The sequence below is a fragment of the Lactuca sativa genome, chromosome 5, assembly GCF_002870075.4.
Source record: "Lactuca sativa cultivar Salinas chromosome 5, Lsat_Salinas_v11, whole genome shotgun sequence".
Lineage (NCBI taxonomy): Eukaryota > Viridiplantae > Streptophyta > Magnoliopsida > Asterales > Asteraceae > Lactuca > Lactuca sativa.
In genome coordinates this window covers 344248716-344305909 of record NC_056627.2, presented here as the reverse complement: position 1 = coordinate 344305909, position 57194 = coordinate 344248716, and the positions used below count along the sequence as shown (strand labels likewise).

Here is a 57194-nt window from a genome sequence, read left to right as displayed (position 1 = left end):
AAAATTATATGACATTTTTTAATTTCAAGCAAAACCAACAACATAATTATATATCACCATAAAATTAACATAACTTACTAATTTACCATTTAAATTAGAATAAATATTTAGAACTTAACGATCCATACAATTTTAAAATTAACCATCTAAAATTTATATTAGAGCTAACAAAATTACTACGTCTGCATGCATTACAAATTAAAAATAAACCTAGATGAATGACAAATACCTATATTATAATCAACTAAATAAATGAAATATAAAAAATATATAAATAAAACAAACTATAATTATTTAAATGTTTATTATATCACATAGTAACATTAGTCTATAAAGCTATGACAATGACCATAAAGCGGGGACAATGACTGTAATACTTTTGCACTCTGGATATCAAGAGAAATACAAGACTCATAATTGTTTATTTTATAATTCGTTCTTTCATTCCCGATGCAATGAAATAGGAGAGAGATAAAGTAGTTTAAAACTTTTAATCGGAATGTTCATATCTTTGATTTTGTTAAAACATTTTATCAAAACAACTGTAACACATAAGTTCTTAGTTTAATAAAACATTTTGAGTTCATAGTTTAATAAAACATTTCGAAATATTCATTTATAGTTTAATAAATAGTTTATCACTCTCGGTTATAGTTTAATAAACAGTTTATCACTCTCAGTTACAGTATTCATATCTAAAAAACATACTTGATTTTTATTGAAGCATTTCATCAAACATTTTGTGTGTGACAAATTTACAATTTAATAAAACATTTCAGGACTCTTAGAAGGTGTTTGGCTTAGTTTTTGTGGGGCAAAAGTCCTTTTTGTAAAAGGACTTTTTGGAAAAGTTATTTTTTAAAATATGTTTGGATTAGCTTTTGAAGAGAAACGTCAAAAATTAAAGTGGTTGGTTTAACTTTTATATGTAAAATGGCAAAAAAAGACATGTTTACATATTTACATTGATTTACTAATCAAAATAGAAAAAATAGATTATCACAACATATCAATTTCACAAAACAATCATCTGTTAACATAAATATAATCCATGAACAAAAAATTTCATCAGCTTCATATTTCATCAATTTCATTAACTGTTAATTCATTTTTCATCAAGTTCACAAAATAATCACTATTTCACAGCATATTTCAGAAATCAGGAAGAATAAATCACTATTTTAGATGCTATAGAGAAGAACAATTCAAGGAAAATTGCATGACAGTCGCATATCGCATTCAAATCACATCTAATTACATAAAGAAACTAAATAATCAGAAGGTTCGATCAGAAAAAGATGGTGCAAGAATCGAACACCGATTTCATATCAAGAAACCGAATTCTAAGAATCTTTTCATCAAACAGATGGTGCACCACCAAGAACAGTCATATATTCAAACACCAGTTTGATAACTAGAAATCAAATTCTGAGTCTTTTAATCAAAAGATGATGCGCCACCAAGAACAGACATGCATTCAAAATTAAAAAGTCAGCAACAAAAAGAATCACAATAAAGATAATAAAAGCAAACCAATCAACCATTTCATCTCCCAATTCAGTAGCAGCAACGTTGAAGAATTCTCGATGACCAGGATGACTTCCACAGAAAACACAAATCAATTTCACAGCATATCAATTATTTCACAGCACATCATTTTCACAGCAAATCAATTACATAATATCAATTTCAGAAATCGGAAATCAAATGGAAATCGGAAATCGGAAATCAAATGTAACATCATAGATCGGAAATCAAATGGAAATCGGAAATAGACAGGAAGAGATTGCAAATCTGAGATCGGAAATCACATCTGAGATCGGAAATCAAATTGAAAAGAAACAAACCTGATCGCTCGCGGGGTTGCAGTTCGCACGTTGTCGCCGGTGTTGCAGGTCGCCGGCGTCGCCGGTGTTTGTTGCAGGTCAAGATGCGGTCGAGATGCGAGAGGAGTGCGTGAGCGGAGAGAACAAGAAGAAACTGTGATACGTGAATGAATGTGAATGACGTTAATCAGGGTAGGTAAGGGTATATTGGTAATTTCTAATTTTTAGCTGCCGAAAAGTTAAAAAAAAGTTAGGTATACATGACTTTTCAAAAAGTCTCAAAATAATCTACGGAAAAAGTCATTTTTACCTTACCAAACATTTTTTTGGACTTTTTCCAAAAGATAAAGTAAAAGTCATTTTAAAAGGCAAGTCAAACACCCTCTTATTAATAATAGTTCAAAAACATACCTGATTTTCAGCGGTGGCCGACTTCAAATCCAGATCCGGCAAAGGTAGAGCAACGGTGGCCGATTTCAGTTTTCCAACGACATTAGCAACTATTTTTTGTGGCGATTCATGGTGGTGACTTCTGGATCGATATCTGATTCGTGGTGGTAGTTTTAAGATCAAGATCTGATGTAGATCTAGTGAGGTCTGATGCAAATCTAGTAATTCGCAAAGAGATCTGAGAAGTGGTGGAAGAAGTCGTTGGAAGAGCTGGTAGTGGTGATGTTATCGACAGAGACGATGATAGAATTGCCACCAGCCACTAGGAGAAGGCGAGTTTTCATCCTTTCTCTTCATATCTAACCACAAAACAATTTTTTCGGCTTTATATCTTAGAGCTTGCTATGTTGAAGTCGGCTACCGGAAAAGTTTGAAGAAGCATGAGCCATAGATATGGAAGAAGGTGGAGAGGAAGAAAATTTGTACGGAGGTGGTTGTGGCGGATCTTCACCGGAACTTCATAGATCTGTGGTAGAAAATTGTAGTTCTAGAGATGAATATTGTAAATCTGAGGTGGAAATCACAGATCAGGAACTAATGTGAGCTTGTACAACTAATGACGGTAGTTTACCGGTGGTAGTGGATGACGGCGGTATACTGAAGATGCAACAAAGAAGAGGTAACGACGGTTCAATCCCGTCGCCGGCGGTGCCAGCGGTGGTGGTAAGGTCATCGTCGGCGGTGGTGGTTGTTGTGGTGTTCATAGAGGTGACTGAAGATGGTTGAAGAAAGATTGGTTGAAGAAGATGAGATGATTTTTTTTGTTCTTTGACTAATTATGAAATAATTTTATTAGATCAAAAGTTATAGAATGGATTTTACACAAAGACCATTATGACCTTATTGTATTTATAAAAAACTTAAAAAACCAAAATATTTTAAAAGATAAATTTAATGTTAATAATAAGGTAAAAATAAGTAGTTTCTTAGGTTTTTAATCTTTTTTGGTTCTCATTTGAACCTTTACCTCTCTCTCTCTCTCTCTCTCTCTCTCTATATATATATATATATATATATATATATATATATATATATATATATATATATATATATATATATATATATATATATATTAAACATAATTGATTTTGGGGGCCCAGGCTGGGGCCGTCGCCCTATTGGGCCGGGCCTGCCGTTCATACATTTTTTTTCTTTCCCTTCGACTTCTCATACTCCTAATTTGATTTCATTTATTGTTGTAGGTTTCTATTGTCGTTGCCTTTTTTCCCGAATCCTTATTGTGGGTTTTGCTTACTCTATAAGGGGGCGTTTGGTTCACAGAATGTTTTTGAAGAAATTGGAATCTGTTAAGGAATTAGAATCCGTCTTAATTGAAATCCAATTCAATATCATGTTTGGTTAGCTGTAAATAGAATTTGAATCTAATTTTATATTTTGTTTGGTTGGCGGAAAATAGAATTGGAATAGTGTAAAATGACAGATCTACCCTTATTGGTTTTTTCTTACTTTTATTTTGTTTTATAATTATATATAAATATATATTTTATAAATTATAAAAATAGTAAACGACGGTGGTGGCGGAAGCGATGATGGCAGAAGCGACGGTGGTGGTGATGGCGGCAGTGTGTGGTGGTGACAAAGGTGGAGGTGGTGGTGGTAGTGACATTACTAGTGTTGATGGTAGAGGTAGTGGTGGTTATGGCGTTGGGTGTTAGTAGCAGCGGTGGTGATGGTGGATGTCGGTGGCGGTGGTGGTGGTGGTGGTGGGTACGGGTGGCGGCGACTGTGGTAGTCGTGATGGTGGCAATAGAGGTGGTGGTGGTAATGATAGAGTTAGTAGTAACAACGACAGTTGGTAGGGTGGTGGTGTAGGTGGTAACATATATTATGGGTGGTGGTGGTGGTGACGGTGATGGTGGTGGTGGTAGTGGTATCGGCGATGGTGATGGTAGTGGTGGTTGTAACGAAAGTGGTGGTAGTGTTGGTTGGCAGTATCGATGACATCAGTGGTGACGGTTAGTGGTGGTGGTGGTGGTGGGTGGCGGAGGTGGTGGTGGTGGAGATGGTGGGTAGTGGTGGCGAAAGTTGTGGTGGAGGTGGTCACGAGTAGTGACGAAGGTTTTTCATATTTAATGTTAAAAATGAAAAAGGTAATATGGTAATCTTCAACATTTCCACTTGAAGGAATTTAAATTTCCTCATCTTTTAGATGGAATTTATTTTCCCTCAATGGAAGGAATGTTTGATACATTTAAGAATCCAATTCCTTCTTAAAACTTGAACCAAACATAAGAAAGTAATGGAATTAAATTCCGATTCCAGCGAACAAAACGACTCCTAAGAGTTTGATTTCATTGTATTCCACGACTTATACTCAGGCAACCACTACCAGATGAGAAAAATGATCAAATTGAAGATTAAAGAATATGCTTTCCGACTAACATCAGCCCTTACTCGTTTCCGATGAACAAGAAACTGCCTATGATCCCACCGAAAAATCCCACCGAAAAAGTACATGTCTGGTTAGTCTTCAACTCTCTCCACTTTTTCTTTCGCCTGACATTGCTTTCTTCTTTAAAATTGTTCATACATTTTGTCTAGAATGAAATCACTTCTGATTTTGCGATTGGCATTTTTTTTGTGCCAAAAACATTGATGAAGCAGGTCTTAAATGGTGAAGAAGAGCCTGAATCATTGGCTAAGGCTAACTAAATCATGAACAACTTCCTCCTACCATCTAGCACAGTTGGGTGTTTCTTGAATTCCATAACTGAATCAGTTGGGTCTTTCTTCTTAGGTGAAGGTGCTGAATGATTAAGACCAGTTATCCACAAAATATCCGAGTCTCTTGTCGATACTTTTCTCCCTTGAGGTTATCCACATAGGCAAGTTCATAAGGCACAATTTCATATCGAGTTCTCTTTCTCTCAACAAACTGTTAATCAAAGTGGCATTTCTCATGAAACTAAAACCTAATGCAGTGTGAATGAAGGGTATCTTAGATACACACCATTTCGAGCATTACAACACTTCTCCAGTGCAGCATTATCTGTCTTATCAACTCAGGTCTTCTTCTGACACTTAGAAATTAGAATCATCACAAGTTCAAATTAGGGTTCATTGATTGATCTTACTCCTTTGCAGTCACTGTTATATGCTGCAGGATTAAGACCTACACCAACACAAGCAACCGCAACCAGTTGGGTTAGAAACACCTTTTAACAAATGACAATATGCAGCAATTTAACGCATATGAACCATAATTGCTTCAGGAAAAAAAATTATTGATTCTATTGGTGTTGAACAGATACACTTAAGGATGGAATGCAGCATGTGGGAAAGCTAATGTGTAGCAAGTTAGGTGCAAAAATTGATTTTGAACCCAAACGATGGCGAACTTTTGGTTTGAACTTTGAACCTTTTCAATATGTATTAAATTATCATTAAAATTCAGTTTAATATGGATTTATGGACCTTTTGATTTGTAGCTTATATGTTATATGACTTTGGCTCTGGTTTGGAAGTTCTTTCCCCATTATGTCCACCACTGTTTCTTGAAATGGCTGGACTTGGAAATTTTGCAAAGGTAAATACTAAATACTAAATCGGTGTTTAATCATTTTATTTTCCTTGTAAGAGTTTACATTTCTAACCTTTTTTTATAATTTAACAGGGAATGGCCATGGTTGTTGGCTGCAAGGGCAACAAGATTGACAATTTATTCTTCATTTGCAAAAGAGAGGAATCTTAGTGACTTATATGCAAAAGGAGAGGCGATTTCTACTGTGTTTAATGTTCTTGGATTGGGTGCAGGGATTCAGTTTGTTCATCAATGCAAGGAAAGGTGCAATATTTTATATCTTGCAAACACACTAAAAATGTTAATGTCGTCCTAGTCCTACTGGTGACATACATGTTTGTTTCAAACATTCTTTATGTCTATTCATTTCAAGCTGACGAATATTGATTGGTTGCATGGAAAGTTTGGATTATTGATCTACATTTGTAACAAAAAAGATAAGTAGTCATTTATTTGAAGGTTGTGATTGATTTGTTTTGAACTGAATTTGTAGGGTGATGGTGGGAGACCTAGCTTTAATTAAACCTTTTAGTTAGTTTCATACTCTTATTAAATTTGAGGTTTTCTGTTTTATGGTTTTTTCTTTGTGATATTATTGGAAGATACTCCATACTGTTTGGTGCAACTTTTCTTTGTGATATTATTGGAAGAGATACCCTTTTCCTTTTCTCATTTTCATAACAATTTTTTTTAATCCATATGAACTTTCATCTTCACATGTTGCATTTAATCGCCAAGTTATTGTGACATTGGAAGGTAATATATTTTAACCAAGTGGACTCGTGATTGGTGGTTCTCGCAAGTAAGCAACATTTCACAAATTTTATAAAAGGCAAGATCCGATTTAAATGAAACCCAAAAATTTACCTTTATCTATTATTTTAATGCACAAAGCTTGAAATTTGGAGAAGAAATACCGATTTAAATGATTCCCACAATTCTAGAGGTGGGTACTCTACCAAGTTCACAAGAAGTGTTTCATTAATTTCAACATGAAATGAAAAATAACAAAAGACACCCTCCAGGACTATATATATATATATATATATATATATATATATATATATATGTATATATATATATATATATATATATATATATATATATATATATATATATATATATATATATATATATATATATATATATATATATATAAGACAAATAGAATAAACCACAGACCCTGCTCCCCACTAGAAAGATAAAATCGTGGGGGAAGGAGCATAAAACAAAAAACAAAATGAAATACTAAATACGCCTGGCCTAAGATGTGGTTTGTTCCTTCCCCTTTTGTAGACAAAGACGTCCTTGGGCCTATCACATACCCACCCTACCCTGCAAGAACAAACAATATTAAAGGGGCTCAATGGAAAAATATACCATTTAGAATGTTGTGTATATGTATGATCAAGGGGTTCAATGGAATGTGTATGTGTATAATCAGGTAATGATCATTTAAAATTTTTGTGGTTAGCTTGCTTGCTAAATCAATTTCATCAATTTGTGTGGTTTTATAGCTAGGTATAAACATACAGGTTTCTGCTATGAAGAGCTAAAGAACACAAGGGCTCTATTTAGAATTCACTTCTAATTTATATAATTTCATGTGGTTTATTTTTTTATTTATTTATTTTTAACTTTCCAAGGGCAAAATGGTCATTTTCAAAGGAAAAAAAAACTTGATCTTGCCTTCCTAGTGCAACTTCATTTATGACACATGTTTTTTCTTTCTGTCCTATGCTTTTTGGATAATTAAAGTGTGTGTGAGCTATATAATAAACAAATAAATTAAAGTACGGGTAATATCTTCTAATTATAGTATTGTAATTCTGTTAATTTGTTTATTTTAGCATCAATTTTTATTTATTCTAATTAGCATTGTACTTTGAAAATTTTACTTATTTCAAATTACATTGCAACCATAAGAAAAGAATAAATACTTTTATTACTTGTATGAGTTTTTGAGATTTACTACCCTATCACCTATCACTATTGGATACATACTTATTTAAAAGAAACAAATGACATCAGGATTACATAATTTATAAATAAGGGAAAGTACATGATTGTTGTTTTTTTTTGCATGAAAATAATTTGTCATAATGTTGTGGCTTTTAGCACACATATTTTGGAGATTACACATAATATTTCATCTTAAAAGGTGTATTAGATAAAACAAGAAGGTTATGATGAAGAAGAAGCTTTTAATGCAAATGACAATCATGAACCTGTATGCATCAAGTGAGTTGTAATACACACACAGTATAAACCCCTTGCAGGTTTATGAGATTGTGAAGCTTTTTGGGCGATCAATTTGATTTCGATATATTTACTTTTATGCATTGTTATGAGTAAGGATGATCACATTACTCGGTGGAAACCAGACCGGAAAAAACCGTAACCTAGCCTAGCCTAGACCGCACTAAACCAGAATTGACTATGACCGCGTCGGTTCTTGAAAATGCTCCTACTATCCGGATTGGAACAGCAGACGGTTTTTTTAATTGTGAAGTATTTATTATTACCTTCAGTTAGTTTTGCACTTATGTGTACGATATAAACCCAATATTCGATTTTTTTTAACTGTAAGTAAGTTGACGAAAGCATTGAAGTGTAATTAGAAAAAGGAAAAACAACTTCTGATACTTAAATGTGATTTTGTTGAAATTATTTTGATTCTTCTTTGTCCTTTATTCAACTATTCCCCAAAAAGTTCATTGTTGTTTCCCCTGCATACATGGCAAAGTGGATTTAGATCCAGATTTTAGATCTCTTAATGGGGTATGTTCATCGCTTATTGGGTTTCAATGTCGAGTAGTTTTGGTGCTGCTTAAAATCTTTTGCCCTTGTTGTGGATCTTATTTTGGTATGACATTAGTTCTATGATAGAGTAAGTAAGAAAATGACATTGAAGACAATTGTTCTGTCATGTCAAGCATGTCAATGGTGTTGAACTAATTCTAATTGAGTTCATGAGTCCACAGAAGAGCAACATGGACGGAGTAACGTATGATGGAATCAGTCAGGAAAATGAAAATGAGGTTGAAACAAATTTGTCAAAGATATTTCTGCAAATTTCTTGATGATTTTATGCTTTAGATTAATCAGCAAAATATATTTGTTATCACAATCATTTATTGTCAATAACTAGGTTGTAGATAATTTAGTAAGCTGATTTATAGGCTAGAAATCTGTAATTTAGACTGATAATTAGCTTGTATATTCAGTATATATTGAGGATTCTTCTGAATGAGAAAACACATATTTTTCTTAAAAACAAGTCTCTAAATTGTCATGGTATCAGAGCCACAATTATGATCAGTGTCTAGTCTTTCTTTTCTCTTGATCCCAGTTTAATATCTTGCTCTTAGTTATTCTTGATAGAGTTCTTGTAGCTTCATGTCTACCATGTCCTCAGAAAAATGTGATGCTTTCTTGGTTCGCTTAAATGGGAAGAATTACTCAACATGGTCATTTCATTTCCAAATTTTCGTCACATGGAAGGACTTATGGGGCCATATTGATGGCAACACTCCAGTTGCAACTCTTGACAAAGACAAAAACAAGACTGAACAAGTTCCAACTCTTGACAAAGACAAAAACAAGATTGAACAGGCCAAATGGGAGGTCAAGTATGCCCAAATCATGGCATGGATTATTAGTTCTGTTGAATCCAATATCGTGTTAAATCTTCGCCCTTTCAAGACTACAATCCATATGTGGGAACACTTAAAGAAACTCTATAGTCAGAACAACATCGCTCGAAGATTTCAATTGGAACATGAGTTAGCTTCCCTTCATTTTACTCTTGCTTCATGATTCTTTCGGCTGAATATACAAATATCGTTTATGCCACTTTACCTCCAGAAGGTCTTAGTTTTGTTCAAGTTGTCCATAAAACTACTAAAAGAGATCAATTCCTTATGAAGCTTCGATCTGATTTTGAATTCACTAGATCTAATCTTATGAATCGAGACCCGATTCCTTCTTTAGATGCATGCTTCAATGATTTATTCCGAGAAGAACATCTTCTCACTCAAAATAACTTAGACAAACAAAGATCCATGGCGGTTCCTATGACTTATGCAACTCAAGGTAAGCCAAGAGGCATGGATATGTGCACAATTCAATGTTTTTGTTGCAAAGAATTTGAAAATCACGCTTCAAATTGTCCAAAGAAATTCTGCTACTATTGCAAAAAGGATGACCATATTATCAAGGAATGTCCTACCAGGCCTCCTAAAAGATCAGAAACAACATATACTGCATCAGTTGGGTCTTCAGGTGTTGGTGGTGGCACGATAGGAAGCTGTGATCACGTAGTCATAAATTACTAAAACAAAACAAAACAAAAATGTAAAAAAGAACTAGAAAGTAAATAAACGAAAAACTGAAACATGCCGGTTCCCACGTCGTGGGGGAGACCTGCTCACGACATGAACACTGTAAAAATCATAAAAATTAACTTAATGCAGAAGATTAACTTTTTTTTTTTGCATTTTTTACACCACAAAAATGATCGATTAACCTAAAGTAATTAAATTAACAACTGAAATAATTCATTCCCCATTAACGGCGCCAAAAACTAGATGTGCAAAGAATTACCTACCAGATTTAAATTTATAAACCAAACTAAACTTATCTACTAATGCACTTGTAGGCAATGTACGTAGTCAATTTATAGTATAGAAAAGTAAGTCGGATATCGAACTCAAGGAACGATATTTAGCTAATAAAATTTCTACTAAAAATTAATCTAAAACAATAATTAAAATGTGGGTTTTATCTGATTTTGCAAGTTTAGATTAACTTAACTACTTAATTAACTCAAATCTAAGCAAACAACTAACTAAAGACATTTGTTATCAAGATAATGAAGACACTTTCGTTTAGATTTGAATCCCCCTTTTTCCTATGAGTAGTTTCAATACATGGATTAATTCAGTTGGTTACCAATATAAATATTTGAAAGACCCACACTTTCGTATTTGACAATTGTTACTCCGAAACATGCTACATGCATATTCATAAAAACAATATTTTATATATTGATAAAGTGATTACAAACTACTGGATACAAACCAATTATTTCAAAGTGTTATATATTACATAACTTCCCAGGATTCTATAGATTTATACATATGGGAGTGCAAAATACAATAGTTTCAAACTATTCGAAAATCTTCTATCAATACAATAGTTTCAAACTATTCAAAAATCTTCTATCAGTATATAACTATACTGGAAGCTTATCTCCTGCAAATTAGTTAAACATTGAGAAGGGTAAGCAGTGACGCTTAGTGAGTTCAATAATAGATACAATATAACGTTATGCCTTATATATACTTCAATATGGTAGAAGCAAAGAGGAACAAGGAACAACAAATGCATAATGCGAAAAGTTTTCCATATCAATCAATAAGACATAACAATTTCTATACTTGATATACAATCAATAAAGTTTCAGCACAAATGGCACAGAAAATACTCAGGAATATCATGTTGCTAGAATATTCAGGCTTTCAGCCTTATCTTAGCATACTACCGAAGCCAAAGTGATGCCTATGTCATACACTTCATGGTCAACGGTTCATACCAATACCCAAGTGATGCCTATGTCATACACTTCGTGGTCAGAGGTACAACCTTGCTATAAAAATAGCAGAAATAATAACACGAGATGATAACATGGAAAAACACATAGCACATATAACACATAACATACAATTGTTCCTATATATTAAACTCACCGTGAAATAATCAGGGGTTAAAATAGTAATTAGGGCAGCACTTCGGCTCTAAATATGACTTTCTTCGTTGAAAACCGGGCCTTGCGAGGGTTGAGCTTCGAAACCGAAAAGATAAATTTTTCGGGATTCTCGGGAATTTCAGGGGTTGTTTCGGGTGTTGGAAATAATCTCGGGGCTTCAGGGGAAGTGGAAATAGAAGAAATATAAGTTTCGGGGTGAAAAAGGGCAAATTTCTAACATTTACCCGGGAGGTCTCGCACCCCTTATATAGGTGCGAGCCTTAGATCCAAAGCGAGGGGGAGAGGACAGTTGTCTACGAGGCTCAGAACAGGTGGCAGCAGGGCGAGGCTTGGTTCGGACAGGTGTGCACTTCGGATTGGGCCAGCACCTCGGTCGAATCAGGAGCCAACACGCGGGTCGGATCACGAGGGAAGCAAGCGAGATCATGTGACGAGTTCGAACACCTGTGCGACAAGCGTCGCTTCTCGGACGCGCCACACAGCTGCTTCGGACACGTGGCCAACTCAGAACGAGGGTGACGTGGCTGGCACTATTCATGCTAATTTTCTCGAAAATTGTGCCCAATCTTTTAAAATCCATAACTTTCTCATACGAGCTCCGTTTTTGACGTTCTTTATATGCACGCGTAGAGAAAACTATGCTCTACAACTTTTGTTTAGACTTCGTTGGAAAATTTTGACTTTATTTTTATATTATTATTTTTATCAGACCGGGACTGGTAAATCCGTTAAAAAATCATAACTTCTTCATCCGACGTCCGTTTTCGTCAGAATTTTTACCGTTGTACTGCTAATGACGAGACCTTCGATTCTCGTTTAGGCTGTGTCGGCTAAAAATCACTCGATCTAAAATTCGAGTTTTTAGCTGTCTACTGCTAAGTTGAAACTTAGAAAAATCATAACTTCCTCATACGAAGTCAGATTTTGGCGTTCTTTTTATCAAAATTCTCGGTTTAACGAATACTACGACTTTTATTTAGATCACTAAGGATAAAAAAGTAGTTTATCAAAAAACTCACTTTTTACGTCATTCGGCACCGTGTCGATTTTGTCGCGGATCTTCGATTGGTCATAACTTCTTCGTTATAACTCGGATTTCGATGAGGTTTTCGCCTAAATGTTTCTAACGAGATTATCTACAACTTTAAATAATAAAATTTTACTTATTTCAAATTTTATATTTTCGCTAAATTTCACTATTTGACTTTTAATTGGAATCTCATAAGACTTCCAATAATTTATGAGTGATTCTAAACATAGTTTTACTTCATTTCTAGTAAAAACTATATGTTAGAACTCAATACTCAATATCACATAATATTTTATAATATTATTTACTTAAAACACGATTTCAAAACGTGTATGTTCTAACTATCTGTTAGAACTCTTATCTCATTCTTATTCTCCCAAGTATATTTTGGGCCTCGATGGTGTTTGCACTTGACAAGAACCAACTCTACTTCTTTATTACGTAGTTTAGTCGTTCTTTCGTTTACAATCCCTTCAGGCTCTTCTACATAAGTTAACTTATTATCCAGTTTCACCTCGGATAATGGAACTGCTTCATCATACATGCTTAATCATTTGCACAAATAACTCACATGAAAGACATCATGAATACCTGCCAAATCTTCAGGCAATTCCAAGTGGTATGCTTGTTTACTAATCCTCTGGAGGATTTTGAAAGGACCAACAAATCTAGGATTTCGTTTTCCTTTCTTTTCAAATCGCATAAGACCTTTCCATGGTGATACCTTCAACATTACGAAATCACCCACCTGGAATTCTATTGGTCGTCTCCTCTTTTCTGTATAGGACTTTTGTCGATCCTGGGCCGCTTTCATTCTTTCTCGTACAATTTGAATCTTGTCGGTGGTGTCTTGAATCATTTCAGGGCCTCCAAGGATTTTATGTCCTATTTCATGCCAACATAATGGAGTACGACATTTGCGACCATATAATGCCTCATATGGTGGCATTTTGATTGAAGCGTTGTAACTGTCATTATACGAGAATTTGACAAGAGGTAAGTATTTATCCCAGTTACCACCGAACTCCAAGACACATGCACGAAGCATATCTTCTACTGTCTAGATTGTTCTCTCTGTCTGACCATCTGTCTGGGGATGATAAGTTGTGCTGAGAGCAACTCGAGATCCCAACTCACGTTGCATACTCACCCAAAAGTGAGAAGTGAAACGAGTATCACGATCAGAAATGATCTTTAGTGGCACACCATGTCTTGCAACAATTTCATCCAAGTATACTTATGCGTATTTCTCCATTGGAGTCGTTTCACGCATGGCAAGAAAATGAGCGCTTTTAGTAAAACGATTGACGATTACCCAAATGCTATCATGCTGTTTAGCAGTCTTTGGAAATTTGGTAATAAAATCCATGGACAGTTCTTCCCATTTCCATGCAGGAACACTAAGACTTTCTGGGGTTCCGTAAGGCTTTTGGTGTTCTACTTTGACTTGTAAGCATACTAAGCATTCATGTACATATCTTCCAACGTCTTTCTTTAATCTAGGCCACCAATAATCAGCTCTTACATCATAGTACATTTAACTTGTACCAGGATGTATTGATAGTTTAGACTTATGGGCATCATCTAAAATCTTCTTTCTTAATCCACCAATCTTTGAAATCTATAGCCGATTCTTGAATACCTTCAGTCCTCATGGATCATCAAGTAAAACATCGGTATAATGTACCATCCCTTCTTTCTTCACATTTTCTGGCTTTAGGGCTTCTACTTTCCACTTCTCTAGTTCATCTAGAATAGTGAACTTTACTGTAGTGTGAGTAATAGCATAACACATACTATTACGATAAATTTTTCTTCTAAGTGCATCGGCAACTACATTAACCTTTCCAGGATGATACAGGATTTCACAGTCATAGTCTTTGATCAGCTCCATGGCTGGTTGTTGTCTCATATTCAGAGTTTGCTGACTAAATATATACTTGAGATTTTTGTGGTCGGTAAACAATTGGCATTTTGTACCAAAAAGATAATGTCTCCAGAGTTTTAGGGCGAATACCACCGCAGCGAGTTCGAGATCATGGGTGGGATAATTCTTTTCGTAATCTTTCAGTTGTCTTGAAGCATAGGCTATCACTTTACCACATTGCATCAACACACAACCGAGTCCCAATCTTGAAGCATCGCTATATACGGAGAAATCGTCATCACCTTCTGGGAGTGATTAGATTGGAGCATGAGTAAAAAGATCTTTTAGGGTTGAGAAAGCTTTTTCTTGAGCTTCATCCCATTCGAATTTCACTTCCTTCCATGTAAGACTCGTGAGAGGTACAGCTATACGGGAAAAGTCTTTAATAAATCTCTGGTAATATCCCGTGAGACCCAAGAAACTACGAATTTTGGAAGCATTACGGGGCACTTCCCAATTTTGAATAACTTCAATTTTAGTAGGATCTACGGATACACCGTCACCAGAAATAACATGGCCGAGAAATTGAACTTGACGAAGCCAAAATTCACATTTCGAGAATTTAGCATATAGTTTCTCCTTTCGAAGAAGTTCTAATACCGCACGAATATGAATGACATGATCAGCTTTAGACTTGGAATAGATTAGAATATCATCGATGAGCACGATGACAGATTTATCGAGCATTGGGCGGCATAACCGGTTCATCATATCCATGAATACAGCAGGAGCATTTGTTAAACCAAACGAGATAACAAGGAATTCATAATGCCCATATCGAGTACGAAAAGCAGTCTTCGGTACATCCTGCTCGTGAACTTTCAACTGATGATAGCCAGATCTTAGATCAGTCTTTAAGAAATAGCTAACACCCTGAAGTTGATCGAACAAATCATCGATGTGAGGTAGTGGGTACTTGTTCTTGATAGTCACCTTATTCAGCTCACGATAATCAATGCACATCCGCATCGATCCATCTTTCTTCTTGACAAACAGTACCGGAGCACCCCAGGGAGAGTTACTCGGTCGAATGAAACCTTTTTCAAGTAGTTCCTGCAGTTGGATCATCATTTCTTTCATCTCAGCTGACGCAAGACGATAAGGGGTCTTTTGCAATCGGAGCAGCACCAGGCACAAGGTCAATTTGGAATTCTACTTGCTTGTCCGGAGGGAGTCCAGGCAATTCTTCGAGAAAAACATCTGGATATTCTTTAGCAATGGAAACATCATTCACCGTTTTTTTCTCCTCTTTTGAGATATCGACTGTGTAGGCCAAATAGATAGAACACCCTTTCGATATGAATTTATGAGCTTTGAGGAAAAATATTATTTTTAAGGTTCCTTGTTCACCATAGACATCGATAGGATCCTCCCCTTCAATGGAAATACGTACTATCTTTTCATAGCACAAGAGTCCTGCGTGGTTCTTTGACAACCAATCCATGCCGAGAATAATATCAAAGTTGGGCAAGGAGATAGGGACCAGGTTAGCAAGAAAATTATAGCCTTCAATTTCTATAATATAATCCCTATAGACTTTATCAACATGTAATGATATATTTCCAGCAGTATCTACGTGAAATGGTTACGCGAGTACATAGCTAGCAATTTGAAAAGAATGCGCAAATTCATAAGACACAAAAGAATCTGAGGCGCCAGAATCAAATAAGATGTGAGCAGGTCTAGAGTTAACAAGAAATGTACCCGTCACAACATTCGGGTCCTCGCGTACCTCCTCTGAGGTAATCTGAAATGCACGACCCTTAGCTTTTGGCACATCCTCCTTTTTAGTTGGAGTACCCTTTGATTGTTGAACAGGGGCTTGACTTCTCGCCGGTTGTTGAACAGAAGCTTGACTTCTCGCTGGTTGTTGAACAGAAGCTTGAATCCCTGTCCTTTGACTAATAAGAGTAGGGCAGAAACGCTTCATGTGGCCAGTAACACCACATGCAAAGCATGTAACATCTTTCATTGGACATAAGGGCCTCTTGTGGCCTATTTCTCCACATCCATAACAGACCACAGATCCTTCTTCTATTCTGCATTCGCCCGGATGATTCTTTCCACAATTTCGACAAGTTGGCGACTGAAGAGAAAAAGATTGTGACATGCCGCGGCCACGAAAAGCACTTTAAGATTGTACTTGCTTGCAAGGTTCAGATCGAACGGATTGAGTTGGTGGAATAGGTGAAGCAGGAGCAGTCCTTTCAGTACGTGGATGTTTTGGAATACTAAGAGTGGCACCACGTATCTCTAAGTCATGCTCACGCTTTCGAGCATACTCAACAACTTTATCAAACGACAGAACCTCCCGATTGGCTACAAAATCATGGATTTCATGTCGCAGTCCCTCTAAGAATAACTAAATTTTCTCATCTTCAGTTGAAATATACTTTACAGCAAACCGTGCTTTTTGATTGAACTGAGTTTCATACTCATTCATAGTCATTCCTCCTTGTTTAAGCTCGAGGAGTTCCTTCTCCAATCTCCTCCTCATATCTAGAGGACAATACTTCCCTAACAAACGAGTTTTGAACCTCTCCCAGGATATATTCTCCTGGTCATACTCGTTGAGAGCTTCATATGTTGCTTCCCACCAGACCAATGCTTCTCCGATGAGCATTGCAGAAGCATAGTTAGCTTTGTCTTCATTATCCACATGAGAGATACGAAACACTTTCTCTGTGTTTTGGATCCAGGTAAGAACGACAATGGGATTAAGAACACCAAAAAACTCTGTAGTGACACTACTCTTGAAATCTTTGAACGAGGGACACTTCACCTCCCCTTTTGAAGATTCTCCAGTGGCTTTCTCTTTTCCTTTATCACTATTCTTTTTATGTTCTTTGAGATTATGTCGAATAACACCGGTAAGTTTACCCAAGAGTCGCTCCTCACAAGGAGATACTGGAGTATTCACTTCCTCAGGTTGAGGACCTCCACCAACCTCAGGGGTATGGCTATTAACCTGTTCAGCCATTGCTCTGCAATATGGACACTATAAATAAAATGACATTTAGTGGCACAAAAAATGTGCCACTAAATACCAAATAAGTGTCGGTAAAAACTCACTTTGTAATTTACGACACAAAAATAAAATGTCACTAAAAGCGCTCCCACTAAAAATCTTTAATGACACTTTTTTGTTGTGCCGCTGCGGGTTTTAGTGGCGCTTTCGGTTATGTCACTATAACATTTTTAGTTTTAGTGGCACTTTCTTATGCCACTAATACATTTGTTAAAATAAGTCATTTTCCTACTTTTAGGGGCACATGCTCTAGCAATATATATATATATATATATATATATATATATATATATATATATATATATATATATATATATATATATATATATATATATATATATATAGAAATTAGGTCCAATTACTTTTTTAATTCAATTGAAATAATAAAAATCCAATTAAGATTATAAATGGACATACCAATATCATTATTTGAAACAAAAGTTAACTAACAAACAATAATATGCAAAATAATTACAATTTCGATAAATTCTTTGTCAAAGAATCGAGTAAAAGGTTTCCTTTTTTATAATGCATTAGATGCTTGTAGTTTCTACAAAAACTCGCATATTATTCATCTCCGTCATTCTTCAAATAACTTGCTCACTTGTCTTTCTTTCATGATCTTGTCATATAATTGTTGTTGAAGGTTAGAAACTTCTTCCTGTAAACAAACTATAACTTTAGCAACTTCAACTTCAAGTTATAGCTTATTAAAAGCTAAATAAGAAAATTAATACAATATACTATTACATAGCACATCAAAGTAAATGGGTTCATTTTAATGTTATATATACAACAATATTAATCGACGATTAGCATATAACAAAATAAAGTTATAACTAACAAATACATTTCAACAAAAATGCAAGTTAAGATGACAAAATAAAATAAGAAATTAATGGCGAATAAATAGATTTAATATTTTAAAACTTAAATCATATTATCTAATGATAAATTTCTTTATTTTGTGTTTTATACTTTTCGTAATTTATATTCTATAATTATGTTTGTTTCTTTTGTTTATAAGCATACTAACAAATAAAAAAGAATTTTGTCTAGTGAAATAAAAATTGTATTTGCTTCTTAATCACTAATTACTCATTAAGCACAAATTAATTATTTTAATCTTTTGCTTTTGCAGCCATACTTTAGTCTCTACAATACAGTATATGATTACATCTTAGACTAGTGACAGTAAATGACCATTTTGCCCTTCTAACACTTCAATAAGTAATTTTCACATTATGAGGGCCTTGATTTACAATCAAATAAAAGATTAAAAATATTATGATTACCTTGACTTCCTTGAGCCACAGTTGCTTTAAATATGAATCACCAAGAACAATTGAACCATAAGTGCACCATGAACGTTTTGCAATTGACTTTTCACAGCTTTACAACATGGGTGAAAAGTTGTTGCAAGTTGTGATCCATAGCTTGCTTTTCATCTTCACATACCAAAATAAAACAAAAAGTTTGCATTAAAAAGAAGGATAAAAATAAAAGATCGTCCAATCCCCTTAAAATGTATTTAAATGAGTAATAGATGCAACAATCAATATGTCGAAGTAGAGTTAGTGTTGTCTCTGAACCCAATACGAAACTAGTTTAAACATCAATAACAAGATCATGACTATTAAAGACTAAAAATTAATACTATTTTTGCCTGATTAGATGATAGATAATATATGCCAATATATGAACAATTCATCATAAGCAAAAAAAATATTTAAAAGGCATACCAGGCTCTATAACTTTGGTAAGTTCCTCGACAGTTTCAACTTCACCAAGAAATATTCTCTCAATATGAGAACAAACATCCTCTGGAAACTTTGCATTTTCCAGACATTCATTAATATTAGTATTATCGCGTTCCCTTTCTGAGATCTTGTTAGAAGTTGAAATATCTAGGTTTGGACTTCCTTTAATAGCTGAAGCAGCCTGTGTGTGACAGATATCCAGTGCTTGCTTCCATATAGCAAGAATCACAAGCTGAATTGAAAACGCTTCAATTCGATTCCCAGACTCAATCTTTTCCAAAAAAAGAAATGAAATCAATCAGAAACAAAAAGTGAACTAATTTACAGAAAGCATCAAAGTAGCATTTAAAGTATAAACTATTTTCCAACACACCTTCTCATTGACCAAGTCAGAGATAGCAGAGGCACAATCATGCAATGACTTGATTTTTGTCATGCTGTCAGTTGATGGTTTTTCTAAAGCATCAACTATATCAACCGATCCATGAGATGTTCCAGAGGATGCAGAGCATTGACTTTCAAATCTCCCGGTCAACCGGATTTTACTAGAGGTCCCACCAATGATGGGCAAAGGTGCACTAGGTGTTGAATGAATGTTCACCCTAGAATATACAGGTGGGATTCCTGATTTAAATGCTTTTTGGCTCACTTTACTAACACTTGCTACAGATGAAGTATCCCCTAGTGGACCAGATACCAAAACATAATCCAAATCAATCAACTCCACCGAGTCCATAACTATACAAATCAACATAAATTCAATAACTTACTTTCATGATGATGTAAGAAAGATTAATAGTTTAACATTTAACAATGGAAATATATGAAAAACTTACCTTTGGAACGGATATTTACGGGCCTGGGATCGATTGATCTCAAAGATTCTTTCAGATTCCCTTCTGATGATTTACGATTTCTAGGTCCAAATTCATTATTTACCAAAAATTATCACCCAAGAAATCCTGCATGTTGTTTCAAGACAATTAAGTTGTTTCTTTTTGAATAAACATGACACAAGTGTTTCTATATCTTTTAACTTGATGCTTTCAGAAAGAAGGGCATAACAATGAGTAAGCCACTCCCCTTACCTTAAGTCTTCTTCCCTCATGTTCTCATATGATTATTGAGCAAATTATCCAGATGTAAACGAAACTAAGAATGGTTACTTGAGAGAGAGAGAGAGAGAGGGAGAGAACATCATAATCTAGAAGTCAGTCAGTCCTATTAAATTAAGTTTATGAGTCAACCAACATAATCTAGAAGAGGCAGGCTGCATTTGTTATATGGGGCAAGACTTGACAAGTAGGACAAAATATTAACAAATATAATCATCTGGTTTTGATTAAAGTCTAATAAAAAAGACAAAAAGACTTTATCATATCAGAATGTGCTTTTAGGTCTAAGATTATAAGTAGCTCAAGTGATTATGCCAATAAGGATTAAGCAAAAGCAGCCAATAACAGGAAATTAAGGAGGAAACATCATTGTTCACAACAAAAAAAAAATGTATACCTATCCCTCTATGGAGAGCAACATGTTTCCTTGGATAAAAATCCATGGGAACCATGTATAGGGTGCTCAAACTTCCTATGAGACATACTTCTTTTCCTACTTCACCTTCAAAATTAACAAAAAAAAGAAAAACAAAGTTACAATTGTGGTAATAGTGACGAATAAAGGGAATATATATATATTGTTCGTTCTCATTAAGGAATTTCATCGAACACTTGGTGTTCGACTAATAAAGTAGGAAAAAATAAAAACTTTGAATAGTGGTAGAGGATGCAAATGTAATAAGCAACGAAATGAAACTAAAATACAGATGGAATCCATAACAACCTTCTGCCTAAAAGCGATTTTGGCCATCCCTAGGGTTCACGAGTACTGGAGGGGAGGGTTTGGGGCCGAGGGACGCCAAGCGATGCCGATTCTCGCCCTTCGTTAGTGACAAAGAGTGGGGTTGGACAGCAATTACCGGTGATAGAGGAGGACACAGATGAGAAATGACAACAAGAGAAGATAAAGAATAAAATCTTACAATTGATTACCTTGTAGGAACCGCCTTTGAGATCTTGAATAGGCGATCGGTTAGTGTTCTTGCACTTATAGGTCTCAATCATTAGTTCTCGAAGGGAGCTACTTGAAGCATCCACTAGCTTAATCGATCGATGGATCTACGGTGAGACGCGAGAATGACAACACAAAGACTATTTGAAAATAGACATTTAATAACTTTAGGGCACTTCTTATTAATATTAATGGCATAAAATTTTAATTAAGTGTTATTAAATCTATTAATTTTATAATGGCATATAAAATATGTCATTAAAAACATACTACAGTGGCATAACAACCATATGCCATTAAAATTGTGTGCCACTAAATATCATTTTGTTTGTAGTGGGAGTAACATTGTATTTTAGAATATATTAGGGTTTATCCTTACCTAATACTTTTACTTAGATATTTCCTATGATTTGTATCCATATACTTACAATGATTAAGTTCATATATTGAACTTCCAATAGTTTAAGTCTAAATATCAATCCGTGGAATTTAGTTCACTTAAACCACTGCTCTGATACCATGATTGAAAGACCCACACTTTCGTATTTGACAATTATTACTCCGAAACATGCTACATGCATATTCATAAAAACAATATTTTATATATTGATAAAGTGATTACAAACTACTGGATACAAACCAACTATTTCAAAGTGTTATATATTACATAACTTCCCAGGATTCTATAGATTTATACATATGGGAGTGCAAAATACAATAGTTTCAAACTATTCGAAAATCTTCTATCAATACAATAGTTTCAAACTATTCAAAAATCTTCTATCAGTATATAACTATACTGGAAGCTTATCTCCTGCAAATTAGTTAAACATTGAGAAGGGTAAGCAGTGAAGCTTAGTGAGTTCAATAATAGATACAATATAACGTTATGCCTTATATATACTTCAATATGGTAGAAGCAAAGAGGAACAAGGAACAACAAAGGCATAATGCGAAAAGTTTTCCATATCAATCAATAAGACATAACAATTTCTATACTTGATATACAATCAATAAAGTTCCGGCACAAATGGCACAGAAAATACTCAGGAATATCATGTTGCTAGAATATTCAGGCTTTCAGCCTTATCTTAGCATACTACCGAAGCCAAAGTGATGCCTATGTCATACACTTCATGGTCAACGGTTCATACCAATACCCAAGTGATGCCTATGTCATACACTTCGTGGTCAGAGGTACAACCTTGCTATAAAAATAGCAGAAATAATAACACGAGATGATAACATGGAAAAGCACATAGCACATATAACACATAACATACAATTGTTCCTATATATTAAACTCACCGTGAAATAACCGGGGGTTAAAATAGTAATTTGGACAGCACTTCGGCTCTAAATATGACTTTCTTCGTTGAAAACCGGAAGTTTTCTTGAAAACTAGGCCCTGCGAGGGTTGGGCTTCGAAACCGAAAAGATAAATTTTTTGGGCTTCTCGGGAATTTCAGGGCGTGTTTCGGGTGTTGGAAATAATCCGGGGGCTTCGGGGAAGTGGAAGTAGAAGAAATATAAGTTTAGGGGTGAAAAAAGGCAAATTTCTAACATTTACCCGTGTGACAACCCAAAGTTTATTCCGTTACATTACTCCGTTACCGTTAACAGAATATTCCATTTTATAAAAGTTCCATTGATTAGAGGTCGCCAAATAAATAAATGTTTTATTTATTTATATTTTTATGTCGTTATAGTCGTAATAAAATAAATAAAACAATTACTTTACATTTCCATATTAATTTGGAAAAAAGTTAAATTTTATTACGACCACTAAATCGGGTGCGACCAAAAGCCCCGTTTAACGGCAGTATGGGTAGATTTCCACTGAGCTCCAACTCCAACCCATATATAAGGGGGGAATGGACTTCATTCCACCCTTTTCACCCTCTCTCTATACTCTCTCTCATAAAAGTCCGATTTCGTCTCAAAACCGCAAGTTTCCGCCTCCAAATCGTAAGTTCTTGTACCCTAGCTTGTCTTACAACCCATTGCATGTCATTATAGCTAAAAAATCGTCCAAGAAGGCAAGGAGTAAGGAGTTTACGGCCCAAGAACACTCTAGGGCCGTAAACCCCTAAAATGATGCCAAACTTGCCTTTAAACTCATCCTTGAGGCTGGAAACTAATTGGGGATTTAGCCTAGGAGTGTTTCCACCATAAAACAACAAATTTTAAGGCATAAAAGAGGGTTTACAGCCCAAGCACATGCTTAGGCCGTAAACACCCTCTAAACTTGTTAAATCAAGTCTAAAACACTCCCAAACCACCCTTAGGCTTAATACATAAATTAGGGGCTTGCTATTTCGGGTTTGGAACAATTAAACACATAGATTTGAGGGGTAAAAAGGAGTTTACAGCCCAAGCATATGCCTAGGCCGTAAACACCTCCAAACCATGTCAAATGGTAGTTTTAATCCCCCAAATGGCCTTATACTTCATTATAAATCACTAGGATTAAAATAAGGGCCTTAAACTTCCATAAAATAAAGAGGTAGGAGTTCACGGCCGTGAACTCCCATAGGGGTGGTTCATGGGCCGTAAACTCCCATTTGGTCCCTTTAAATGAATTAAACCCATTCATACATTTTAGATTTGGACCTAGCAAAATTCCACGATCAATATAAGGCCTTTAAACATCCTAGAACCCCCTCACCATGAGTTTACGGCCGTAAACTCATGGGGAGCTATCCCAGGGCCGTAAACACTATGTATAGAGTTTACTCTTGGAGAGTAAACTCCATTCCTAAGCCATTCACACCCTTAAATGTTACCCGTGACACCCCAAACACTTAACCAAAGTGTTTTCCGCTCCTTAGAGTGCATATACTTGTTAATTAGTATTAAATGTACTAATTGTATGTGAACATATGTTATCATATGTTAAATAGGTCACTAAGTGTGTCCAAGTCTTTACTTGACACCGAGCACCCAACCGGCACCTTCGTCAGATCCACTTACACCAGGTGAGTTCATACCCCTGAATGAACCTTTTAAATGTTTTTACATGTTTTATAGGGGGGAATACAAGTTAAACATGCCAGTTATTATATCAATCACATGTGATTGATAACCCGCATGCACAAGGATTTACCACACTATAAACTGTTTTACCAAGTAGGATACTATAAATGGTTTTCCAAAAGGTTTTCACTTGTTCAAAACTCTTACTTATACTGTTTTATCAAAGTTCATTTTAAACTGGTTTATGAAAAGTTTCCAAAGAATTTCTAAAGGTTTTCAAACTTATTTTACCAAAGAACACCAAGTTGTGATTTTCTCAAGTATAAAGGTTTTCTTCATGTTTTGATACTCCCTCTTAGTTTAAACTCCTACTTGATAACGCTTTCACTTCGTGATGCGTTTATATTTGTTATTGCCTCTATTTCGCTTATACTTGTAGTCGCTTATTCCTATTAGACGCTCTTACTTCACTTGTTGTCGCTTCTACTTCGTGATACACTTATATATGGTAACGTTTATACTTCACGATTCGGTTATTCCACACTGCACGTTTATACATCACGATTCGGTTATTCCACACTGTACGTTTATACATCACAATTCGGTTATTCCACACTGTACGTTTATACATCACGATTCGGTTATACTTCACGATACGTTTCCACTTGTTACACACTCAGACGTAGTTAGATGTATGCCTGTGCTTGTATAGGTGCATATAAATAATGATTGAAGGACTTAGGAAGGCTTGTCCGCCCTATTTCCTTTTCTTCGTTGAGATGTGGTCTGGTGGGATCGGATGGCCGTCCGAAGGTCGTTTGATTTATTAGTTATATATTATGTATACAAGCATAAACATCTAGGTTTGCATTAGTCAGTTCAGTTATGAGTCTCTACCACTTGTTCAGCACTTATATTGGAAACCCACTACCCACTATTTGGGATGCATCTTCGGGACACGACCTTCTCCGTCGTCTAGTTGGTAACCAGAGTCTCCTGTAGGGAGAGCATACATTGTGTGTATAGATCTATACGAGATTGACACCCCCGCACCCTGACTGCTAGCTACAGTCCACGGCCTACCAAGCCAAGGGGTGACAAATGTCACATTTTATAGACGCTTGTAGGGCTTCAGGTACTCTAGTGTCGGTTAGTGTGGTTACGAGTATCCCAAGTTACCTTATAATTCATGGCCTTAAGGTAATGGTATTTCACCAGCAATTTGCACTGTATGCTGGAAACCCACTCTCAGAGTCACACTGTTTTTAGACCTTACTAGTTGTATCTTTCATTTGATACTGTCTGGGGTCTGTATTCTTTATTTTTAGACCTTACTAGCTGTATCTTTCATTTGACACTGTCTAGGGTCTGTATTCTTTGTTTTAGACCTTGCTAGTTGTATCTTTCATTTGATACTGTCCGGGGTCTGTATTCTCTGTTTTTAGACCTTGCTAGTTGTACCTTTCATTTGGTACCGTCTGGGGTCTGTGTCTCCCTTTATTAGACTGAGCCAGGCGTGTCTTTTGTTCGATACTCTCCTGGAGTCTATGATTCCTTTTGCCTTAGTCAGCAGTCTTCACTGCTGAGGCATATGTTATTTTCCCTGATTTCTCTTGCTTTCTTTAAAAATCAAATTTTGTATTTTGATAATGATAGCGATTAAGGGAAAACTACTTTTTACCACATAACTCCGTCCAGTCTTGGTAGAAGACTGCTTTTATTAAAGAAAATATAGGATTTTCTGGAAAGGACTCTAATTTAATGGATACTCTAAAACTACCACTTTTATTAAAGTTATTTGGATAAAATGACACTAAATAACTATGAACTCACCAGCATTGTAAAAATGTTGATACTCGCTTTTCAAATAACTTGTATTCTCAGGTCAGCATTAGACAGGTACATTCCTGGAGCTGTTAATGAAGATAGCTTAGTACCAAGCTGTACTTATTCTATTACTTGTATTACTTTGGTGTATTGTAATGTAAACCATGTAAAACTATTACTATTAATGCAATGTTTTGTTGTACTTTGATTACTATAATGCATGTGTTGTGATACTTGACATGACGTCATCCACCCCAGAACGTTTCTGCCATTCCGGTTTTGGGGTGTGACAACCCGGGACCTCGGTCGAATCAGGAGCCAACACGCGGGTCAGATCACGAGGGAAGCGAGCCTCAGATCCGAAGCGAGGGGGAGAGGACAGCTATCTGCGAGCCTCGGAACAGGTGGCAGCTGAGCGAGGCTCGGTTCGGACAGGTGTGCACTTTGGATTGGGCCAGCACCTCAGTCGAATCAGGAGCTAACACGCGGGTCAGATCACGAGGGAAGCATGCGAGATCACGTGACGAATTCGGACACCTGTGCGACACGCGTTGCTTCTCGGACGCGCCACGCAGCTGCTTTGGACACGTGGCCAACTCAGAACGAGGGTGACGTGGCTGGCACTATTCGTGCGAATTTTCTCGAAAATTGTGCCCAATCTTGTAAAATCCATAACTTTCTCATACGGGCTCCTTTTTGACGTTTTTTATATGCACGCGTAGAGAAAATTATGCTCTACAACTTTTGTTTAGACTTCGTTGGAAAATTTTGACTTTATTTTTATATTATTATTTTTAGCAGATCTGGACTAGTAAATCCGTAAAAATTCATAACTTCTTCATCCGACGTCCGTTTTCATCAGACTTTTTACCGTTGTACTACTAATGACGAGACATTTGATTCTCGTTTAGGTTGTGTCGGCTAAAAATCACTCGATCTAAAATTCGAGTTTTTGGATGTCTACTCCTAAGCTGGAACTTAGAAAAATCATAACTTCCTCATACAAAGTCATATTTTGGCGTTCTTTTTATCAGAATTCTCGGTTTAACGAATACTACAACTTTCATTTAGATCACTAAGGCTAAAAAAGTAGTTTATCAGAAAGCTCACTTTTTACGTCATTCGGCACCATGCCGGTTTTGTCGTGGATCTTCGATTGGTCATAACTTCTTCGTTATAACTCGGATTTCGATGAGGTTTTTGCCTAAATGTTTCTAACGAGATTATCTACAAATTTCAATAATAAAATTTTACTTATTTCAAATTTTATATTTTTGATAAATTTCACTATTTGGCTTTTAATTGGAATCTCATAAGACTTCCAATAATTTATGAGTGATTCTAAACATAGTTTTACTTCATTTCTAGTAAAAACTATCTGTTAGAACTCAATACTCAATATCACATAATATTTCATAATATTATTTACTTAAAACACGATTTCAAAATGTGTATGTTACAATATTATTAAGAGTCATGACCCGATCTCCTATTGTTTTTACCAATTCATGAACAACTATGCAATGATCATACACAAGTGACACATAATTGATTATTTAAGATTATTAGGCTATTTAAGATATATCTAAAATTAATTATCAATGATCAAGACAAATAACCAAACACAATTATGATTATATTATGTTCTCTAACACAGTTAAAGTTGTTACCTTTATTACATAATATAAGATTTGGCTAATCCTAGCTCTAGCAAATTAATGATCATAAACAACTAGGTAAACAAATTCATGCAATTAAAATGATCATTCAACTAAACTTAATTTGAATCTAAACAACAAATATTAAAACTTTTAGCATGCTAGGTAATGTTAAATCAAACACAATCTAAACCAACTTCATAAAATCCATGAAAAAGTAGAAACTAACACATAGTATTAGGGTCATCTACACTAACCAAAAGCCTAATCATTTAGCTCATCACTGCAGAAAATAAACACATAAAAACATAAGAATTTAACCTAGACATGATCAATCTAATGCAAACTGAATGTGTTGTGTGTATTCTTGCTAAAATCTTCAAGACTCTTAATCTCTAATATTCTTCTCCTTCTAAGGGTCAATTTTCGTAGCTTTCTGTCCCAAAAGTCAACTAAAATCTCCATAATACCTCTCCTATTGTTCCCAAGTCGATGTAACAATCAATACATATAGTTTCCATAAAACACTCCTCACGACGTGAACTGAGTACAAATCCGTATTTGCCAAGGAACTTACTTCTCCGCATATAGGAATCTCCTGGGACACTTGTCACAACGTGAAGACATAATTGTCATGTCATGAGTTTCTCTTACACATATAGAATCGAGATCTTTCTTAATGCCACGCAGTGCACTTCAAAACACCACATTTTGAGAGTTATTTTTGCATTATTTTTCTCCTTTAAGCTCCTAGTTCTAGCTCCAATCCTCCAAGTATCCAACTTTTGTTATTTTCAGTCATTTTCTTCAAGAATGTCATTTTTGGCTGCAAAATATAAATTTACTTAATAAGTACCAAATATCTTTACATTTTACCAAATTATAGCATAAAATATTTTAAAATATTGCCTAAATATATGTATAAATATAGTAATATCAATAGACATGTCGTAGTTTAAAGCTATAATGGAAACAAATGAGAGTTTGATGCTATAAAAAATCAATATTTTTTTACATCGGTCAACCTGACTGTCGCACGGGTATAATACTAGTTAATCTATATTCATCTCCTATTTGAACTTTTATTTCTTTTACATGTTTTTAATCATGAGTTTAAATGTATGAATGATAATTAGTTGCATAATTTCTTGATTAAATAATAGATTTTCAAATTAACTAGCAACAAACGGTTTTAATGTATGTATTCATTTCACTTTAAACCATTTAAATGCATCATTCAACATGATAGTGAAAGCCTTATGCTCTTTTGGTTTTTTTTTGATTCTTTAATTTAAATGCTAATCAACTTTAATGAATTAGATACTTATTTGGTTCAATATAGTGATTAAGAAGGTGTATTAAAGAACTTCTCTAACCATCATTTCAATTAAAAAGAATATAGATAACTTAAGCTCTTAAGTTGCTATGACCAAGTTAGATTAAGTCACAAGTATTCTACAATGACTTCTAATGATAACTAACTAAAAGAATTTCAAATGTCAACCATCTCATCTCACTTGATTTACATGAACTCTATCTTTTTCACTTGCTCGTGTTTTTAGTGAAATTTAATTTTACAACAAACAACTAAAACCCTCCTTTTTTTTTAATTGTTGTTATACTATTACTTTGGCGAATAAATTTTACAGATTAACAAATTGAATCAATCTTCGTGGATTCAATATCTTCACCATTATACACTATAGAATGTGTTAAAATATAAGGTTACATGCAATAACGACCAACCAAACAAAAAAAATAAAATCATAAAGACCAAACACTTAGGCTAAGGAGAGTGGTAATACTCCTAGCACCTTGCCATGTAGGATTTTGTATTGCAACATAGATTTTTATATTGCCAAGTAAGCTTAGCATGTATAAGTTAAAAAAAAGTAGGGAGTGGTAGTGAGAAGAGTTTAATTGGTTTTGTTTTGAAAAAATAATAATAAAAGAAAATAACCCCAACCAATCATAGCCCATTTTTTTTCTCTTTTTTCTCTTCTCGCTGCTACAGTAGCGTTTCTTATTTAGCGAGTATCTTGGCGACTTATAAGGGATGATTTAAAAATTGATAGCATGTGTTTTGGCGACGGGGGTGGCGATGCCACTCCCTGAAGCCTTAACATTTTAGGAGTATAACTTTTGCGAACAAATTTTATAGATTAACAAATTGAGTCAATCTTAATGGATTCAATATCTTCACTATTATACACTATAAAATATGTTATAATATAAGGTTACGGACAATAAAAATCAACCAAACAAAAAAATAAAATTATAAAAACCAAACGGTTTAGGTGGTTGTCCTTAGAGTGATAAATTTGGTAAACATGGACCATGTAGTTGTATCAAATGTAAAATTCTAAAAAAGTGGATAAGCATGAAGGTAATTGTTTGCTGACTTGATAGTATTTGGCTGCTTATGAAATTTTGATATTTAAATCAAGTTAGGTAGTAACAACTTTGGCTGTATATGGAACGTTGATTTTTAAATTAAGTTTTAGTACAAACAACCATACAACAATGGAAAGTGGTTCTTTTAGTTTATTCTAGAAGGCCCCACCAACACCACCCATAACTTCCTTCCCCCACTTTCCCATTCCCAGTCATCACCACTCACCACCAAGTCACCACCAACACGAAGCTTTGGTGATCGGCTTTGATATTGTCTCCGTTTTGCTTTTACAGTACTGTAACAATGGCAGACATGATCAATGTCGTTTACAAGAACGCAAACGAGCCGATTGAAGCTAGAGTAAAAGATCTTCTCTCCCGTATGACTATCAAAGAGAAGCTTGGTCAAATGACTCAGATCGAACGCAGCGTTGCCACTCCCGCCGCCATCAGAGATCTCTGTATAGGTGTGTTTAAATCTGTATATGTATATGTATGCTTATTGATCTTCCACTTTCCCTTTTTACTTAAGGAATTTGAGTTTGTGTGGATTTGTTGGCAGGAAGTGTGCTGAGTGGTGGAGGAAGCAAGCCGTTTGACAATGCGACGTCGGCGGATTGGGCGGACATGGTGGACGGACTCCAAAAGGGCGCGATAGACTCGAGGCTTGGCATTCCAATCTTCTATGGCAGTGATGCTGTTCATGGCAATAACAACGTTTATGGCACAACTATTTTCCCTCACAATGTCGGCCTTGGAGCCACCAGGTTGGTGTTAAACATCGACTCTTACCTCCAGTATACATCCATGATCATCTTCATTGATGAGTGACGAATTTCAGTAGAGTAATTACTAATTAGATTCAATTAATTGCAGAGATCCCGATTTGGTCGAGAGGATAGGTGCTGCTACTGCTCTCGAAACTAGGGCTAGTGGCGTTCAATATGCATTTGCTCCTTGTATTGCTGTAAGTTCTCTATAATATGATCATCAATAATACGTCCACAGTCCACTACACAATCTAATTTGATGGATAGCCTGAGTTTTCAGCCATTTGAATGCCAATTTCTCTAATCCTAGCAATCTCTCAAAGTAACTTAGCCTCTTAATCTTTCTGCTGATTAGTTGAATTGATGTTGATGGTATTGGTAGGTATGCAAAGATCCTAGATGGGGAAGATGCTATGAAAGCTATGGAGAAGACACCCAATTAGTTAGAAAGATGACTTCATTGGTAACAGGCTTGCAGGGTAAGCCTCCCCAAGACCACCCATATGGATACCCTTATGTGGCTGGAAGGTAAACAAGAAACACCATTACCATTCTTACTTATTAATTATTATAACTTAACTTTTAGCATAAACTGATCATTTGATTCCAGGAACAATGTTATGGCATCTGCAAAACATTATGTTGGAGATGGAGGTACTGACAAAGGGAAAAACGAAGGCAACACCATCATCGATTATGAAAATCTGGAGAAAATCCACATGTTACCTTATCAAGATTGTATTTCAAAAGGCGTTTGCACTGTTATGGCTTCCTACTCTAGTTGGAATGGAACCAAATTACACTCTCATCGTTATCTCCTAACCGATATTCTAAAAGAGAAATTAGGGTTTAAGGCAAGTAAAAAATAATACGTCTTTACTTTTGTTGACATTATTCTCAATTTATGTATGTTACTTTATATCCTTTAAAGTAATGAAAGAATTTATTATGTACAGGGTATTGTGATTTCAGATTGGGAAGCACTTGATCGGTTTCACAGTCCTCATGGATCAAACTACAGAAGTGCTGTTTTATCTGCAGTTAATGCTGGAATTGATATGGTAGAGTAAATTATATCTTCAAGATTCAGAAAATTTTGCACTTTTTATCTCCAGTTTTACATATTTGGAATTTGTAGGTGATGGTTCCATTCAGATATGAATTGTTTTTGGAGGATTTATCATATTTGGTAGAATCAGGGGAGATATCCATGTCAAGAATTGATGATGCTGTTGAACGAATATTGAGAGTTAAATTTGCTGCTAAACTTTTTGAATATCCAATGTCTGACAGATCCTTGCTTGATATTGTTGGCTGCAAGGTAAACTTTCATATTAATATGATTATATTCTCAATTTCTTTTTTTCTTTTTTGTTTTTGTTAAACATGATATAAATCATCAGCTTGTATAATCTGTTCAGCAACATAGAGAATTAGCACGTGAAGCAGTTCGCAAGTCACTTGTTCTTTTGAAAAATGGGAAAGACCCAAGAAAACCATTTCTACCATTAAATAAAAATGCAAAAAAGATTCTTGTTGCTGGAAAACATGCGGATGATCTTGGCTACCAATGTGGAGGTTGGACTGCTACATGGGAAGGAACCAGTGGAAGAATCACAATCGGTAAGTGGAAAGGAATGGAATGGCTCATTCCAATCTAATCATAAAGTAATTCCCGCTATTTTCAGGAACTACAATTCTGGATGCGGTTAAAGAAGCAATCGGAAACAACAACACCGAAGTTGTATACGAAGAAAATCCAACAACTGAAAGCTTATCCGGACAAGATTTCTCGTATGCAATCGTGGCGGTTGGTGAAGCGCCATATGTCGAATCTGGTGGTGATAATTCCGACCTCACAATTCCGTTTAATGGGGAGGAATTACTGAAGCTGGTGGCGTCGGAATCGGGGATTCCGACTCTGGCGATTCTGATTTCTGGTAGGCCTTTGGTTTTAGAGGCATCGGTTGTGGAAGCTTTGGATGGATTAGTTGCTGGTTGGTTGCCTGGGAGTGAAGGGAATGGAATCACGGATGTTATTTTTGGAGATTATGAATTCCATGGAAAGCTTCCTGTTTCGTGGTTTAAATCAGTTGATCAATTGCCGATGGATCCTCAACAAAACTCGTATGATCCTTTATTCCCAATTGGGTATGGTCTAAAATGTAAAAATTAAACATAAATGTGTTGTTGTTTGTCATAAGGTTATTTCTTCTTCTTGTTTGTGATGTAACGCTATCTTCATGTTATAAGGCTATATGTTTGGAGATTATGTTTTTTTTTCTTCCCTTTAAATCTATGCCCAGATGTGGGTCGATTCCATTGAGAAGGATAGACTTTCCTTTACTTCCTTCTATTCTCTTCATTTCCATTTCCTTTAGAAGGTGTTTGGGATTTTATTTTGAATTTAAAATGATTTTTAGGCAAAATTATTTAAAAGTCATTAGTATTATTTTTTTAAAAAAAGAAAAAAACAATTCTGACCACTTTTAGTTGCACCTCGCAAAACACCTCGCAAAACACGCACAACACTTGGTCTTTCACAGTTATTTTTATTTTAAAAGACTTCCGACTTAAAAACGGTTATACATGTGCTGCGCATCGCAACAATGGACTCTCATCTTCAAACAACTTCTCATCTTACTTTATGTTATATTATTCAACATAGATTTGTTTTAGTTTTTATCAACAACGTGTTTATTATTTTAATAATATTATGAATTATATTATAAATAATTCAAGTATACTTTATATAATTTCAAAATCGTTTGATAAATTTCATATAAATACTTTTTGTGTTACATTGTCTAAAACCAAATATAAATAAATTATAAAGTTAATCACTTAAATTACCAAATCTTTTAAAACTAATCGAAGAAATAACTGTCGTTTTGAAAATTTTAACAAAAAAACATGTTGTTCGCTAAATTAACAATTTTATTTATTGTTATTTAGTAAATATTACGTTTAATTATTTTATATAAGCGTCTTTAAAGATCTTATAATTATAATAATCTTTATATTTTGATTTAGATTTTTTTATAATTATTATATGGTTAATTTAAGTTTATTTCAACAGCCTGAAGACGTTAAAAAACAAACAGATTTCATGCTTGGTTCACCTCTTCTTATATAAATGGTTGCACATGTGGTCAACATACTACATATATTTTAGTTTCGAAAAAACAAATACCACCTTATTGACTTGGTGGTAAGAAAATGATTTTTTTTAATCTTTGGATTAGTTTTTGTGGCGAAGAAAAATCAATAAGTTGTTTTTTTTTTAAATGTTTGTCTTAGCTTATACATGCTTTAAGGGTTATTTGTCTTTAACAACACAAAAATTCATAGGTTTTGAAAAGTTAGAAATCATAACTTATTGAAATCTTTTTATAGAGCATTGGGTGTGGGCAACAAGGTGCAACACCAAGTTGTGCCACCTCACATGCCACATAAGCAAATGGTGTTATAACACAAAGTGGGGAAATGAGCAACAAGGTACAACAAGATGCAACAACAATGGTCATTAAAGCCAACAATATAAAATCATGTCGTTTCAATTCGTCGTAACGCCCACGAGACTCGCCACGACGAGATGCAACGAGTTAGGGGGGCGGTGTTCCCCCCATTAAGACGGCGTTATGAGCATCCAGGTCAGCATCTCCCGTTCTCGTTATGGCCCATACCATATGGTCTTAAGGGTTGATGAGAAGTTATTTTTAAAAATTATTTTCATATTGTCAAACACTTTTTTGAATTATTAACTTTTCAAAAAACCGATACGTCAATCAGTTGTTTTTAAATGAAATCTCAAACACCATCTTAATCTTGAGAATAAAGTGTACAAGACACAAAAATATGATCGAGGTTTTCTTCTAGCAAGCCACATGAATATTTAGTAGAATTCTTGACCACACCCCTATAGATCAAATTGGGAAGTAGAAGTAAGTCACGAAAGGAACAATTAATATGTTAGTAGAGTCCATTTGAGGAAGATTGGCATTGTAGTGATACAAAATTCAAATGCAAAAGTTGATATTGTATATTTAAAAGACTTGTAATATTGCATTTGTATAGATGATAGAGGTGCACAGAAAAAACATGTTCATGATCCGAACCAGTAAACCGATTCACTATGAACAGAACCGATTCAAGAACCGAACCGCCAGTTTGCACCCGTTCAAGATTTTAGACATTGAAACCGGTTTAGTAACGGTAAACCGGTAGTCGCACCGATTGAACCAGTTTAGAAGCGATATAACCCGTTTAGATAGGTCCGAGTTTTTTTTATGATGGAACCGGTTTTTCTATTATTAAATCAGAACCGAACCGGTTCGGTTTGAAAAAAAAAACGTTTGTACACCTCATTAGATTCTAATGATCTTATACACTCCTTTTGAAATGGACGTGGTTCTCTGTTCGACCTCCTGTAATTGGTTTGACTTGGGCTTTTGTGAAGTCTACCTTGGGCCCTTGTAGGTTTAGCCAAGTGGCCTAAATGCTGTTTGCTTAGGTTGAGGACCTTGAGGTGGACCCAAAAAAAAAACAATATGTTTATAGGCATTGGTTCATGAAATATCCGATAATAAAATCGTTACCAATGGAATAGTGGGATACCAATGGATTAACAACAAATTTACATTTAAATGGAAAATTTGAGGTGTAGCATGTGTTACCCGGAACTTTATACTAGGTATCTCCATGAGTCACCTTACCCGGTAGACATTTAAATGTTAAAAGCGATTAATGACCTTGTAGACATTTGGTGATTTGAATACATTTTTCTATTAATTTTTTGATGGGTTACTTTTTAGCTAATATTTTTTTTCTTTTCCATTTTACCCTTTTTCTCTGTTATCAATAAATACAACTTAAATTAATCTTTTTTTGACATAACCGAATTAGAATTCATCCGATAATAAATAATAAACTTAATTGACCTAAATACAATACCAAAAAAAGTTATTTACATAATTACATTTAACAAAAAGTGCGCTTTTGCATGAAAAATAATCGCACACCACTCAAGGAATCATATGTACATGAGTATATCTTAATGGCCCACATCAGACACCATTAGAGAATCTTTTTATAAAAAAACTTTAAAAAAAATCCAAAGTATATTCCAATCCTAGACCTCTCCATAATTTCACAAAGAATACCTGCAAAGAATCTAAATTTTAGCCATCAACGCTTCAATAGTGAAGGAAAATTTATATAACAAATAGAATTGCCCAAAGTGCAATACTTGTGTTAGTTCACTCCCTTTTTTATTTTTTCACATTTTTTTTTTGAAAATTATGATATTTTCATTTATAATTTGTTATATTTGTCAATAATAATCATCATAGACTTTGACTACCATTGATTTTGCTTTACGTGTTTCTTCTAAGTTGTAGTATCAAAACATAATTCAATATTGTCGTTTTGTTAAAATTATTGTAATGTCATAGTATCCTTGAAACGAAATTAGTGTTCGTCAGATAATAAAACGTTAAGTAAAATTGATAACTTGTTCTATAACTTTAAGATGTTACAAAAATGAAAACTTTAACATCTTCAAATGAAAATTATTATAATTTCTATCATTCTCTGTTACGACGTGTGGTATATGGCATGCAAATAGTAGTCTTGGTGGGTATCTTAGTGTGTGGGGCAATCAAGCATTAGAATAAAGTTGGTTAATATACCCTTTTTCTCCCCTTGCAAGTTGTAGAGGGAATGCTACTTCTTTGACAATAGAAAAAAGGTTTACCATTTACTATAAAGGCAAAGGTAGTGGATCATAAGAATCAATGGTTACATGATATATTTGTAATTAATTAGAACTTTGACGATCACGGTTTTATCTTATTTTATTTTATTATATTAAAGGGGAATTACTTGTAAAATTCGATTTTTAGTTATTCAGTACGGCGATCAGAACCAGTTCAACCGTTGGGTCAATCCAAATTTTTTTTATACGTTATACATTCTGGCATATGTATATAGTTGGCATCAATTGCAAAACTCATAATTTTGTAAAAGCCCAATAACTAAACGTGAAATGTTAAATCAAAATTTTTAGTGATTTAGATCAAATCTGACACATTTGCAAATATAATTGACATAAAAGACTATTTTGTCTTTGATTTTTTAATTTATTTAAATAAATAAATATGGACCAACTATATATATGCCCAATAATTAAATGTGGAACGTTGATCCTTGTCTTACCTAAAAAGACTATTTTGCATTTGATTTTTTAATTTATTTAAATAAACACACCTTCAACCCCACTCCTTCACCTTATTTTACCTATCCTACAATTTTTTATTTATTTAAATAATAGTTTTTTTAGGTAAGACAGAGACCAAGCACGTAACAAAAACAAACAGTAACCAAACGCGTAACAAAAACAAATTGTATGGACTTTTCGAGTTCAAGAAAAAAGTTAGGGACCAAACATGCAAATTACCCTAAACAATAGGGACCATTCGTGTAATTTAATCCTTTTTAAAATAAACGACGAGGGTATTTACGATATATAAAAAATTGAGATATTACTAATTAGTCAAAATCATTTTATAAACATAAATTTATACTCTCTTTCCCGTTGTCATTCTCTCTCTCTCTCTCACTCACTCACACACACATACACACACACACACACTCTCTCTCTCTCTCTCTCTCTAAATCTCTATTGCTATCTTAACTTCATCCCGATCTAGATTTTCAATTGTCGGATTTCATGTAACAACGGAAATTTTTGAAACAATTTTTCATTTCTTAAAAATATATTTCCATCCAAAATAAGTCATAAAGATCCAATGTATCATGTCATAATACAAATCATATAAATCCCAAGATCATAAGTCCTCCATCAGTGTGTACAGATCACGTCGGCGCCTTCTCACGGTCCTCGCTGGTACCTGAAACACATATCACAACAACTGTAAGCATAATTGCTTAGTGAGTTCCCCAAAATACAACCTACGCACATACACCTTTCCAGGCCCTGACCTTCCGGTCCATGAGTCTCAGGGGACTTCCGTCCCGACTAGGTAAACCTTCCGGTCCTACCCACGCCAACCTTATGGTCCACATTACAACGCCTTCCGGCCCATATCATATTCGCCTTCCGGCCCATATCAAACATATCATACATGACACATATAACGATTAACTTATCACACACAACACATATATCTCATACCATTCCGACCTTCCGGTCACACAGTCAAACCCTTCCGGGTGTAGTATAGTGAGAAGACTCACCTCGTGGAAAGTCAAAGATCTCGTGTCCTCGCTAACACCGACCCCGAACGACGGCTCAACCTCGCCTAAACATAAAAAAATATCATTTATTACACAAGGACTTCCACCACTTAGAACTTTACTCCTTATCATCATTCCTCAGAGGGTAAAAGACCATTTTACCCTTCCTTAACCTAAAGTCCTCAAGTTGACCAAAACCTTAAAAGTAAAAAAAAGTCAAATCCTGAGAGTACGCGGGGCGTACTCTAGATGTACGCGGGGCGTACGTCGCCAACCCCTCCCTGATCGGGGTCTCCACCCAGTACGCTGCGCGTACTGGAAGTTACGCCCAGCGTAACCCCCAGAATCAGTCACTCTCCATTTCTGGTCTTAATCGGTTAAGCCATTACTTCCACTTCTAGATCCGACTCTTCTAGTGTGTCTAAACCCATAAAGTCGAGACCTTTAAGCCTTGACACGGCTGTAAAGGCTCCAACATCACATAACAACCCTTTATTCAAATTCAAGGACCTAGATCTCATGCATGGTGCAAACCCCACGTCCGAGATGCCATTTTTATGAGTCTACAACCCCAATAGATCAGAAATATGAAGTATCTAAGCTTATGGAGGCCATTTGCACAAAAGTCTCCACCTTTGGGACTTAAACCCTAGAAAATGACCTTTTAAGCATACAATATGAACCAAGTGACAAGATCCGAACTTTATACCTGGAAATGAAGCTTTAGCCCTTGCAAAGTTCAAATCTACACTTGAGTACCACTTCTAGCCTCTCCAACAAGCTCTTCTTCTCCTTTGCAACCTTGAAATGACACCACCAAGCTTAGAATACACACACAATGGCCTAAGAACGAGGACACACTCTTTTTAGGGTTTCACTTTGAGGGATGGTGGCTGAGAAGACCAGCCATATGTTCCTTTTATAGCCCCATCAAAGGAATTTAGGGTTTGGGTCTAAATAAGTTACGCCGGGCGTAACCTTGGGTACGCCCCGCGTACCTGAGGGGAAACGCGTCCAAATGAGGCGCGCGAGTACGCGCAACGTACACCTTGTACGCCCAGCTTACTCGCCTACCATGAAACCCTAAATCATCAACTTAACCAAGATGTAAGGCCAAAAGAAGAATACCTAGATTTTGGGCTGTTACAATTCTCCCCCACTAGAATCAGACTTCGTCCCCGAAGTCTCATACTGGAAACAACTCTGGATACTGATCCCACATTTCGGACTCGGTCTCCCATGTCAGCTCGGACCCCTTCCGATGTTGCCACTGCACTTGAACCAGGGGTATGTCCTTGTTCCTCAAAACCTTAACTTTCCGATCCTTGGTTGCTACTGGTCTCTCCACATAGTTCAGGCCTGCATCCACTTGAATATCATCCAATGGCACCACTACCGACTCGTCGGCAATACATTTCCTCAACTGCGAGACATGAAAGGTATCATGAATCTGCCCCAACTCAGCAGGTAGCTCCAACCGGTAGGCTACCCGGCCCACCCTAGCAATTACCCTGAAGGGTCCAATATACCGGGGTCCCAACTTGCCCCTTTTCCTGAATCGTATCACCCCTTTCCAGGGAGAGACCTTTAGGAGCACAAGGTCGCCAACCTGAAACTCGAGCTTGGACCGCCGCCTGTCCGCATAACTCTTCTGGCGACTCTGCGCAGTCAACAACCTCTGCCTGACCTGCTGAATCTGCTCGGTCGTCTGGAGTACAATCTCCGTGCTACCCATCACCCTCTGCCCCACTTCTCCCCAACAGATGGGGGTGCGACACCTCCGACCATACAACAGCTCAAAGGGTGGCATACCAATGCTCGAATGATGGTTGTTGTTGTACGAAAACTCTGCTTAAGGCAGATAGGTGTCCCAGCTCCCTCCAAAATCCAAAACACATGCACGGAGCATATCCTCAAGCGTCTGAATCGTCCGCTCGCTCTGTCCTTCTATCTGCGGGTGGTATGCGGTACTGAAATGCAGTCTCGTACCCAACTCCTCATGAAACTTCTTCCAAAACCTGGAAGTAAAACGCACATCACGATCAGAAACAATCAACATCGGAACCCCATGTCGCGATACCACCTCCCTCACGTATAATTCCGCCAACTTCTCCGCAGAAGAGCTCTCGCTGATGGCTAGAAAATGAGCGCTCTTCGTCAATCTATCCACGATCACCCAAATCGCGTCGACTCCCCCTCGCAGTCCGCGGCAATTTGGTGATAAAATCCATGGTAATCTGTTCCCACTTCCATTCGGGAATCTCTAGCGGCTGCAACTTACCGTGCGGACGCTGGTGCTCGACCTTAACCTGCCGACTAGTCAGGCATCTCTCAACAAACCATGCAACATCCCTTTTCATACAGGGCCACCAATACTCTTTCCTTAGGTCCAAATACATTTTCGTAGCCCCGGGATGAATCGAGAATTTCGATCGATGCGCTTCCTCCATCAAAATAGTACGCGTACCGCCCACAAACGGTACCCAAATCCTACCCTGAAAAGTCATAAGCCCTCGACCATCCGTAACGAATCCTGATACCTGACCCACAACCCGCTCCCTCTTCTGGTTTTCTGGTTTCACAGCCTCAGCCTGAGCTCCTCGAATGGTATCTAAAATCGGGGTCATCACTGTCAACCTCATACAAATATCTCGGATCGGGGCGCTTTCCGCCCTACGACTCAACGCGTCGGCTACCACATTAGCCTTACCCGGGTGGTACAGAATCTCACAATCGTAATCCTTCACCACATCCAACCATCTCCTCTGTCACATATTCAGGTTTGGCTGATCCATCAAGTACTTCAGACTCTTGTGGTCCGTGTAGATGGTACACCGAACCCCATAAAGATAATGCCGCCAGATCTTGAGGGCAAACACCACAGCCCCCAATTCCAGGTCGTGGGTGGGATATCTCGACTCATGAGGCTTCAACTGCCTCGAAGCATACGCTATCACATGCCCCCTCTGCATAAGCACCGCCCCTAAACCCGATATAGATGCATCACAGTACACCTCAAAATCCTCCATCCCTTCCGGGAGTGCAAGCAACCGGGCCTCGCACAATTTCTGACGAAGGGTCTCGAATGAGGACTGCTGCTCCGGTCCCCACGAAAATGCAACACCCTTTCGGGTCATCCTAGTAAGTGGCACGACGATCTTGGAGAAATCCTTGATAAACCTGCGATAATATCCAGCCAAACCCAGAAAGCTCCTGATCTTTGTGGGCGATTTCGTCACTTCCCATCTCATCACCGCCTCTATCTTGGCCGGATCGACCAAAATCCCTTTATGGTTAACGAGGTGCCCTAAGAACTGGACCTCTCGTAACCAGAAATCACACTTGGAGAATTTGGCATACAGCCTCTCCGACCTCAGAACTCCAAGAATCTCCCTCAAATGCTCCTCGTGCTGCTCCCTAGACCTCGAATATACCAAAATATCATCAATGAATACGATCACCGACCGATCCAGCATCGGCCTGCACACCCTGTTCATGAGATCCATGAACGCAGTTGGGGCATTGGTGAGCCCAAAAGGCATCACCACAAACTCATAATGCCCATAACGAGTTCTGAAAGCAGTCTTCTGAATATCTTTATCCCGAACCCTCATCTGATGATAACCCGACCTCAAGTCTATTTTGGAGAACCAAGATGCCCCCTGCAACTGATCGAACAGATCGTCGATCCTAGGTAACGGATACCGGTTCTTAACCGTCAACTTGTTCAACTCCCGGTAATCGATACACATTCGGTGTGAACCATCCTTTTTCTTGACGAACAAAATCAGCGCTCCCCAAGGTGAACTACTCGGTTGAATAAACCCCTTCCCCAACAGCTCCTGAAGCTGCGAGCATAACTCCTGCATTTCCGGTGGAGCGAGACGATAAGGCGCCTTGGCGATGGGCGCCGCTCCCGGAACCAAATCGATACGGAACTCCACTTGCCTTTCCGGAGGCACACCTGGTAACTCTTCGGGGAACACATCCGAAAACTCGCATACAACAGGAACGTCATCCACCGATTTGGGCCTTCCCGCGGCCACTCGAGTATCCGTCACGTAGGCTATTCGGATTATATCAACAATTAATCATATCATTTACATGTGATATGATGATTATAAAGAGAAACAAGCAAAGAGACCAGGATAGATGAAGTTGATTTTCTGGTAAACAACTAACTAGCCTATTATATTTTTTATACCGTTCTTGTTTGTAATTTTTGTATGGAAAAAAGTACCAGATAAGAAAAATGGATCTTGAAGTAAGAAGTTAGCAACCAAGTGTTCGACAATGCTATTTGTAAAGCTTGAGAATACAAATATGATTTAAAAAATAGTTAAAGTGAAGTTAAGAAACTTGCTCCAGTTAAATCCAGTCAAACATCACATGTAAATTTGTTAGGGTCCAAAATGGTAAAATCTACTTTCTCCCCTAACACTAGAAATGCCAATTCCCATATATATATATATATATATATATATATATATATATATATATATATATATATATATATATGTGTGTGTGTGTGTGTGTGTGTGTGTGTGTGTGTTTACGCATATCACTAAATCATATGGCTCCGATATTCCGTATACTTAGAATATTTCTTGTTCTTTGTACAATCTCATGTGATTACAAGCATAATCTTATATGCTTGAATTCAAAAATCTAATTTGTTTTATTGTATAATTACATGTGATTACAAGCATAAGCTTTTATGTTTGAATCCAAAATTTTCATTTAACGTATAATTACATTTGACTACAATATCTTATTAAGATTTATATAATAACACATGCATACTTTTTGCACATTGTTAAATCATATGTGATTACAATCATAATCTTTTATGTTTGAATTCAAAAATCCCATTTATTTTATCGTATAACACATGTGATTATAAATTCTTATTCACAATTATATAATAACACAAACATACTTGTTGAACATTGATAAATCACATGTGATTACAAGCATAATCTTTTATGCTTGAATTTAAAAATCTCATTTATTTTATCATATAATCGCATTTGATTACCATCTTTTATATACACAAAGATGGTCAATCACATGTGATTAGAATTTGTTACTAACACTTAAATTTGATACAATTATGTTTTAAATCACATATGATTAACATTGTTTTTTAATCATAAATGTTAAATTAATATATCATTAAAATCATATGTGATTACTAGCATAAATTTTTAATCATCAAATTGTCTTTGCAGTTACTTTTCATTATAAATAAATTAAATGTGATTATATACATAAACAAACAACACTGTATTGTAATCCCATGTGATTGTCATATTTTTATATACACGTATATTTTATACATCAATCGCATATGATTATACAGATAAACAATCCACACTTTGCATTAATCACATGTGATCACCAGCTTTTATATACACAAAGATATTCAATCACATGTGAAAGTTATAAATCTTTTTTTATATTACATCTAATTATAATCACATGTGAAGATCCAAATGTAAAATAATCATATCTAATTATAACCACATGTGATTATGCATTTTAATATTACAACATTAATCACATATGAATCAAAATAAAAATTAATCACATGTGCATATATACACATATGCATTTTCATATAAGAACATACGTATTTGCATATATGTGCATACATACTTGCATATATGCCTATATATGTAACATCCCAAAATTAAAGTCCAAAAATTTCATTTTTAAATAAGTTATTATAAAACCATAAGTGTAAAAACCTCCATAATAACCTCTCATGTCAAAACCAAAGTGTCAATAGTCAAACATGTTATCATAAGGTAATATCAGAGTGTCATCCCAAATATCTCATGTGAGGAAAACATAGTGTGATGCGATGCGATCGAGCCGACTCCTTTCCTTTGAAAACGAAGTACTTGTAACCAAAACTGTAAACCGTAAGCACGAAGCTTAGTGATTTCCCCCATCATACCTTATAACAAACATACTGCCAGGCGATTTTGGGGTGCCTGACCTACCCAGCCAAGCCATTATGGGGTGTCTGACCTACCCATGTCAAGCAGTTATGGGGTGCTTGACCTACCATGCCGGGCCATTCTGTGGTGCCCGACCTACCCATGTCAATTCGTTCTGGGTGCTTGACCTACCCTGTCGGGCCATTCTGGGGTGCCCGACCTACCCTGCCAGTTAGTCACAACCAAGCCCGGGGTCTAGTCCCCTACTACCACTATCACATAATAACATAACACAATCATACTGCTAGGCATGCAATGGTACTGACTACCCCTTCAATATCTTTCAACCGATATCCGAGGACTATTTCACCCCTACTACTACTAACATGTATATCATAGCATCCTAGCACATAAAGCATATCAGATAGTGGCAAACCAGACAATTATCACAAAGACAATCATCTCAAGCATGATCACCTACTGGTGGGCCGACGTTGGTGCCTTAGACCCACCTCTACTGGAAGGTAACTCACCTCACACTGCTGAAGTCCCGCAGACACAACCCCAGCTGCTGAATGACAGATTCCCGAACTATCAACATCAAAATATCACCCAATTAATAATTGGGTTCTAATACATAACCATAAGTCCATGCTTGGGGGTAAGAGAATATTTTACCCCATCTTAGCTTGATTCAAGCCTAAGACCCAATCTAAAGGCCCAAAAGTCAAACTAGGAATCAAAGCCCAACATTCCAAATTGGGCCCAAACCTTTAGATGGTCTTATTCTAAGGCCCAAACATTCATTCCAGTCCAAACATTTGGCATTCTAATGGCCCAATATCATATAATCATTAAGAGCCAAACTATAGCCCATCTATGGCCCAATTTTCCAAATTAGACCAAACCCTCATATGGGCCTTACCCTAAAGCCCATCTAAATGTTTTAGTCCATATGTGATGGGTTTTACACAAAAGAACAATCCTATGTGCGCATGCAAAACCCTAAAGCTTTGGATCTAGGTTTCTCTATTGCAATTCATCCAAAGCTTACAAACCCGAGATCTATCATATAAAACTTGAAATTAAGAACTAAAACAACTTTAGATGAATACCTTTCTCTTGTTGCAAGAATCTTGACCTTCAAAAGCTTAGTATCACAAATATAATACCTCTGATGGCTCACAAACACCAAAGCAAGTTGAATGATCTTGGGGAGAGGAGATGTAGGTAGAGTTTCAGCTCTATGAACTCTAGGAATCAAGGTGTAGCCGAAATATGCAACCCTAGGGTCCTTTATATAGGTGTGCTATTAGGTTTTCAGTCAAAACCCTAATTGGATAACTTAGGCCTTAAGTTGTCCATTAGAACCTTCCAGAATGAGGCCTTCTTGAACGATTTCAAGTGGGCTTCCCCTCTTGATTTCGTCCACCTCCTTTCTAAGGATCCATAACCCACAACTTAGTTATCCAATAATTGCAAATCTAATCCCCTAAGTTCAATTAATATCTTTTGATCACCAAATTAATTCTTGACCAACATACTATTTACCTAATTTGATTTCTCCTTTAATATATTATTCTTATAATATATTAATAAACCATATTATCCTCTCTCTCCACTAATCATCCAGTTAAGTTGCTCCGGTGAAGGCAACCCAAAGGGACTATGCTACTATCGGGTCAAGTACATACCAAATATAGTTATGGGCTTAGACACCTAATCCAATAGTCTCCCACTTGGATAAGTCTAATAACTATAATTGAAAATATGACTTCATAATCCGATTATCAATCATAGCTTTCAAAAGCCTTTGTCAACTTGACCCAGTCAAATGACATATCCTTTAGATAAGGGATCGTATAGTCCTCCATTCTCAAGATATCACGCGGAAAATCACATGGAACATATTCATACTTATTGTCCAATAATTTGTTTCTCGATCTCTGATTTGTTCGACATAGAACTTAGTTGAACACATCAACTTAGTCCTGACCGGGCCTGACACATAAGTCAAGCCAAATCATCGAGGGGCCCAAGATATCGATCTTACCCTTATGAGGTAAGAGGAACAGATAAACTTTGACTTATATGCTTGTACTATTTGCTCATCAAATTATACACAACAATGCATTTTATAAAATCAAGTTACCGATGCGTTTATGCATTATCAATGCACAACCAAATCGCAAACAACAACTCATATATCTCGGTTTAAAGACTATATGATATTATCGTCTTACAATCACTCGTGATTAATTCCATGGATTGATTCAGGTAAGCGTGGGTTTAATCCAATACTCAAATCTTATTTCATAAGTACTCATGAACGTTGCAGCAAACCTTTGCTATGTCTAACACCTCAGACAATCTACAGGCCAATTATTGACAGTCTTCATTCATACCTACTTCCAACGTATGATCGACTGTGGAGGTTTCGAATAATCTTATTATCCAGGAAGTCAAAACACGCAAAATGAAACAATAGTAAATAATCAACACAAGATAGTAACTTTACTCATAAGTAAAACACCTTTATTTAATCATCAAATGTCGATTACAATTTATCTATTACAAGTTTCTAAAACGTATCTAATCACAAAAACTAATATCATCCTTCAGCCCAATGCTCCTAGCGTGCTGCGAGTGTTTAACCCTACTTAGTCCCTTCGTAAGGGATCTGTTGGGTTATCCTCTGACGATACCCTCTTCACAACGAGGAGTCCCTCTTCCACACGATGTCTGATGAAATGGTATTTCATGTCGATATGTCTGGATCTACCATGATCCCTCGTTTCCTTGGTTAAGGCAACCGCACCTTCGTTATCACAGAAAATCTCCATAGGCTCCTTTATGGTAGGTACAACTCCAAGGTCTCCAATGAAGTTCTTTAGCCATATTGCCTCCTTTGATGCTTCGCTCGCTGCTATGTACTATGATTCGCACGTTGAATCAGCCACCGTTTCCTGCTTGGAACTTTTCCAAGTCACTGCTCCTCCATTTAGGGTAAAGACCCAGCCCGACTGTGATCCATAATTATCCCAATTAGTCTGGAGACTAGCGTCACTGTACCCTCGTACTCTCAAGTCATCACTCCCACTAAGGACTAGAAACCATTCCTTTGTCCTTCGTAGGTACTTAAGAATAGTCTTGACCGTCGTCCAATGTGCTTTACCAAGGTTCCCTTGATATCTGCTGACCATGCTGAAAGCGAAGGCCACATCAGGGCGAGTACAAGTCATAGAATACATGATAGAGCCGACTGCGGAACCGTAAGGGACTCGGCTTATCTCTGCTATCTCATCCTCTGTACTCGGACTCCGAGTCTTACTCAGTTTGGTATTGCTTTGGATCGGTAACACCCCTTTCTTGGAATTCTCCATGCTGAAACGTTTCAACACCTTATCTAAGTAAGTACTTTGACTAAGTCATATTAGTCTTTTACTTATATTTCTCATTATCCTTATCCCTAGGATATAGGCAGCTTCTCTGAGGTCCTTCATAGCGAAACACTTCCCAAGCCAGGACTTAACCTCCTGCATGGTTGGGATGTTGTTTCCTATGAGTAGTATGTCATCTACATACAATACGAGGAAGCTAACTATACTCCCACTAGCTTTGACATATACGCAAGACTCATCCTCGCTCCTCGTAAAGCCAAACTCTTTGATTTTCTCATCAAAACAAAGAATCCATCTGCGAGATGCTTGTTTCAATCCATGTAAACATCCTCAGCCAACTTTCCATTAAGGAAAGCGGTTTTGATATCCATCTGCCAGATGTCATAGTCATGAAACGCATCTATGGCTAGCATCACCCTAATAGACTTTATCTTCGCAACTGGTGAGAAGGTCTCATCATAGTCAACTCCAAGAGTTTGAGTAAATCCCTTCGCAACCAATCGCCTTATAAGTGTGCACTTTCTCATCCATGTATGTCTTCTTTTTGAAGATCCATTTGCACCCAACTGTTTTACGACCTGGTACATTGTCAACCAAGTTCCAAACTTGATTGCCATACATGGAATGAATCTCGCTATCCATAGCCTCTTTTCACTTTGCAGACTCCGTGCCTGCCATGGCTTCATTGTAGCTGTTAGGCTCATCCAAATTCACTAGTGTACTATCACTAATGAACGTATCACCCTCAGTAGTAATATGGAATCCATATAACGTAGGTGGATGGCTAAATCTATTGGAACGTCTAAGAGGTAGGGACTCGTCAACTGGCTCAACAGGAGTTTCCTCCTTAGGTTGCTCACTAATGTTGGAGGTTCCTTCATCGCTTGACTCTTGAAGCTCTTCAAGATCAATTTGCCTCCCACTGTCCTCTAGGCATATGAGCTCTCTCTCGTGAAAGACTTCTCTCCTAGAAATGAAGACAACATTGTCACTTGGTCTATAGAAGAGATATCCAAAGGAATTATGTGGGTAGCCGATGAATATACACTGCTCATTAAGAGGTTCGAGATTGTCGTGAGTCTCTCGTCTTACGAAAGCCTCGCAACCCCAAACCTTGATATGTGCTAACGAGGGAGCTTTCCCTATCCACATCTCGTGAGGTGTTTTGGCAACCTTCTTCGTAGGGACTAGGTTAAGGATATGGGCGGCAGTCTCTAAGGAATACCCCTAGAATGAGATAGGCAGCGAAGCACGACTCATCATGGAACGAACCATGTCCAACAAGGTCCAATTGCGCCTCTCAGCCACACCATTAAGTTGTGGTGTCCTAGGTGGCGTCAATTGTGAAACTATTCCACATTCCTTTAGATACTCGTGGAACTCGATACTAAGATACTCTCCTCCTCGATCAGATCGTAGCATCTTTATCTTTCTGCCCAACTGATTCTCCACTTCATGTTTAAACTCTTTGAACTTTTCAAAGGTTTCTGATTTATTCTTGTTTAAGTAGATATACCCATATATGCTATAATCATCATTAAAAGTCACATAAAAGTGGCAAGCATCCCTTGTGGTGGATCTCAAGGGTCAACATAGTATGTATGAGGTCCAATAAACCCCCACCCCTCTCACAAGTACCAGTGAAGGGTGACCTAGTCATCTTTCCAAGTAAACACGACTCGCATGTGTCGTCTGATTTTAGGTCAAACGACTCCAACACTCCATCCTTTTGGAGTTGGGCTATGCGTTTCTTGTTGACAAGTCCAATACGACAATGCCACAAGCATGCTTTGTCCAAACTATTGGACAAATCGATTTGCAACAAATTATTTCCTAGATTATCAACAATCATCACAATTTCATATATACCATTACAAGGCAATGCTTCAAAATAGAAAAAACCATTTAAATAAGCATAAATAGAACCAATTTCATTATTGAATGAAAATCTAAAACCTTGTTTGTACAAACCATGAAAAAAAAAATGTTTCTCGCCATCTCATTTGACTAGCAACAGTTATTCAACTCTAACCTAAACCCATAATAAGTCCCAATCTTGGTCACATGAGACTTTATTTTGTTCCCCATGATCAGGTTCATCTTCCCATGCTCCACATCCCTACTTTCTTTTACGCCCTGCAAATCAGAACAAATGTGAAAACCACACCCTGTATCAAGAACACAAGAAATTGCATGTGATGAGTTGTTAGATTGAATAGTATAAATACCTGCATGGGTGGGTTTTGCTTTCCCATCCCTGATGTCCTGCAAGTATTTTAGACAGCTTCATTTCCATTGCCCTTTCTCGTGGCAATAGAAGCACTCTGCTTCTTTGGGATCGTCCGAGGGAGTGGCATGACCAACTTTGGTCCCACTAGAAGAGGATCCATCATGGGATTTTCCCTTGAAGATCTTGTGAGGAGCCTTCCTCTTCTTTCATTTTCCTTTCCCAATAACCAGGACAGGGGCAACAACAGTAGGAGTTGCAACAGGTTTGTCCTTGAGATTGCTCTCAGCAGTTTGAAAGAGACCTTGAAGCTTTCTTAAGGTAACCTCCTCCTTATTCATATGATAAGTCATATGAAACTGGTTGTAGCAAGGAAGTAAGGAGTGGATAATGATATCAATCGCCCGCTCCTCATTGAAGTTAAAATTTAACTTCAGCAAGCGGTCCACATACCTCTGCATCTGTTGCAGGTGGGTTGTGATGGACTCTCCATCCTTCATCTTGTTAGTGATCATCGAGACAATGATCTCATACCTCTCTTGCCTTGCACTTTGATGGTACCTCTCCATCAAGTCCTGGTGCATTTCATAGGGATATAAGTCCTCATAGGACTTCTGGAGTTCTGGAGTCATATTCGCAAGCATGATGCAATGGACCTTAGTAGTGTCCCTTTCATGGGCATCATACGCGGCAATTTCCTCAGGAGTACCAATATTAGGGTCGATCTCCTTGAGCTCCTTGTCGAGGACATATTCTTTGTCCTCATATCTGGTCACCATCCTTATATTACGAATCCAGTCGTTAAAGTTGGTGCCATTAAAGATAACTCTCCCACAAAGGTTCATTAAGGAGAAGGATCCAGAAGCGTTGTTTTGAGTAGACATCTAAAAAAGAGACAAAGTTTTGATTAGATATGAAAATCCCCAATTAAACACCCAAATGAAAAATTAGAGCTAGGATCCAACAACATTATTCACAATTTAGAAAAGGGATGCCGTAATCTAATTGCAAATAATTTGAAGGTAGGTGAATGACGATTCACCAATTTCCACAATGAAAAACGAAAAAGACTTTAAGTTTTAAATGTATTGAAATTCCTAGATTCTTTTGAGATTCATTGAACTTTTTAATGGCATGTTTAAATCTCGATTATGCCCTTCACGTTTGTGACTGGGATACTGAGGATCACAAACAAGGTGTGAATAACCATGCAAATATACTTGGTGCTCTCGATGACATTTACCACCTAACCAATGTGTCGGTAAACCACACACGCTCCATTAGTCTATAACAAACATCAAACCACCCTTTGCCACCCAAGCTAGTCCCAAGTTAGTGTTTGGTTAGCCACACACGCTCCACTAACGACTTGGAAAAGTGCAAGGTGCAATTTCATGGAATAACATACAATTTCACATTTCCTAAAGTAACTAAGATTAGGAATTTGGTAAAAACATTTAGTTACTTTATTTATTCATTATACTTTATAATGAGAAATTAGTTGCCCTATCATACTTGTTCGACTAACGACCCTCCACTAATCAGGGAAGTGGTGAGTGAGAGTGGACACCCATTAAACTGCCATTTTATAGGCAAAAACCTTATACCCCCTTATAGATCGGCTTCGTGAACGAGGCCTACTAACGGTAAGACTAGCTTAATCTTATAATGTAACGCCCCATTTCTGGTATGTAATTTAAATATAGTATTTTCCCTTCTTATGAGGAACTCGACGAGTCAGTAGCCCGACTCGATGAGTAGAGACGGAATTTGCACGTGTTTTTAGTGGGCGACTCGACGAGTCCGTTTCCCGAACTTGGCGAGTCTGCCAGTCTGGGTGAAACCCTAAATCCCAGTGTTTGTACCCTATTTAAACGTCATTATAGCCTCCCATCCCAGCCTCCAGCACCTCCAGAGCATTACTCTTTAAACCCTAGTCCCCATTGTTAAGCTTGAGTGTTTTGTGCTAGCTTGGGAGTTGTAGAAGAAGAGAAAGGAAAGAAGACCAATAGAAGAGAAAGGAGATCCAAAATCTAGCTTCCATTTGCTACATATTCTGGTAATAAAGTTATCACCTTGCTTATTCTTCCATTAAACCCTCTTTTATGCTTCTTTATGGTTCTCTTGGAACTTTATATGATTCAAACTCGAGAATCGAACTCTCCTTAGGATGGAAACCATAGATTTGGATGTTATTGAGCTCTAGGAGCTCAATGTAGCTACCTTTATGCAGATATAGCCTTGTTCCAAACCCTAAGTGCTTATTGTTGGATGATTTTGGTGTTTAAGCCCCATTCTCTTGTGCATGCATGTACAGTTGGAAACTTTACGTATAAAACCAACCCTAGAAGCCTAGATCTATGAACTAGATGCACTAAAATCGACTAGAATCGACTGTATATTAATGGCATGCATGTGACTCGGCGAGTCTACGTCATGACTCGGTGAGTCCAAGGCAATCTTCTTGCCTTAGGAACAGACTTGACGAGTTGTTCATACAACTCGACGAGTCACATCGTGGACGTGTTCATACGATGAAGGAGGACTCGACGAGTTGTTCATACAACTCGGCGAGTCGGATGAAGTTAGACTCGATGTTAGTATCAAAGAAGAACTCTTCTAGTCTTTTCCAAACTCGACGAGTTGAAGCGGGAAGAGGATTAGAAAGGATGTTAGGGACTCGGCGAGTTGGCGGCCCAACTCGGCGAGTCCGGTCAACTGAAAGTTGACTTTGACCAGGATGTTGACTTTGACCAGGGGCAAAATAGTCGTTTTACCCTGAGAGTCGTTATCAGTATCTGATTTAATGTTTATGGAATTTATAGCCGGGGAGTTCCGGAGCAGCAGTCAGCCAGTTTCAGATTTAGCATCTCAGCAGCCAGCGTTACGAGGTGAGTTTCCTTCCAGTAGGAATGGGTCTACGGCCACAATGCCGACCCGTTTAGTTAGCAGTAGTTTCGGACTTCGGTCCAATGTCGTAATTCAGTGTGCTTGATGTCTTTGTGATTCAAGCATGTCTTTGTGTTATGTGTTCCAGACTTCGATTTGATGCAGTATGCAGTATATGTGTTTATGCTAGTAACTATGATTATGATATGCTATGTTCATTCAGTTTTTGGACTTCGGTCCGATGCAGAGGGTGAGGCCCTGGTTAGTTTCGGACTTTGGTTCGATGCAGTTTCCGGACTTCAGTCCTGTAACATCCGGATTTCCAGGTACATTAATTATTCATTTATTTTTGGAGATTTTGGGAGGGACTCGGCGAGTTGACGCTTAGACACGCCGAGTAGTGTTGCGATTTTCCATCCAGGTTAATGACCGGACTCGGCGAGTCGACTAGTGGACTCGGAGAGTCCACGTTGTTTAATGAAACCCTAATCCCCGGGGTTTGATGCCTATTTAAAGGGGCTTATAGCCACCAATTGTGGCTACCAGACCCCTGAGTGAAACCCTAAGCGATCTAGAGCGTTTGTGAGGGAGAAGAGGCCATTTTTGATCCTTGTGTGGGTGTTTTTGCAAGAAGAAGGTGAACAAGGCAAGTGGAAGCTGAAGAAGGCGATATTCTGTGGATTTCAAAGCCTAAGAACTTCATATTGAGGTATATATTCGATCCTTCTTCAGTTTTGGGTGTTAATCCTTGAGAGTTAGGGTTTCTAGCCCATTTAGAGTGTGATTGTTAGTGCAATTGGTCCCTTCTTGTGTTGAGGCTGCGGATCTGGATCCAAAGAGGTCCAGAGACCTAAGCCCCTTGATCTTTATGGGGTGTCATTGGGTAATATGAGCTTAGGGTGGCATATTGAGGCCATTTCTTCAAATAGAGTCATTGGGTCTTTGCATGGGCATCAAGATCCAAACTTTACGTGTTTATATTTCTTAAGGAGGCCAAATCTATGAGTTAGAGGAACGGATCTAACCTCAGGAGGTCATTTGAGCTCGAGCATGGTATGAACTCGTCGAGTACCAAGAGCAGACTCGGCGAGTAGGGTTAGGGTTTCCCCATAGTTCACTCAGTGAGTACTTGCCGAGTTGGGGGAATGACTCAGTGAGTCAGAGGGAATTAGAGGACTGGAATTCAAGGCGGAACTCGCCGAGTTCATAATGGGACTCGGCGAGTTGAGTCGGGGTGGCCCCGCGATTCATGCCAGGTGTAACCCGTCGAGCAGGGGGAAAGACTCGACGTGTCATGCGATACTAGAGGGGTAGTGGACACGCGTATACTCGCCGAGTCACCCAAGTGCACTTGGCGATTCGGGTCAAAGTTTGACCGTTGACTTTGTTGACTTTGAGGGTTTGGTCAATAATGGGGTCTTTGTGTCAAGAGAGGGTTGAGTCTAGTCTCAAGAGTTATATTTATGAGAGTATTTTACCTTATGTGATTAGGCGGAGGCTAAACCATATTTCCACTGAGTCGGAGATTTACCGAGACATCCTAGGTGAGTCTTCTCACTATACTTACCTAGAGTGGTAACAGAGTTATGTGCTAGTATACTGCTGAGTTATGTGCCAGTGTATTTGTATGCTATTTATGTGTGTTATTGTGATATGTGATATGCATGATTCAGAGTTTCCAGAGATAGGACCAGTGGGTCCATAGAGTTAGGGCTAGAGAGCCCACAGAGAGTTGGGACTGGAGGGTCCCACTGAGACACACTGACCAGAGGGTCAGTAGAGCTATAGCCTTGAGTGCCTAATATGTGTTAGAGTGGTATTTTGGGGAACTCACTAAGCTTTATGCTTACAGTGTATGTGTTATGTGTTTCAGGTACCAGTGATGATCGTGGGAAGGAGTCGACATGATTCGTACACACACATGGGATTTTATGTATTTCGATCTTGGGAAATGTTTTGTGGAACAAAGATATGATACAATGAGATTTTATTAATAAATGTGTATGGAAAATGTGTTTTGAAAATGTGAAAAATTGTTTTAATTTTTACGGTGTTACAGGTCCGATGCAGAGGGCAAGACCCTGGTTAGTTCCGGACTTCAGTCTGATGCTGTTTCCGGACTACGGTCCGATGCAAGGGGCAAGGCCCTGGTTAGTTTCGGACTTCGGTCCGATGCAGTTTCCGGACTTTGGTCCGATGCAGTGGGCAAGGCCCAATACGTGTTTATATGTTATGGTATGGTATGTGGTAGTTTGGGGGAGCTTACTAAGCTTTATGCTTACGGTTTTAGTTTTTGGTTTCAGGTACTTCTGCTAGTAAGGGGAAGAGCTCGGGATGGTGGCATGGCACGCACCACAACTTCAGTTTATCCTGGGAGTTTATTTTGATATTTTTTGATATGTTTTGACAACAGTTAAATTGATAAATTCGATTTTACATTTTGAGATATGCGATTCGTGGTTTTGCTAAATGTTAGATGATTTTATGTTTTGATAATGTTTTAAAAACAAAATTTTTGGGTTGTATTTTTGGGACGTTTCATATATATATATATATATATATATATATATATATATATATATATATATATATATTATTAATCTTATAATAGTATAACAGTATAAGTGTTGGATTTTAAACTTGTAAAATTCTAGGGTTTAAAATTTAAATATTTCAAAATTAAACTTTTAATAAAAAATTTAAATTCTAAAACTTGAGGGAAAGTTTTGAACTTTTCAAAACATACAAGATCAAATTGCAAATAATATAATTAAACAATTAATTAGTGATTATCCAAATTTGACCTAATCCATTCTTCATGCAAGATAATTCAAATAATTAAGGTTTATCACATAAGGGAATAATTATCTAATTAATTTGACAATTATCTTTTATTTTGGTTAGGATAATCACTATATATATATATATATATATATATATATATATATATATATATATATATATATATATATATATATATATATAAACCGGATTTAATTATTCAAAAACAGTTTTGGTAATTATCCAAACACAAAATAAGTCAAAAATCCCAAAATTCCCTCTGTCTGACCCCTAGACTTGCCCAGTCACTGGACACGCCGAGTTGGACTGACTTGTCGAGTTCATCAGATGACTCGCCGAGTCAGTTCGAGCAGAGGAAAAAATTTCGTTTTTTCAAGAAATGGAAGAACACATAAGCAATAAATACAACAAAAACCAATCAAGGCTCTGATACCACTGATGAGTTTTACACAAAAGAACAATCCTATGTGCGCATGCAAAACCCTAAAGCTTTGGATATATGTTTCTCTATTATACATGCAATTCATCCAAAGCTTACAAACCCTAGATCTATCATATGAAACTCGAAATTAAGAACTAAAACAACTTTATATGAATACCTTTCTCTTGCAAGAATCTCGGGTTCAACAACAACACATATCCAAACACAACACGAGACCAGAACTCCCAAACTAACAACTAGGCGGCTGGAACACATTGAAACGACGACCAAGGTCCATTTCCGACGGCAACAGCGACACACAAGACGTTGAACACCTCGAGAAAGGCGGAGGTGCGAGATTAGGTTGGTCTAACTGAGAGGTTCTGGTCGTCCACAACCTGCTCTTCTTCGTTCACAACCCACACTTTGGTCTCGGTGGGGTTTCCCGACCATTGACGACATTACAAGCGGCATCAGGTGGCAGAACGACGACTTTTTTTGATGAGGCAGCAGGCGGAACCAGGATGTCAGACTCGGTGATGCAAACGGTGGTTGAGGAGGGTTCCAATGGTGGTAGCGGCTACCGGAAGTGAAGAAGGAGGTGGTGGCTGCAGTTTAATTGGGTTAGGGTTAGGGTTAGACGGGTGGTGATGGCTATATATCCCCATCCCATTTCAACTTTTGCCATAATGATGCTTCCAGTCCCTCCTTTCCCTTTTTCTTTAAAACTCAGTCCATATTTTACCTTTTAGACCCTGCCTCCTGAAATCCTTTACAAATTAAGTTCGAATTTTACCAAGCATCCCCTCCCTCTACAAATCCTTTTCAATTTAGGTCCAATATTTACTATTTAGCCCCTGTTTCCATTAATCCTTTCATATTAGGTCCAAATGATACCAAATACCCCCTGTCTTCTAAAAATCTTTACAAAATATGTCCCGCAATAACAACTTAACTCCCGAATAATCCAAATTATATCATTTGGCTCCCCGAAACCAACTCCCTGCTACATATCATGGACTTTAGGACTACTATTCATTTACAAATCTTTATCTATTTATTTATTTAATAAACGAGGTGTTACACTATATTTCTATTGTTTCATATGCCTTTATCATCTCCAAAGTGCCTTATACAAACCCTAGCCTCCTTGCAAGTTTTTGTGACCGTGGAAGGAAGAAAGAATCCTTGGTGATCGTATCTAGCTATCTAACCACCTTCATCCTTT

At 37.0% G+C, this 57194-nt stretch overlaps 4 protein-coding genes across 5 annotated transcripts; 2 read left to right on the top strand and 2 right to left on the bottom strand.

Annotated features, from left to right (window-relative positions):
* Window positions 1–1309: 1309 nt before the first annotated feature.
* On the bottom strand, window positions 1310–2148 carry LOC111887314 (uncharacterized). Its single transcript, XM_052763900.1, has 3 exons — window positions 2142–2148; window positions 1848–2043; window positions 1310–1599 (listed from the first exon to the last, which is right to left on the bottom strand). Exons 1-3 carry the CDS (start codon window positions 2146–2148, stop codon window positions 1422–1424), a joined length of 381 nt encoding a protein of 126 aa, XP_052619860.1. The 3' UTR covers window positions 1310–1421.
* Window positions 2149–4547: 2399 nt separating this feature from the next.
* Window positions 4548–6219, top strand: LOC111887321 (protein root UVB sensitive 2, chloroplastic-like). Of its 2 annotated transcripts, none has more exons than XM_042902329.2 (7): window positions 4548–4759; window positions 4902–5122; window positions 5219–5303; window positions 5401–5441; window positions 5545–5640; window positions 5726–5823; window positions 5911–6219. In XM_042902329.2, the coding sequence occupies exons 3-7, from the start codon at window positions 5224–5226 to the stop codon at window positions 5986–5988; spliced, it is 393 nt and encodes a 130-aa protein (XP_042758263.1). In that variant the 5' UTR covers window positions 4548–4759; window positions 4902–5122; window positions 5219–5223; the 3' UTR covers window positions 5989–6219. The 2 variants fall into 2 exon arrangements, with proteins under 2 accessions (XP_042758263.1, XP_042758264.1); XM_042902330.2 differs by having other exon boundaries at window positions 4899–5122.
* Window positions 6220–10006: 3787 nt separating this feature from the next.
* On the bottom strand, window positions 10007–20440 carry LOC128126145 (serine/threonine-protein kinase ATG1c-like). The gene is made up of 7 exons (XM_052763898.1): window positions 20421–20440; window positions 20169–20248; window positions 19706–20070; window positions 19315–19603; window positions 15635–15807; window positions 10243–10260; window positions 10007–10126 (listed from the first exon to the last, which is right to left on the bottom strand). The coding sequence occupies exons 1-7, from the start codon at window positions 20438–20440 to the stop codon at window positions 10007–10009; spliced, it is 1065 nt and encodes a 354-aa protein (XP_052619858.1).
* Window positions 20441–30393: 9953 nt separating this feature from the next.
* LOC111887319 (uncharacterized) lies at window positions 30394–33296 on the top strand. The gene is made up of 9 exons (XM_023883476.2): window positions 30394–30721; window positions 30817–31021; window positions 31131–31221; window positions 31407–31552; window positions 31635–31878; window positions 31981–32085; window positions 32163–32345; window positions 32446–32647; window positions 32713–33296. The coding sequence occupies exons 1-9, from the start codon at window positions 30559–30561 to the stop codon at window positions 33198–33200; spliced, it is 1827 nt and encodes a 608-aa protein (XP_023739244.1). The 5' UTR covers window positions 30394–30558; the 3' UTR covers window positions 33201–33296.
* The last annotated feature ends 23898 nt before the right edge of the window (window positions 33297–57194 follow it).

Coding starts and splice junctions, on each gene's coding strand:
- LOC111887321 (XM_042902329.2), top strand. CDS start 5,224: ATGAAGGGTATCTTAGATACACACCATTTCGAGCATTACAACACTTCT. Junction 5,304..5,400: donor TATCTGTCTTATCAACTCAG/GTCTTCTTCTGA, acceptor TATATGCTGCAG/GATTAAGACCTACACCAACA. Junction 5,641..5,725: donor CAAACGATGGCGAACTTTTG/GTTTGAACTTTG, acceptor TTTGATTTGTAG/CTTATATGTTATATGACTTT.
- LOC111887319 (XM_023883476.2), top strand. CDS start 30,559: ATGGCAGACATGATCAATGTCGTTTACAAGAACGCAAACGAGCCGATT. Junction 32,086..32,162: donor TTAATGCTGGAATTGATATG/GTAGAGTAAATT, acceptor TGGAATTTGTAG/GTGATGGTTCCATTCAGATA. Junction 32,648..32,712: donor CAGTGGAAGAATCACAATCG/GTAAGTGGAAAG, acceptor CGCTATTTTCAG/GAACTACAATTCTGGATGCG.
- LOC111887314 (XM_052763900.1), bottom strand. Junction 1,600..1,847: donor GCAACCCCGCGAGCGATCAG/GTTTGTTTCTTT, acceptor TTTCTGTGGAAG/TCATCCTGGTCATCGAGAAT.
- LOC128126145 (XM_052763898.1), bottom strand. CDS start 20,440: ATGAGGGAAGAAGACTTAAG. Junction 20,249..20,420: donor ATGAGGGAAGAAGACTTAAG/GTAAGGGGAGTG, acceptor ATTTGGACCTAG/AAATCGTAAATCATCAGAAG. Junction 15,808..19,314: donor TACCAAAGTTATAGAGCCTG/GTATGCCTTTTA, acceptor TGGCCTACACAG/TCGATATCTCAAAAGAGGAG.